Genomic DNA, 72089 nt, shown 5'->3' on the forward strand with positions numbered 1-72089 from the left:
CTTCCTCATTTAGTTCATACTTGCCACCCATGATACATTTGTAGAGAGAGTTTTTCGTAGAAAAACTTCTCCCATTTTTCTTCTTTGAACCTTCACTCTCAAACTAGCAAATTGGTTGTCTGGATCTTGTTGTCTTCGTGTGGATTTCCGTGTGTTCACTTCTCTTCTTTAAGCAGGAGTGTTTTTCCATTCAATCAAAAGTGGTGGAGCCTCTAATCGAAGGTTTGATTATAATATTACTTTAATCTTTATGTATATTTGTTTTAAAATGGTTATTAACATCAATCTATGATCCAGGATAAAACGGGTTTCGAATGAAAATTTGTTTGTTGTTATTCCGCACTTTATTTGATTAAATCCCTATAGTTAACTTCTCCAATCATTACTTTATGAATTAGATATTCTACTTTCTCATGTATGTTTTACATTTCCTTCAATCTCTTGTTACTTGATAAACTATTGCAATGTGTGCTGGAGTTTTTATTGTCTCTACTATTTGTACAAACTGTATGAGTTTGAGCATGAAAATTCAATGTGATTTTTATCATTAAACCATATTTATGCTTTCCAAGTTTTTGCTTATTGGGTGGTATGTAAGGGAGTTCATGAATGCCATTAGCATTAAACCATGTAAGGCTGTTTGCATTCGCAAACTGTGCAGTTTACAAATGTAGTTGCAAACTGCACTGCAGGCTATTTGCATCTACAAACTGTAGGTTGTTTGCAAACAATTTGCAAATGGAAACTGCAGTTTGCAAATTCTTAACATCTTTATCTAGCAAATTTTGTAGATTGTTTAAATTGTTGTAGGAGTGTTTTTTTCAGATTTTTTTTTTTTTTTTTTTTTTTTTTTTTTTTTTTTTTTTTTTTAACATCTTTATTCTTTTGTGAGTGTTATCTGCAGATTATTAATAGGTTACATTACACTATGTCAACATCAATCAAAAGAAAGGGTTTAGAAGAGGACATCAATGAATATTCTGAGGCATCCAAAAAAGTATCTATTGTGAGTTCCCACATGAATTTTCCACCTAGTAAAGATGACCAAGAATAATCTCCAATTGATGGAACTAGCATACCAATCCCGATAGATAGTCCCCATTCAAGCCCTCCCCCGTTTTCCCAAGAGGATACTTGCATTACTGGAACTGGAAGGTCTAGGCCAGTTATATGGCTACATTTCAAAAAAGTTTTAGTTGATGGCAAGGAAAAGGCGGAGTGTAACTATTGTCACCAACAACTTGTCAGTCATTCTAAAAACGGAACAAGGCATTTGCATGATCATCATATAATTTGTACAAGGCGAAAGATTCAAGATATATCATAAATGATGCTTACGGGGATGCAAAAACAAGACTCCAAAAGACATTAATCAATTACCGTTTTGATCAACATGCGGGGAAATGTGATCTTGCAAATATGATTATTCTTCATGAGTATCCATTGAGCATGGTTGATGATATGGGGTTTAGAAAATTCTGTAACACTATTTCACTCTCCTTTAATGTTGTCTCTAGGAGGACTATTGGAGGGGACATTATGAAGATTTATGAAGTTGAGAATGAGAAGTCCATAAAAATGTTAAGAAAGAACCGGAGTAGAGTTGCTATCACTACTGATTTGTGGATTGCCAGTAACCATAACAAAGGATATATGACCATCATCGCACACTTTACAATGATAATTGGGTCTTGCATAATCGAGGTATTATGTTTTTAATTTTTATGTTTCATTATTCTTATTTCTTTGTAGATTTTTTAGCTAAATTAAAATATTAATTATCTGCAATTTATATTGTAGGTTTGTACATGTGCGTTGCCCACATACTAGAGATGTACTTTCTGTGGCATTGATAAACTATTTTTATGAGTGGAATATTGATACGAAGCTGTCCACATTGACGGTTGACAATTGCTCTACCATTGATGTTGTTGTCCAAGATATCTTAAGAGAGCTTCAACGTTCCGCTCTTATGTTACATGGCGAATTTTTTCATATGCTTTGTGTTGCACTTGTTGTCAATTTAATTGTTCAGGATGGCTTATCGGTGATTGGAGAAACAATATCCAAAATCTGTGAGATTATTTCCTATTAGACGACATCGCCTAAAAGGGAGCAAAAATTTGTTGACATGGCACGTCAAGCAGGCATTTCAAGCACAAAGAAGTTAGGTCTTGATTCTATGACACGTTGGAATTCAACATATTTGATGCTTCAAACAACTTTCATTTATAAAGGGGTATTTAGGCGCTTAAAGCATCATGAATCAAATTTTAGATGCTTACCAAGTGATGAAGAATGGGAGTTTGTAGAAAAGATTAGTGAGAAGCTAGAAATATTTTATGAAACCACACCCATATTCTTTGGAACGAAATTTCCCACTGCCAATACTTATTTTCCCAAGATATGTGAAATTAGACTTCATGTGACTAGTTTGCTCACAGATGGGGATGATTTGATAAGGAAGATGACGACTCAGATGGATGAAAAGTTAAACAAGTATTGGAGTGGTGATTACAATGGTTTTAGACCCTAGGTTTAAATTAAGTTGTTAGACTTCTTCTTTCCTTTGATCTGTGGAAGGGATGGTCCACATGAGATTATGAGGATCCAGAGATTATGTAATGATTTGTATGTTCAATATGAGAGTAACCATCAAAGCTGTCAAACACAACAATCTTTTACTGCATCCTTTGGTACCTCTTCTCAGGCTGAGTTTGAAAGAATGGGAGTACTAGCTACTTTAGATAGATTTTTAGAAGAAGAATCTAGTATTTGCCAAGAAAAGTCTCAGTTGGAATGTTACTTAGAGGAAAAAATTATTCCTAGAACTCTAGACTTTGATCTATTGACTTGGTGGATGTTACATGGGGCTAAATATCCTATCCTACAAAGGATTGCTCGAGATATCCTAGTTGTATATCCTAGTTGTTCCCGTGTCCACAGTTGCTTCTAAGTCTGCATTTAGCATTGCTAGCAACATACCAAGTCTACATCGCAACAGACTTCATTCTGATACATTAGAGACGTTGATGTGTTTAGAATTGGAAATGGGCTTACATAAAAGGTAATCAAAAAGAAATTTTTATTTCTTCAACACTAAAAGTTAAAAAAAAAAAAAATTATTAACATATGCTAGTTTTAATGTCTATTTTTTGCATTTACTATTATGTCAGGCCTAGGACAAGGATCTTGTTCATCAATTTATGATGACAATGATGAAGACGATGAAGTAGTATAGATTTGTAATGTAATCTTTTTCTTTTCTTTTCTTTAGTCATAGGTATGATAGTTAAAATTTGTGTAGATGTTACTTAAATATCCTTTAATTTATATTTTCGTTTGTTTAGGAGAAAATCGAAGTAGCATAATTTTGATGATATTGATGCTTTTGTTGAAAAGTTTTGGATTTCTTATGTGACAAGTTTTATATCTTAATATTTTAATAGTATGTAATTGAATATGTTTTAGACTTTTTGTGGGTATGTAATAATTTAAAATTTGTCTAGGTTGTTTGTGGGCTGCACATGGAATGTTAGATGATGTGGTTTGGGTGTTACTCTTGAATCTTGAAAGTGTGATGTGGGGTCCTTTTGGCTCCTTATGAAATATGAGTGACGTTTTTTTATTTTTTATTTGGCTGCTCTTTGACTTGTGAGTTGAGAAGGCTTGTTTCTTTTTGGTTAATTTGGAATCAAATTTAAGTTTATTATAATAAATGATATATTACATTATAATGAACTTGATAGTGTGATGTGGGTGATGTTCCAATGTTCCCATGTAAATTTGGAGTATAAATTTGTAATATAGTAATATATTACATCATAAATTTAAGTTCATTTCTTTTTGGATGATGCTGTATATTTTAAATTTATTATGATGGTCAATAAATTTATGTTTAATATATACATTATAAATTTAAGTTCATTTCTTTCTGGATGATATACAAAATAATTTGGAAAAAAAAAATAAGGTAGGCTTAAGGCTGCAAAGTCCCCCAATTTGGGGTGGGTCGGGATGTGCTCGGGATTCCCCACATTCCTACAAGGATTCCCCGAATTCCCCGTTAGGGGATTGGACTGGATTCGGGAATCCCCTTGAGCTTTCGGGTTAGACCCAGAGAGAGGGGTCCCCGGCCTAGTCTGTGCCAATCCCTAGTCTTGATGTGGACTCCTATTCTTATATCAATTTCAAAAGGCAGGTTTCTAAAATTAAGAAAAAAAAAATTGCCAAATTTTGAAAAATTAAAATCATACATTTTAAAGTTGGATGTAATAGTTTATTTTTAAAATCATAGCATCGATACACCTTTTGCACCCCCCTAGACTGTTAGTTGAATAAATATGTTGAGATTTTCGTCGGCCCGTTAGAGCAGCCCAAGATTTTGGGCTTCGTGTTGAAGTTAAATATCTGGGCCTTCTCTTTAAATGTAGTTGATTTTGTCGTCATTCAACTCATAACACGTGGGTGTTAATTAAATTTGTGGTTGAAAACAAAAATAAAAGATTAAAAACCTCAAATTGGGTTACTGGGCAATATTTATTGAAATATTTTAATGAGTTTTATTGATATCAATTGAAAATATAGAAATCACGTATCTTCTAGTCAAATTCGATATCTTTTAACTTGTACATTATTCATACCATGTCCTATTATTAGTAGGTACTCAAACTCAAATTCAAATGAATATGAATATCAGAGTAATGTTTAAAAAGTATCAATAAAGTTTGAAATTGGTATGTTCAAGTATTTTAAAATTAGTAATTTATATAACAATCTCACAAAATAGTTTTCTGTAAATTTAAACGCTGCTAATCCTTACAACTAAATTTCTTCATTTTCAATACCTAAACATTTGACTAGTAGAGACACGGTTGTATGACTGTAGAATACAATGCAATTAACAAATCCAAATTGATATTAATATCTATCCTAGTCAACCATTCAGGGTGCCTACCACTTTTAATCAATAATTCTAATGTATAAATAATTGACATAATAAACTCTATATATAACTCTGTTTTTTAAACGTCTTTGTTACGATTAATCGTTTTATCTTTAGAGTAATAAAGTTATATTTTCACATACTATCTCAATTTATTATTAGTAATATACACTATTATTAAGTTTAGTTCATGATAATTGATGTGAGTTTGATAAGATTTTTTCATGACCCATGGAGTAAGTTAAATTTAGCAATGACTAAACTCACTGTGTCCACTCAATCTTAGAAATATCAGGCCCACATTTTTGTCCTCTGTTAATAATAAATCATAATGGAAGATGGATACAAAGAGCATGACTCTTACTACCACACAACATGGTAATGGACCAAAATATATAGGAGAATTCAAACCCTATCTTAAATTGACCATTTTCAGTTTTGGATTAGATTCAATTAAATGTAAAATTTGCTATTATATATGTTGAATCTAACAAATTCATTTTAGTTAAAAATTTGGTAACTTTAATGCTGTTGATTAAAATTATTTAGCTTCGAAAATCTTTAAACACATTACTGCTTATTATTAATGACGCAAACTAAGAAGTTAAAAATACCCTTGTTATTATCAGTATGATCACCACTACAACGACATAGAAGAATTCCACGTCATTGTACACGTCACTTGTTGCAGCATTATATACGCTAAAGGAACCTTACATTGACCTACAGGTGTCCAGTGGAATCTTGACTATTTTAACCTTACCCCGACATCGAATCTCTTCTCCCTTCATTTAACTCACTCATCCTACCATCTCTGCTCATCCCCAACATATTCGGACAACATCTCACACAGACAGACAGTGAGAAACATGGCTCGTATAACGTTGGTGTCCTCCCTCATCTTGTTACTATCCTGTGTGGCCACAGGATCCAGCTTCGATGACTCCAATCCCATTAGATTGGTGTCCGACGGCCTCTTTGACTTGGAGGCTTCTATCCTCCAAGTCATCGGTCACAGCCATCACGCCCTCTCCTTCGCGCGTTTTGCTCACAGGTTAGTGCTGTGGCTGCCTCAGGTGGTTTTAAATTCGTTTAATTATGATATTTGTTCTGAAAGAAATGGTTTTGTTTAGGTTTGAGAAGAAATACGAGACTGTTCAGGAGATGAAACTCCGATTTCAGATTTTCTCCGACAACTTGGATTTAATCAGATCCACTAACAGAAAGGGCCTTTCGTACAAGCTCGGCGTAAATCGTAAGTTTTTTCTTTTCTGTTAAGGATTAAGTTATGGTACTGGCCCGGCATCGCTACTTGACCATTACCTGTCGTTAGATGTTTGGTCAAACAGTGATATGCTCATGTAGATTGTGGTGATGGTGGTAAGTATACTGGGCCGATACTATTCCCAGGCTTTTGGAATAATATGAGCCGTCAGATTTGAGGAATATAGGCACCTGATTGGTCATTTATAACATGTGTGATCTAATTTTCACGTGTGTGTTTGTCTTCTTAGCTAACATTCTGTCGTCTTACTCACACTGACCGTTGATCTATCACTGGTCCACACGTTGTCATGTTGTTAATCATGTGTTTGTTAGGGTAGATGAATTATATTGGATGTTCACTAGCTGAAATAATTGAAGGAGGGCATATTTATTGGAGTTACTAATTGGTATTAATATGCTGAGTTTTAATTAAATGTGAACATACAGACTTTGCTGATTGGACATGGGAAGAATTCCAAAGACACAGGTTGGGAGCTGCACAAAACTGCTCGGCTACCCTAAAGGGCAATCACAAGCTTACAGATGATGCCCTTCCCGAAACGGTACTTTAATGGAGCTACTATAAATTCTTCACCCTTTCAATAAACCGGGTTTCTTCATTGAGATTAGTTTGGAATTCATTGGATTACGATTTTTATTTTTCTTTTCCGGTTCTCTATTTCTGTATGTGTAGAAAGACTGGAGAGAAGTGGGCATAGTAAGCCCAGTGAAAGATCAAGGCCACTGTGGATCTTGCTGGACCTTCAGGTAATTTCAAATTGAACTGATTTAAGCACGTTGTCAATTATGGCATCATTCTGTAAATGACCTCCAATTCAATATTTTATGTGTTTCAGCACAACTGGAGCTCTTGAGGCAGCTTACCACCAGGCATTTGGAAAGCAAATTTCTTTGTCAGAACAACAGCTTGTGGACTGTGCCCAAGCTTTCAATAACTTTGGTTGCAGTGGTGGGTTGCCGTCGCAAGCCTTCGAATACATCAAATACAACGGTGGCCTTGATACCGAGGCGGCATATCCATACACTGGTAAAGATGGTGAATGCAAATTCTCATCCGAAAATGTTGGTGTCCAAGTCGAGGACTCTGTCAACATTACCCTGGTAGAGTATTCAATACCATATCCAAATCTGCCTGATTTTCTGATAGGCTTGCAGTTTAAGACAAACCGACCAGGGTCCATTTCAGGTCCAGAAGCTTGTGGACCCCTGGTTCTTCACGTCTTTATATAGCTTATAATTGTTTCATAGTTGATTTATATATTACCTGCCTCAGTATTGGGAAAAGAATGAATTGAGCTAGAGTTGGGGTTCTGGATGGTTTTTTTTTTGTTTTTTTTGTTTTTCTTTTTAGAGATACTTATATAAGGTTACTGATTCATTTCATATATATACATATATACAGGGTGCCGAAGACGAATTAAAGCATGCAGTTGCTTCAGTTCGACCAGTGAGTGTGGCATTTCAGGTGGTAAATGGTTTCCGATTTTACAAGAGTGGAGTTTACACCAGCGACACATGCGGCTCTACTCCCATGGTGAGTTTTACTGGTTTGGAGAACGATGGTTTATTTAGGTAGAGAATATGTTTAAGAGATTTTATATTTTTGGCTTATTGCTAAAAATTTCAAATTTCTGGAAGGGATTTTAGTTTGTTTTTAATGTCTTAAATGTAAGAATCAAATGAAAGTTAATATCGATAACTTCTTTTACGTGAATGTCACTCACCTCTGCACCGAAAATAGAAGTTATAATGTGATGCATTATTGCTTTTCTAACTTACTTTGAGTTTCTATGGCAGGATGTGAACCATGCAGTTCTTGCAGTGGGGTATGGGGTTGAAGATGGTGTTCCATTTTGGCTGATTAAGAACTCTTGGGGGCAAAGCTGGGGTGACAATGGCTACTTTAAGATGGAGTTGGGGAAAAACATGTGTGGTAAGTTTCTACTACCCAAATTGTCTTTGTCAAAACAATGATCTCATCCTAGTTGAGCCATGCGCGATATTTCAACTGATCATCAGATCATTGATAATTAACTTGTGGCCAAGATGACCTAAAATATGATGTCAACTACAGAAAACTAAATTCATTTACTTTCTAAAAGTCTTAGTGATATGGTTCTATGAATATGTAGATAATTAAACCGAGCGTCTGAGTCACATTTTTGAGTTATGTTGATAAGCTAACAAATGTGATGAGGAATTGTTGAAAACCAGCCTTTAGTTCTTTTATGCTGACGTTGATGTTGATTATTTGATTGTAGGTGTTGCAACTTGTGCATCATACCCAGTCGTGGCTTAGTTTGTTTGAGAAGGAATTGTTGGCTCAATGAGTGTAGCATGTATTTGTCCTATCTTTAAAGTAAAGGGGTGCTGGTGTAATAATGGTGATAGCTTAATGTACAAAATAAGATTTAAGACTATTGTGTTTATGAATTCCCCACGAGATGAAGACGAAGAAAGCAAAAACATCACGTATATTTGCTCGGTGGTTGGTGTATGTGGAATCTTTAAGTTAAGATTGTCTCTATATTAGCTCAGTGAATCTTATTTAAAAAATAAGAAGTAAATTGGTGATTGGAAATTGATTGAACGCCTTGTCTAACAAATCCCACATTAGAAGCGTATTGGGGAGGTCTTGAGCTTATAAATAAGAGGAGTCTCTCCACTTAATAGGTTAGCCTTTTGAGTGTGAAACTCCTAGCCTGTGACAAGTGGTATCAGAGCAGACCCAATCTGTCTTTTGATGTCCCGTCAAACGTCCACGCAGGGGTGTTCACGCGTGATTGTGGGTTCACACGAGAGTGAGGTGGATGGGTAGGCAGGGGGCCCTACCTGTGACGAGGGTGTCACAGGATTGGGTGGGGGAGAATGTAACAAATCCCACATTGGAAGCGTATTGGGGAGGTTTTGAGCTTATAAATGGGGGGAGTTTTTCCACCTAATAGGTTAGCCTTTTGGGTATGAAACTCCTAGCCCGTGACATTTTGGGTATGAAACTCCTACCCCGTGACACTTGGAATCTGTTATAACTACTGCTGTGCTTAGCATATATATAAATAGATTTGATGATTAAGCGAAAAATTGAAGACATTTAAGACGTTTCAGATTGTTTTAGCACAAATTCTTTCAGCAAGGGACAACTATCTATTGCACATTGACAGTTTTTGTGCAATAAATTTCCAACAGTTGAACCATAAAACTCTATTATCAAGTAAATATGTTGGTGTTGATTAGGAGGATGTTAGCGGGTTTTCCATGGTCAAGTTCTATGAAACTACAACTTTGTTGGAAAGAATTATATATGCTTTTATTTGTTAATCATAACAGTAGCTGAAACTACAATATATAAAATCAAACGATCCATCATACCTCTCTCAGAAGTTTTGATGTTCTAATTTTGGAATACAATGAATTCCAGCTTCTTCCTCTGTTTCCCCAAAACAATCCGCAAATTTTCATTTCTGCTGTGTGGGTAATCAGCATATCTTCATGCTATTCCAATAAATTAAGGGAAAAAATAAAAACTATATGCAGAATGTGGGCAGATGGACGTGGCGGAGCTCTATGGATTGAACACTGAACTAGCCAATCAAAAGATAATATTTTTCCCCAAACTTGATTTTTATGTTTTTAATATGGGAAAATATCCTATTAGTATAAAAATCCTCTTCTAATTGGTTTGTTTAATTTAGTTTACTTTTTATAAAATTAGTAGCTTTATAACTTTCATTATGTTGATATGATTTCTTTTATTTAATGTGTTTAACAATATTGACAATCATCACTTTAAAACATCAAATTTTGTTGAGGGTAATTGTTATTTTATTGAATAAAATAATTAAAATTTCAATATTTATTAATATGTTTAAAATTTCAAATTATATCACCAGTGAATTTCCTTCCCCGCTTGCTTGAAATTTTGGCTTCACCACTAGCAAAAAAGAACAAAAAAATTAAATTAATTAATTTTAGCCGTTAGATGGTGAAACTGTCATGTGTCTTTAGATCCTGTACAGATTAGGTAAAATATGATGGGCAATGTGCCAAATCTTCCCTATATGTGACGAGATTTTATATCTTTGATAACTAAAAATCAACTATAACGAAGAACAAAAGTTCTTCAACTTTAAAACTAGACACCGACCAATCAAGTATAAAGATCTCCAACTTTACCGCTAGACACCCTAACAAGAGTAATCAACTGAAAAGCTCTCCAGCCCTACAAGAGACACCTTGGATTGGAAAGACAAACCAAGTTAAGGCTGTCCGATTATACCGCTAGATACCCTATAAAAGTTTATGACAATGATTCTCAGTACTTTATTATAACCACGTACACTTTTTAACGTAGAATCATACTTTAATATGTTCAACTTTTCAAGCTCTAGGAAAAAGAAAATTAAAGCATTACTAAATTATTTTTGATATTTTATTTATGATAAAGAAAATGATTTACAATTTTAAAATCATAATTCTTTTGAACATATTTCTGCATACTTTTATTGTGAATAACCATATGGAAAAAGGAAAAAGGAAAAAAAAAGGGGAAAAGAAAGCAAAGTAAAGCAATAAAGGATCCCCTAAGCAATGTTAACACTGTGAAGGACCAACGTCCAATAGTAAGCCCGGACCAAACCCGAAAAGCACTCCCCATTCCAATCCCTCTCCTGTGGTCTTCAACCCATCTTCAGTTGACTTCTTCCTTACTTCATCCAAAATAAACATACAGTTACACTTGACATATTACCATACTCAGCAAGCACTGCCTAGTCCATGTAACTTTCTGGCTTAAGACCCAACTTGGCCTCCACTTGGTCCAAAATCGCGGCCCACCAGATGTGCAGCCCAAAAGATTGAGTTCCAATCCGTGATACCTAAAGGGTGGAATACCTCAATTAGTCGCTTCTCAATATGGTTTGAAATAAGGTCAGGAACTTCTTTCCCAATATAAAAACGTAAGCCCATGCTCACGATACTCCCACAAATAGCCCCAGGGCTATTAGGCACTAATGTTGGGGCTGTAGATATTAGTTCAAATATGGGATTTTCACACCAGGAATTAGGTCTGCACCAACTAAGAGCTCAGAGCCATCCAAATAAAGATGGCTCACAGAAGATCGACATCGGTTTTCAGTAGGCAATGAAGCCGACGAGAGTTATTTCGTTGCATACAATAGGACACGAGCACCTTTATTGTTCTCAGCTAGGTCTTTAGCAATACGAAGTACGGTGCCACCTCCATTACAACCTTGTTGGTACAACATACTCGGTTAATATTAGATCAAGGCCCAAAGCTGGACAATTTGGTAGTCATACCCAGGTATGAATGCTCCCATGGTGCTACAACAAATTAAGTGAGTGATTTTTGACTTGGGTTGGCCCCATTCCTCGATGGCTTTGGTTGCAGCTTCCTTGCCTAGCTCTGGTATCATGTTGCGCCATATCTTCCTAGTATCTATGAAGGTGCCTTGTTGAATTAATGTTCGATTCTCTTTCAAAACTTCTTCAGTTGTGTAAGTGTATCGTTTTTTTATCGTGCTTTTATCACCTGAAATCATTAAATATGAATAGGTTATTTTCAATCCTAAAATTGTTCAATTCTTGAATATATAACACTTAGAAAATATTAAAAGCAAGCAAACTAAAAAACAAAAATATCTAGAAAAGAGTATTTCTTACAAATGCGCTGCATTTTGTTTTGACCTGGGTCATGTGCTCGGTATTTGTCATACGAAAGTAAGTGTCTGGATATGAGCTTTGATCATATACATTGGGAGGATTGGCTGTTCCATTGCCATGATTGTGGCAGTGCCTTCAGCACGTTGAGCCTACGAACTTCATCCACGTAACCTTTTTGCTCCAGAATATAACGCAACTTTAATTTCTTGAGTCTGGCTATTGTGTCTTTATGATCGGGATCATATATTTATACATACTGATAACTATTAAAAACTATTATTCATTTATCATCATGTTTTTTAATAATGATTTTCCAAATTCATGAACCATGTACCCCATTAAAATATAAGGGAATGCTACTAAATATATAGGTATACACAAAATTTGAAGAGATTATTAGCTACCATTTATTTTAGTTCAACTTATTTAAAGATCTGGCATATGTACAGAATATTATTTGATTAATCCATCTTAAGGTTTTTAAAATAATATTTGACTTGTTCAAGTTATTTATTATATAATAGTTACCCATTTTGCAAACATGCGTCCTCGTTTAACTAGACCAAATTAATGATAATTGCTGAAGCTTCAATGATTATATATTGTTTACAAGGTCATGTTTTCTCACAGCACATCCTTTATGGATTTTTTCTATCTTATTTTTGCTCTATGGAGTTCTAAGAACGTCCATATATTTTAGTAGGACATGTTATTGATTCTTAATTAATAATTAACACACTCAAATTAGCCATTAAATTGGCAAATTGCATAAAAAAAAAAAAAAAAAACAGATTCCTTCCCTACGTTTGAAGAAGTTTCTATTAACTTTTCAATTAATATGTATGTAATCTCATAGTAAAGATTTTTCCTTTTACAAAGACACTTTGAGTCAAGCACCCGTTAAGTTACACCATATGCACATAATTAGTGACAAGTGAACTGTGGATTGGTTAACATATGCTTTTTTTTTTTTTTTTTTTTCTTTTTTAATGATATCGTTCAAAAGATACACACATTTCTTCATTTTCAACAACTAGAGATAAAATTATCAAAGTTTATTTGTTTATAATTTGACCCTCCTATATTAATATTGTTTGGAATCCATAATATTTAAGTGATACTTTGGCCCCCCACATTTTATCTTTAAGACCCCACTTTTTAGTTTACCCCATTAAACTGTTTTATAAACCCCATCTACTATCAAAAATACCCTTTTATTTATTTTTTTATGCTTCTTGTTTTAAATGAATGTTCAGGGAGAATTTATTCATATTTGTTTATATTTCCAAGATTAGAATAATAATTAATAATTGAATCATCAACTAACTTAAAATTTTGGAAAAGTGCGAAAGAAGTAAAAAAGGAAAGAGAATTAAATAACAAAAGAAAATAATTTTATTTACATGATTTTGATCAAACTCTTTTAATTGCATAAATTTTGTCTTCATTGTTTGAAAACAGAATTAGGGTTTATTGAATTAGCGTTAATGATTGAAAGAAGAAATAAATTATTAGATACTATAACCAGTGGCGGAGCTAGGATTTTTGCCTAGGGGGGCATCCACGGCTTCGCCATTGTTCACCAAACACTAGTAAAACTTTAAAAAAATCACCAAACCTTAAGCAAAACCTTGAGCAATGTGTTGAAAATAACATTCATTCACAAGGAAACACAGAAAATGTTTACGTGGAAAAACCTCTTCAATGTGAAGAGGACACAAAACTACAAGAATTTAAACCCAATCTAATCAAAAGAGTTTACAGCAACCACAATCCACCAAATTTTTTTTACACAATTTAGAGATCAATCACAACTCTAACAAAAGTAAAATACTAAAAGTTTACAAAGAGATGGTTAAAATCACAAGAGAAACAGTCAAACTTCAAGCTGTAAAACTCCAAATCCAAAGTTAATATCAAACTCAACCGTCTAGATTAAAGATCCACACATCCTCTGCGTATTGACCAAAAAATGAAGTTAGAATTGTATACTTGAAAATTTTGAATATATGAATATTGATTATTTGAAGATGAAACGCAGTTAGAATGGTATACTTGAAGATCTTCAATTTAACACGATATTCCGCTTCGATATATTCTGAAGTTTCAATGAATCTTCATTTTCAATTGTAGCAAAACTCTTTTTCAATGTAAACCACCAAGCAATTGTTCATCCACTCATCTCCCATTCGATTACGCAAACTATCTTCACAAGATTCATTGTAGAGAACACCCTTTCAACTGTTGCTTAGCCACAGGCAAAAGCAATGCTATTAATAAGCAAAAAACTTGTTGTAAGCAACACCTTCTTAACTCAACCATCCCTTTGACATGAGCGAAATTGGCATTAGTGCTACATCCTCATAATAGTTTTCAAGTTGATCATCGAGCAACCAATATCGTGTTGAGGAAATCGGCAGGATAAACTTTGCAAATTCAGTAATCTATCTTTTGAAATGCAACAAAGAGTTACTTGGATCAAGAGATGCCATACATTGAAGCAACCTCATATTTACTTCATCAAAACGTTATTGAGTTTTTCTTGAATATTATCCAAAATTGTATACATCATTCCACCTTAAAATGATGTTTATTCTTAATTGGTGCAATCCCCCATTTCGTCCTTCCAAAGTTATTTCCATATTCTCCAGGATTGGTATGTCACTTTGCACAAATCAGAATCTCTTTTAACAATATGTCGAAGCAAGTGTCTTCATTTCTCATTTTATGCAATCGACGCTTCGAAATTTGTACAAATTTTATGGCATTAAAAGAATCTTGAATTTTTCTTTGTAATGCTTGTGACAGTTCATTGTGATTCCCAATACTCTTTTCATTAAGAATAACAAAAAGACGAATTCAAAATTTTTCTAATTCGTAATAAACTCCTTGCTTGACTTTTGTTTTGCCTTCGTCTCCTTCAATCTCAATCACCCTAAGCACATCAACAACAAAAGAAAATAAATTTTCATGACACTATGAATTGTCCCTATGTGTGAACCCCAACGTGTATCTCCTGGTCGTTTAATAGTCCATTCTTGATTCAAACCTCGTTTTATATGAAGATCACCATTAGAAATTAAAGATATCAAATTTTCATACTGTTTATCACGTAGAAGATCTATGCACTTGCAAGATGCAGCTACAGTGTTTGATAACATAGAAAGAGATTGAAAAAAATCACCCAATATCGAATGGTTACTTACAACTTTGAATAGCGCCGGTTGGAGTTGATGAGAGAAACAATGAATGTAGAAAGCTGATTTATTTTCTCTCAATATCAAAGTCTTCAAACCATTGAACTCACCCCTCATATTGCTTGCTCCATCATAACCTTGCCCCTGTAAACTTGTCAAACTCAATCCATGCTTTATAAAAAAAGGCATCTATTGCAATTTTCAAAGACTTTGCAGAAGTATTCTTAGCATGCACAACCCCGATAAAACGTTCAATAACACAACCTATTTTATCCACGTAGCGAAAAACAATAGCCATTTGTTCTTTCACTGCCACATCACGAGATTCATCAACTAGTAAAGAGTACGGTTGTTTATCTCTCACAATTTCTGCAATAATTTTCTTGGTCGTCAAATGAGCATAAACACTAGTTAATTCCCTCTGGATGTTGGGGGCCGCCATTTGATGGTTTTTCGGAGCATTTTCCAACACAACTTTTTTTATGTCGTCATTATGATTGGATAGAAACTTCAATAGTTCCATAAAGTTACCTTGATTTTTAGATTCAACCGACTTGTCATGACCACGAAATGACAATCCTTGATGTAAAAGAAATCTAATGCAATCAGTTGATGCATTCAAATGCATGCGATAGTCCAATTTGGCCTTTTTCGACACACAAGCAAGATTTACATCGATGTGTTGCCTTTGGTTTATCAAATCAACACACTTGGCATGACATTGGTTATGAGTACTAGAATGATCTCCAACATGTTTTTTCACTTTCGCTTTATTTTTCCAATTATTAAATCCCTTACTCAGAAAAACTTCACCACCTGCTTGATCACCATAACCGGTTTTGAAAAGATAACAATTCAAACAAAAGATGCAATCTTTTGCCACACTATATTCCATTCAACTTGGATCTTTTTTGTACCATTTTGGTGTAAACCTACGTTTTTTGTCTCTGAAAAGAGTGAAAAGAAAGTTATGATCTTTAGGTTGGCAAGGACCCTTTAACAAGTATGCTCTCCGAACTTCCTCATTTTGCTTGTCAGTACAACAAATCTTGTTAATTGGTATCCTTAATCTTGGATCAGTTTTAAGCTCATCTAAATTGAACATTCCGACTGAAGGTTGAGCTTCTTTTACATGGTGTTGTTGTCGTTGATGTGGGCTTTCTTCTTTTAATGGGATTTGATTAACCTTAATATCAGTAGAGTCTTCATCAACAATTTCTGTTGGAATTTTCTTTAATCTCTTGAAATAATTGGATATCATAGCTATCAAATAAAAAAAGATAATATGATACATCTAAAGAAAGACTGATGAAACTTTAATTAATTAAATTACAAAGACCGACTTATCATGTTTTTAGATGTAACAATTAGATTTAATTAAAATATTATTTTAGTAATTAATTAATCATTTTATAGTGTTAATTTTCTTGAAATTTAAAAACTTATATAATTTGCTAATCAATTTTCTGACTTATTTAAATTATTGGCATAGATCAACTAAATTTAATTTAATTACTATTAGAGCATACTTAGCCAACTAATCACATTATAAAATAATAAAAATACCATTATCAATATATTAATAATTGGTGCAAATCAAGTTGCCTTTAATTATATAAAAAATTAATTTTATCAATGCAATTGTGATATCTAAAGTCATAAATTAATAATAATGTTTTCAATCAATTACAAAACTAAACAAATACAAAACAAACTCACAAGATTCATACATTTTTTCATTATAATAAAAAACCTCTAATAAACCCAACATGATTCAACCTTAGAATAAACTAAATTAATATAAGTAATATACATACCTAAAACTGATAAACTAGAAAATAGTCTTCAAAAGTTGTAACTTCAACTAACCGAGGAAGAAAGAGAAAGAGAGGCGCACTCACTGAATAAAATTAGGGATACAAAAGCTGTGGAGATTGGCCGCATATATATAATATATTTATAATAATGAAACTGGTGAGCCAGCATAGCTGCAATATTTATGATTGGTGGGCCTAGCATTGCCGCATTAACATATTATAGCAATTACTTTGATTGCGAGTAATATATATTTTTACCTTTTTGATATAAAAACAATTAATTATAAATATTTGCAATTTTTTTTTTTCAAAATCTGAGGCCTACCCTCAATGATGCTGGATTTGCCCTTGCATATAACGTCTTTTATATTTTACTGAGTAACTTTAATTTGTATTAAAAACTTAATAATAATTGGGGTTAAAAAAAAAGACTAAACATTGGGGGCCAATATCATCGCTCTATATATATTATTAGTAAATTTTTTAACAATAATCTGCTTAATTAATTGGCTTGCTAAGCAAAATCAAAATATGCTGGAGCTATTACACAGGCAAAGGAATCAAGGGCGCACAAAAAACCTAAACATATTTAGCGGAAGTATCACATTTTCAGAGAATTAGTTGGAGTTGGAGAGATTATAATTTTGAAGACATCATTAGCAGAAAATGTCGTTGATCCACTGATTAAGGCGATGAGACAAAAGCAGTTGGAACACTTTAAAAACGTCTAGTCTATCTATCATCTATCTACTAGGAGGCTCATCACCACCTTGAGCTCCGTCGCATGCGACACGGTCCCTAACGCTGATTCCCAGGATTCAAACACCCATCTTACTCTATGCTCCCAGGAGTCAACCGAGTACTTCTGGTTGGTGTGTGTTGACATCTCGGCTTACGAAAATTCGCATCAAAAGTTTTTACTAAGGATTTGGATCCCATGTTCATCTTAATTTACCTAATCTTTAAAGAATCTAAAGACACGTGAATATTCCACCATCTTACGCTTTCAACTCATTCATATAAAACATAGTCTTAGACTTTCATCCACACACACACACACACACACAAATATTAAAGAAAGAACTCATTAACAGAAAAGATTTTTTTTTTAAAAAAAAAAAATCTCTTTGGTTCTAACAAAGCTGCCACTTAGTTATGTATTGATACACTTCGGTTTCAATTCAATTTTTTTTTGGTTCAATAAAATCAATGCAACTTCTTGTTCTATGTTTTTTTCAACTATATTTCTTGGATTTTGATATTTACTGGAGTACAAATTTGTCAAAATATTTTCTTTAATTCAAATTAGTGTATGAGACAAACTAGGGTGCGTAATAGAAGAGAAAGAATCGCCATCCATGTAAAGTTCATATACGAAGAAACAAAATTTTACAGTAATGAAATAACTAAAATTAAATTAATTAGTGGCAAAAAGCAGAGGCAGAGCTAGCACTGGCCTAGGGTGGGCCAACGCCCAACTTGAAATTGTTTTTAAAATATTCACAAGGTGTTATAAATTTATAATTATACCGTAATCAATTTATAAAATTCCTAGATAATTAATCCAATAATCTAACTCAAAAACAAGATAAATGGAATACTAGATTATAAATAAAAAAGGCCCATGTTATACAAGTTTAATTGAACTTATTATAGGTAAAAAAACTTAAAGTTCATATTTTTCTCCAAACTTGATTTTTATGTTTTTAATATGGGAAAATATCTTATTAGTATAAAAATCCTCTTCTAATTGGTTTGTTTAATTTAGTTTACTTTTTATAAAATTAGTAGCTTTATAACTGTCATTATGTTGATATGATTTCTTTTATTTAATGTGTTTAACAATATTGACAATCATCACTTTAAAACATCAAATTTTGTTGAGGATAATTGTTATTTTATTGAATAAAATAATTAAAATTTCAATATTTATTAATATGTTTAAAATTTCAAATTATATCACCAGTGAATTTCCTTCCCCGCTTGCTTGAAATTTTGGCTTCACCACTAGCAAAAAAGAACAAAAAAATTAAATTAATTAATTTTAGCCGTTAGATGGTGAAACTGTCATGTGTCTTTAGATCCTGTACAGATTAGGTAAAATATGATGGGCAATGTGCCAAATCTTCCCTATATGTGACGAGATTTTATATCTTTGATAACTAAAAATCAACTATAACGAAGAACAAAAGTTCTTCAACTTTAAAACTAGACACCGACCAATCAAGTATAAAGATCTCCAACTTTACCGCTAGACACCCTAACAAGAGTAATCAACTGAAAAGCTCTCCAGCCCTACAAGAGACACCTTGGATTGGAAAGACAAACCAAGTTAAGGCTGTCCGATTATACCGCTAGATACCCTATAAAAGTTTATGACAATGATTCTCAGTACTTTATTATAACCACGTACACTTTTTAACGTAGAATCATACTTTAATATGTTCAACTTTTCAAGCTCTAGGAAAAAGAAAATTAAAGCATTACTAAATTATTTTTGATATTTTATTTATGATAAAGAAAATGATTTACAATTTTAAAATCATAATTCTTTTGAACATATTTCTGCATACTTTTATTGTGAATAACCATATGGAAAAAGGAAAAAGGAAAAAAAAAAAAAAAAAAAAAAGGGAAATTTGGTTGGTGGTGGATAGGAAGTCATTACGTTTTGGGATGATGGAATATGCCCTGATGACAAGCTTAAGATGTGAGGCATTTCTAGATACGGAAGAGCAAGAGAGAATTACGAAGAGTAGAGCAACTGATAACTTGGCTACAAAGGTTTTGGGANTTTTAATAATGATTTTCCAAAATATCATGAACCATGTACCCCATTAGAAAATATAAGGGAATGCTAGCTAAATATATATGTATACAACAAAATTTGAAGAGATTATTAGCTACCATTTATTTTAGTTCAACTTATTTAAAGATCTGGCATATGTACATAGAATATTTATTTGATTAATCCATCTTAAGGTTTTTAAAATAATATTTGACTTGTTCAAGTTATTTATTATATAATAGTTACCCATTTTGCAAACATGCGTGCCTCGTTTAACTAGACCAAATTAATGATAATGATGCTGAAGCTTCAATGATTAGTATATTGTTTACAAGGTCATGTTTTTCTCAAGCACATCCTTTATGGATTTTTTCTATCTTATTTTTGCATCTATGGAGTTCTAAGAACGTCCATATTATTTTAGTAGGAGCATGTTATTGATTCTTAATTTAATAATTAAACACCTCAAATTAGCTAATTAAATTGGCAAATTGCATAAAAAAAAAAAAAAAAAAAACGAATTCCTTCCTCTACGTTTGAAGAAGTAATTCTATTAACTTTTCAATTAATATGTATGTAATCTCATAGTAAAGATTTTTCCTTTTACAAAAGAAACAATTTGAGTCAAGCACCCGTTAACGTTACACCATATGCACATAATTAGTGACCAGTGAACTGTGGATTAGGTTAACATATGCTTTTTTTTTTCTTTTTTAATGATATCGTTCAAAAGATACACAACATTTCTTCATTTTCAACAACTAGAGATAAAATTATCAAAGTTTATTTGTTTATAATTTTGACCTCCTTATATTAATATTGTTTGAGAATCCATATATATTTAGAGTGATACTATTGGCCCCCCACATTTTATCTTTAAAGACCCCACTTTTTAGTTTACCCCATTAAAATGTTTTTATAAACCCCATCTACTATCAAAAATACCCTTTTATTTATTTTTTTATGCTTCTTGTTTTAAATGTAATGTTCAGGGAAGAAATTTATTCATATTTGTTTATATTTCCAAGATTGTAAGAATAATAATTAAGATAACTGAATGCATCAAACTAACTTAATTTTTTTGAAAAAGTGCGAAAGAAGAAAAAAGGAAAGAGAAATTAAAATAACAAAATAACAAAGAAAATAATTTTATTTACATGATTTTGATCAAACTCTTTCAATTGCATAAATTTTGTCTTCATTGTTTGAAAATAGCATTAGGGTTTATTGAATTAGCGTTAATGATTGAAAGAGGAAATAAATTTTTTTCATACATATAACCAGTGGCGGAGCCGGGATTTTTGCCTATAGGGGGCCTCCACGGCTTCGCCATTGTTCTCCAAACAACTAGTAAAAACTTTTAAAAAACCACCAAACCTTAAGCAAAACTTTGAGCAAATGTGTTGAAAATAACATTCAATTCACAAGGAAACACAAGAAAATGTTTACGTGGAAAAATCTCTTCAATATGAAGAGAGCAAAAAACCACAAGAACTTAAATCTAATATAATCAAAAGAGTTTACAACAACCACAATCCACCAAAAATATTCTACACAAATTTAGAGGTCAATCACAACTCTAACACAAGTAAAATACATAAAAGTTTACAAAGAGATGGATTAAAATCACCAGAGAAGCAGTCAAACTTCAGGCTGTATAACTCCAAAATCCAGACGTTAATATCAAAACTCAACCGTCTAGATTAAAGATTCACACATTCTCTGCGTATTGACCAAAAAATCAAGTTAGAATGGTATACTTGAAAAATTTGAATATATTAATATTGATTATTTGAAGATGAAAGCAAGTTAGAATGGTATACTGATGTGTGTTTCTTACAACATGCAAAAATGTAGCAAGTATACTAGTCGCACTAAGTAATAAAGTGATGAGTGAGTATCGTTCCCACGAGGATAGTGTTACTAAGTACCGATTTTTCTAGTTAAAGTCCTAATTGAAGCAACAAAATATTGGATTGATGGACGATTAACAAACTAAAAACAAATGCAAAACCCAACAACTTAATTAATTAAACAATGCAAAAAAANAAAAACTTCTTTTTCAATGTAAATCACCAAGCAATTGTTCATCCACTCATCTCCCATTCGCTTATGCAAACTATTCTTCACAATATTCATTGCAAAGAAAAAACTTCTTTTTCAATGTAAATCACCAAGCAATTGTTCATCCACTCATCTCCCATTCGCTTATGCAAACTATTCTTCACAATATTCATTGCAAAGAAAAAACTTCTTTTTCAATGTAAATCACCAAGCAATTGTTCATCCACTCATCTCCCATTCGCTTATGCAAACTATTCTTCACAATATTCATTGCAAAGAAAAAACTTCTTTTTCAATGTAAATCACCAAGCAATTGTTCATCCACTCATCTCCCATTCGCTTATGCAAACTATTCTTCACAATATTCATTGCAAAGAAAAAACTTCTTTTTCAATGTAAATCACCAAGCAATTGTTCATCCACTCATCTCCCATTCGCTTATGCAAACTATTCTTCACAATATTCATTGCAAAGAAAAAACTTCTTTTTCAATGTAAATCACCAAGCAATTGTTCATCCACTCATCTCCCATTCGCTTATGCAAACTATTCTTCACAATATTCATTGCAAAGAACACCCTTTCAACTGTTGCAGTAGCCATAGGCAAAACCAATGCTAATTTAATAAGCAAGAAAACTTTGTTGTAAGCAACATCCTTCTTAAACTCAATCATTTTTTTAGCAAGGTCAGCAATCCCTTTGACATGAGAGAAATTGGCATTAGTGCTAGCATCCTCATAATAGTTTTCAAGTTGATCATCGAGCAACCAAATATCGTATTGAGGAAAATCGGCAGGATAGAACTTTGCAAATTCAAGTAAACTATCTTTGTTAAATGCAACAAAAGAGTTATTGGATCAAGAGATGTCATACATTGAAGCAACCTCATATTTACTTCATCAAAATGATTATTGAGTTCTTCTTGAATGTTATCCAAAACTGTATACATCAATTTCACCTTAAAATGGTGTTTATTCGTAATTGGCGCAATCCCCCATTTTGTCCTTCCAAAGTTATCTTCCATATTCTCCAGGATTGGTATGTCGTTATCTTTGCACAGATCAGAAGCTTCTTTTAACAATATGTCGAAGCAAGTGTCTTCATTTCTCATTTTATGCAATCGATGCTTCGAAATTTGTACAAATTATATGGCATTAAGAAGATCCTGATCTTTTCTTTGTAATACTTGTGACAGTTCATTTGTGATTCCCAATACTCTTTTCATTAAGAATAACAAAAAGACGAATTCAAAATTCTCCATGATTCGTAAAAAACTTCTTGGTTGACTTTTGTTTTGCCAATCCTCTCCAACAATCTTAATCACCCTAAGCACATCAACAACAAAAGAAAATAAATTTATGACACTATGAATTGTCCCTATGTGTGAACCCCAACATGTATCTCCTGGTCGTTTAATAGTGCATTCTTGATTCAAACCTCGTCCCATATGAAGATCACCATTAGAAATTAAAGATATCAAATTTTCATACTGTTTATCACATAGAAGATCTCTACGCTAGCAAGATGCTGCTATAGTGTTTGATAACATAGAAAGAGATTGAAAAAATTCACCCAATGCCGAATGGTTACTTACAACTTTGACTAGCGCCGGTTGGAGTTGATGAGAGAAACAATGAATGTAGAAAGCTGATTTTTTTTTTTCTCTCAATATCAAAGTCTTCAAACCATTGAACTCACCTCTCATATTGCTTGCTCCACCGTAACCTTGCCCCCGTAAACTTGTCAAACTCAATCCATGCTTTACAAATAAAGGCATCTGTTGTAATTTTCAAAGACTTTGCAGAAGTATTCTTAGCATGCACAACCCTATAAAACGTTCAATAACACAACCTATTTTGTTCACGTAGCGAAAAACAATAGCCATTTGTTCTTTCACTGCCACATCACGAGATTCATCAACTAGTAAAGAGAACGGTTGTTTATCTCTCACAATTTCTGCAATAATTTTCTTGGTCGTCAAATGAGCAAAAACACTGGTTAATTCCTTCTGGATGTCGAGGGCCGTCATTTGATGGTTTTTCGGAGCATTTTCCAGAACAACTTTTTTTATGTCGTCATTATGATTGGATAGAAACTTCAATAGTACCATTAAGTTACCTTGATTTTCAGATTCAGCCGACTCGTCATGACCACAAAATGACAATCCTTGATGTAAAAGAAATCTAATGCAATCAGTTGATGCATTCAAACGAATGTGATAGTCCAATTTGACCTTTTTTGACACGCAAGCAAGATTTACATTGATGTGTTGCCTTTGGTTTATCAAATCAACACACTTGGCATGACATTGGTTATGAGTACTAGAATGATCTCCAACATGCTTTTTCACTTTCGCTTTATCTTTCCAATTATTAAATCCCTTATTCAGAAAAACTTCACCACCTGCTTGGTCACCATAACCGGTTTTGAAAAGATAACAATTCAAACAAAAGATGCAATCTTTTGCCACACTATATTCCATCCAACTTGGACCTTATTTGTACCGCTTTGGTGTAAACCTACGCTTTTTGTCTTCAAAAAGAGTGAAAGGAAAGTTATGATCTTTAGGCTGGTAAAGACCTTTTAACAAGTATGCTCTTCAAACTTCCTCCTTTTGCTTGTTAGTACAACAAATCTTGTTAATTGGTATCCTCAATCTTGGATCAGTTTCAAACTCATCTAGATTGAACATTTCGACCGAAGGTTGAGCTTCTTTTACATGGTGTTGTTGTCGTTGATGTGGGGCTTCTTCTTCTAATGGGATTTGATTAACCTCAATATCAGTAGAGTCTTTATCAACAATTTCTGTTGGAATTTTCTTTAATCTCTTGAAATAATTGGATATCATAGCTATCAAATAAAAAAAAGATAGTATGATACATGAAAAGAAAGGCTAATAAAACTTTAATTAATAAAATTACAAAGACCGACATATCACGTTTTTAGATGTAACAATTAGATCTAATTAAAAGATCATTTTAGTAATTAATAATCATTTTATAGTGTTAATGTTCTTGAAATTTAAAAACTTATATAATTTGCTAATCAATTTTCTGACTTATTTAAATTATTGGCATAGATTAACTAGATTTAATTTAATTACTATTAGAGCATACTTAGCCAACTAATCACATTATAAAATAATAAAAATACCATTATTAATATCTTAATAATTGGTGCAAATCAAGTTGCCTTTAATTATATAAAAAATTAAATTTATCAATGCAATTGTGATATCTAAAGCCATAAATTAATAATAATGTTTTCAATCAATTACAAAATTAAACAAAGACAAAACAAATTCATAAGATTCATACCTTTTTTCATCATAATAAAAAACCTCTAATAAACAAAACATGATTCAACCCTAAATTAAAATAAGTAATATACATACCTAAAACTGATAAACCAGAAAATAGTCTTCAAAAGTTGTAACTTCAACTAACCGAGGAAGAAAGAGAAACAGAGGCGCACTCACTAAATAAAATTAGGGATACAAAAGCTGTGGAGATTGGCCGCATATATATACTATATTTATAATAATGAAACTGGTGGTCTAGGATAACCGCAATATTTATGATTGGTGGGCCTGACATTGCCGCATTAACATATTATAGCAATTACTTTGATCGTGGGTCATAAATATTTGTACCTTTTTTATATAAAAACAATTAATTATAAATATTTACAAATTTTTTTCAAAATCTGAGGCTTGCCCTCAATGATGCTGGATCCGCCCCTGCTTATAACGTCTTTTATATTTTACTTAGTAATTTTAATTTGTATTAAAAACTTAATAATAATTGGGTTAAAAAAAGGCTAAACATTGGGGGCCAATATCATCGCTCTATATATATTATTAGTAAAAATTTTAACAATAATCTACTTCACTAATTGGCTTGCTAAGCAAAATCGCAAAATACTAGAGCTATTACATAGGCAAAGGAACTAAGGGTGCACCAAAAACCTAAACATATTTAGCGAAAGTATCACATTTTGAGAGAATTCATTGGATTTGGAGAGATTATAATTCTGAAGAAATCATCAGTAGAAAATGTAGTTCTTGTATTCCCAACACCACACAGAGCAATAAAATAACAATGGACGTAGGTCTTATTTGTTCTCACGACCGAACTACTTTAAAAACGTCTAGTCTATCTATCATCTATCTACAAGGAGGCTCATCACCACCTTGAGCTCCGCTGGATGCAACACAGTCCCTAACACTGATTCCCAAGATTCACACACTCATCTTACTCTATGCTCCCAGGAGTCAACCGAGTACCTCTGGTTGGTATGTGTTGACGTCTCGGCTTACGAAAATTCGCATCAATAGTTTTTACTAAGGATTTGGATCCCATGTTCATCTTAATTTACCTAATCTTTAAAGAATCTAAAGACACGTGAATATTCTACCATCTTACGCTTTCAACTCATTCATATAAAACATAGTCTTAGACTTTCATCCACACACACACACACACACACACAAACACACACACAAAAAAATATATATATTAAAGAAAGAACTCGTTAACCAAAGAGGTTTTTTTTTCTTTTTTTTTTTTTTTTTAAAAAACCTCTTTGGTTCTAACAAAGCTGCCACTTAGTTCTGTATTAATACACTCTGGTTTCAATTCAAAAAAATTTGGTTCAATAAAATCAATGCAACTTCTTGTTCTATGTTTTTTTCAACTATATTCCTTGGATTTTGATATTTGGTGGAGTACAAATTTGTCAAAATATTTTCTTTAATTCAAATTAGTGTATGAGACTAGGGTGAGTAATAGAAGAGAAAGAATCGTCATCCATGTAAAGTTCGTACACGAAGAAACAACTTTTTACAGTAATGAAATAACTAAAATTAAGTTAATTAGAGGCAAAAAGCAGAGGCAGAGCTAGCACTGGCCTAGGGTGGGCCAACGCCTACCATGAAATTGTTTTTAAAAATTCACTAGGTTTTATAAATTTATAATTATACCCTAATCAATTTATAAAATTTCTAGATAATTAATCCAATCATCAAACTCAAAAACAAGATAAATGGAATACTAGATTATAAATAAATAAGGCCCATGTTATACAAGTTTAATTGAACTCATTATAGGTAAAAAAACTTAGGCTCCGTTTGTTACACTCTTGAGAATACTATAACTAGTATTCCCAATAAAGTTAAACAGTAAAATTGATTTATTCTCACAATATTATTCTATATTATTTAATTTCTTTTAAACCCCCCTAAATTTGTTAATTTAACTAAATACCCCCAATTTTTTTTTTAGAAATTGCAAAAACACCCCAACAACCCACATTTACTAGATTCCGACCACCACTGTCGGAAGCTGACTGGAATCTGGTATAATGGCGCACTACTGGCTGAATCTGGCCGGTAGTGTGCCGATCTAGCCTTTTCTAGCCAGATCCACTATGGATCTGGCCGGAAAAGGCCAGATCTATGACCAATGATCTGGCTGTTGAAGGCCAAATCTTTGGCCGTAGCCAGTCGTCAATAAAAGCCATATCTTTGGTTGTCGTTGACGAACAAATGCGGCCAGATATGGCCATTAATGGTCAGATCTAGCCGTAGATGGATCTGACCGAAAAAGGCCATATCGGCGTACGACCGACAAGATCCAGCCGGTCATACACCGATACTGCGACTCCGGCTACCCTTCGGCGGTGGTGACCTACTGTCCGTATTTAATGGGTGGGTTGGGGGTGTTTTTGTTAACTTTTAATATTTTATTATAGGGGTGTTTAGTAAATAAACAAACATAGGGGGTATTTTTATAAATTTTTAAATCCTACGTCGTAATACCCGCCTAATTTAACTTTATTTTTCAATATATTATTCTAAAGAGTATCAGAATAATGAACCAAACGGACCCTTAAAGTTCATATTTTTCCCGAAACTTGATTTTTATGTTTTTAATATAGGAAAAATATCTTAGTAGTATAAAAATCCTCTTCTAATTGGTTTGTTTAATTTAGTTTACTTTTTATAAAATTAGTAGTTTTATGCCTTTCGTTATGTTGATCTAGTTTCTTTTTTTTAAATGTGTTTAACAATATGGACAATCATCACTTTAAAACATCAAATTTTGTTGAGGATAATTGTTATTTTATTGAATAAAATAATTAAAATTTTAATATTTATTAATATGTTTAAAATTTCAAATTATATCACTAGTGAATTTCCTTCCTTGCTTGCTTGAAATTTTGGCTTCGCCACTAGCAAAAAAGAAAAAAAAATTAAACTAATTAATCCTAGCCGTTAGATGGTGGAACTGTCATGTGCCTTTAGATCCTGCAAAGATAGGTAAAATATGATGGGGCAATGTGTCAAATCTTCGCTATATGTGATGAGATTTTATATCTTGGATAACTAAAAATCAAGTATAGTAAAGTACAAAGTTCTTCAGCTTTAAAACTAGACACCCTAGCAGGACTAATCAAGTATAAAGATCTCTAACTTTACCGCTAGACACCCTAACAAGAGTAATCAACTTAAAGGCTCTCTAGCCCTACACGAGACACCTTGGATTGGAAAGACAAACCAAGTTAAAGCTGTCCAATTATACTGCTAGATACCCTATAGGGGGCGTTTGGTTATGGGGTATTTGAGATTATTGAGGTTAAGTCATCTTATATTACTTAATTACCATATTTGGTTGTCAAGTAATATAAGATACCGATAATCTTCAAATACCAATAATAGTTACTATTGATAATATTTGAGGTAATCTGATTACCTCCATTTTCTTAGGTATTCTAAGATTACTAGGTTATTTTTTTTTACAATTCTATCCCTTATTAATAAAATTTTAGGACAATAATGCCCTTATTTTTAAATTTATTTACATGAATATGGCTTTTACTATTTCACCCCCAATTAATTAAATTTTTGGACAAAATTACCCTTGAATTCAAAACAAATTACAGCCCACCCAAGCTACCATCCCCAACCACCTGCCGCTAGTAACCACCGCCGCGGCCAGCCGTCACCGCCACCGAAACGGCCCACAGAAGGCTGAAAATGGCGGTCATGCGCTGATATCATCAACTACCAGATCTGGCCACATCGACGCACGGCGGCCATTTTCGGCCTTCCGTCGGCTGTTAGGTTACTGGCGACTTGCAATGGCTGCCGGCAGCTAGCAGTGGCTGGGTTGGTGAGGGGTGTTTTGTTGATTTTCCAAATTTTTATTACGGGGTTGTTTTTGCTATATTTTTAAATGTAAGGGGGGTTATAGTAATCCAAATAACAATGATATTAGAAAATAATATAATAATAATAATATTTAATTCGAGGACAATTCAGTAATTCAAAAAACATACCCACCAATCTATTCCTCCCAACAAAACATATTAATATAACATACTCACCAATTAACCAAACACATTTTCCTAAAAATTCCCAATAATCTTCAAGGTAATCTATATTTCTAGTAATCCAAAATTCTCTGAACCAAACGCCCCCATAAAAGTTTATGATAATGATTCTTAGTACTTTATTATAACCACGTACACTTTTTAACGTAGAATCATACTTTAATATGTTCAACTTTTCAAGCTCTAGGAAAAAGAAAATTAAAGCATTACTAAATTATTTTTTAAACTTTATTTATGATAAAGAATATGATTTACAATTTTAAAATCAAAATTCTTTTGACATATTTTTGCATACTTTTATTGTGAATAACCATATGGAAAAAAAAAAAAAAAAAGGGAAAAGAAAGCAAAGTAAATCAATAAGAGGATCCCCTAAGCAATGTTAACACTATAAAGGACCAACGTCTCAATAGTAAGCCCAGGACCAAACCCGAAAAGCACTCCCCATTCCAATCCCTCTCCCGTGGTCTTCAACCTGTCTTCAGTTGACTTCTTCCTTACTTCATCAAAAATAAACAATACAGTTACACTTGACATATTACCATACCCAGCAAGCACGTGCCTAGTCGCACGTAACTTTTTTGGCTTAAGACCCAACTTGGCCTCCACTTGGTCCAAAATCGCAGGCCCACCAGGATGTGCAGCCCAAAAGATTGAGTTCCAATCTGTGATACCTAAAGGGTGGAATACCTCAATTAGTCGCTTCTCAATATGGTTTGAAATAAGGTCAGGAACTTCTTTCCCAATATGAAACGTAAGCCCATGCTCACGAATACTCCCACAAATAGCCCCAGGGCTATTAGGCACTAATGTTGAGGTTGTAGATGTGAGTTCAAATATGGGATTTTCAGCACCAAGAATCAGGTCTGCACCAACTATGAGAGCTGCAGAGCCATCCGAAAATAAAGAATGGCTCACAAGAAGATCGACATCAGTTTCAGTAGGGCAATGGAAGCCGACGAGAGTTATTTCGGTGCATACAATGAGAACATGAGCACCTTTATTGTTCTTAGCTAGGTCTTTAGCAATACGAAGTATGGTGCCACCTCCATTACAACCTTGTTGGTACAACATGACTCGGTTAATAGATAGATCAAGGCCCAAAAGCTGGACAATTTGGTAGTCATACCCAGGTATGAATGCTCCCATAGTGCTACAACAAATTAAGTGAGTGATTTTTGACTTGGGTTTGCCCCATTCCTCGATGGCTTTGGTTGCAGCTTCCTTGCCTAGCTCTAGTATCAATGTTGCTGCCATATCTTGCCTAGTATCTAATGAAGGCGCCTTGTATGAATTAATGTTCGGATTCTCTTTCATAACTTCTTCAGTTGTGTAAGTGTATCTCTTTTTTATCGTGCTTTTATCACCTGAAATCATTAAATATGAATAGGTTATTTTCAATCCTAAAATTGTTCAATATCTTGAAGATAATTAACAATTAGAAAATATTAAAAGCAAGTAAACTAAAAAACAAAAATTAGCTAGAAAAGAGTATTTCTTACAAATGCGCTGCATTTTGTTTTTGACCTGGGTCATGTGCTCGGTACTTGTCATACGAAAGTAAGTGTCTGGATATGAGCTTTGATCATATACATTGGGAGGATTGGCTGTTCCAATTGCCATGATTGTGGCAGCGCCTTTAGCACGTTGAGCCTTGCGAACTTCATCCATAGTAACATTTTTGCTCCAATGAATATAACGCAACTTTAATTTCTTTGAGTCTTGGCTATTGTGTCTTTATGATCGAGGATTCATATATTTATACATACTGATTAACTATTAAAAAACTATTATTCATTTATCATCATGTTTTTTAATAATGATTTTCCAAAATATCATGAACCATGTTCCCCATTAGAAAATATAAGGGAATGCTAGCTAAATATATATGTATACAACAAAATTTGAAGAGATTATTAGCTACCATTTATTTTAGTTCAACTTATTTAAAGATCTGGCATATGTGCATAGAATATTTATTTGATTAATCCATCTTAAGGTTTTTAAAATAATATTTGACTTGTTCAAGTTATTTATTATATAATAGTTTACCCATTTTGCAAACATGCATGCCTCGTTTAACTAGACCAAATTAATGATAATGATGCTTAAGCTTCAATGATTAGTATATTGTTTACAAGGTCATGTTTTTCTCAAGCATATCCTTTATGGATTTTTTCTATATTATTTTTGCATCTATGGAGTTCTAAGAACGTCCATATTATTTTAGTAGGAGCATGTTATTGATTCTTAATTTAATAATTAAACACCTCAAATTAGCTAATTAAATTGGCAAATTGCATAAAAAAAAACGAATTCCTTCCTCTATATTTGAAGAAGTAATTCTATTACCTTTTCAATTAATATGTATGTAATCTCAGAGTGAAGATTTTTCCTTTTACAAAATAAACAATTTGAGTCAACCACCCGTTAACATTACACCATATGCACATAATTAGTGACCAGTTAATTGTGGATTAGGCGAACATATACTTTTTTTTATTTTTATTTTTTAATGATATCGTTCAAAAAATACACAATATTTCTTCATTTTCAACAACTAGAGATAAAATTATCAAAGTTTATTTGTTTATAATTTTGACCTCTTTATATTAATATTGTGTGAGAATCCGTATATATTTAGAGTGATACTATTGGGCCCCCGCATTTTATCTTTAAAGACCCCACTTTTTAGTTTACCCCATTAAAATGTTTTCATAAACCCCATCTACTATCAAAAGTACCCTTTTATTTATTTTTTTGTGCTTCTTGTTTTAAATGTAATGTTCAGGGAAGAAATTTATTCATATTTGTTTATATTTCCAAGATTGCAAGAATAATAATTAAGATAATTGAATACATCAAACTAACTTAAAAATTTTGGAAAAGTGAGAAAGAAGAAAAAAGGAAAGAGATATTAAAATAACAAAATAACAAAGAAAATAATTTTATTTACATGATTTTGATCAAACTCTTTGAATTGTGTAAATTTTGTCTTCATTGTTTGAAAATAGAATTAGGGTTTATTGAATTAGCGTTAATGATTGAAAGAGGAAATAATTTTTTTTGATACATATAACGTCTTTTATATTTTGCACAGTAATTTTAATTTGTATTTAAAACTTAATAATAATTGGGGTAAAAAAAGACTAAACATTGGGGGCCAATATCATCGCTCTATATATATTATTAGTAAATTTTTTAACAATAATCTACTTAATTAATTGGCTTGCTAAGCAAAATCATAAAATACTGGAGCTATTACACAGGCAAAGGAACCAAGGGTGCACAAAAAACCTAAACATATTTAGCGAAAGTATCACATTTTGAGAGAATTCATTGGAGCTGAAGAGATTATAATTCTATAGACATCATCAGTAGAAAATGTAGTTGATCCACTGACTAAGACGATAACACAGAAGCAGCTGGACCATCATCTTGATTTTTTCGATCATCGGAAAAGTTCGTCCTTTGTATTCCCAACACCACACAAAGCAGTAAAATAACAATGGACATAGGTCTTATTTGTTCTCACGACCGAACCACTTTAAAAACGTCTAGTCTATTTATCAGCTATCTACTAGGCGGCAACACGTTCCTTAACGCTGATTCCCAGGAATCACATGCCCATCTTACTCTATGCTCCCAAGAGTCAACCGAGTACCTTTGGTTGGGGTGTGTTGATGTCTCGGCTTACAAAAATTCGCATCAACAGTTTTTACTAAGGATTTTGATCCCATGTTCATCTTAGTCTACCTAATCCTTAAAGAATCTAAAGACACATGACAATTCCACCATCTTATGCTTTCAACTCATTCATATAAAACATAGTTTTAGACTTTGAAGGTTCAGTGGAGACTTTGACGATCTTAGAGTTCTAGAATGAGAAAGAAGTCTTCTTGAGGTTTGAAGTAGACATCCTTAGCTTTTTAAATTGGGCTTACGCATTTTAATCCTAGTAAATTTGGGTATTCAAAGTTTACATCGATGTTAGAAGATCCAATCCTGTTACAGCTACCAGAAACTGCCAATAATTTAATTTCCAATATGGCAGCAAACACTCAGCAATTTGGAAATAGACAAGATGCTCCCACCAAAAAAGTAAATGAGGTAAGCACATCTTCTCTTGAACAACAGATATTTGACCTTACTTCTTTGGTTCGTCGGATGGCTGTGGGAAATGTGAAACAATCTAAGGCATGTGGCATATGTGCAACATTGGGGCATTCAACCGACATGTGTCCCGTTTTACAAGAAGAGCATGTAAATGCTATAGGATGATTTCTTGGGCAACCAAGGAAATATGATCCCTACTCTAACACTTATAATCCAGGGTGGAAAGATCACCCCAATCTGAGTTATAGGGGAATTAGGCCGCCAACACAAAATGCATAACAGAATAAGCCACCTGGATTTCAGCATCCTTAGACCATCTCCAACCCATGCACCAAATTGGTGTGATTTTTGGTGTAAAACACTATTGCATCTCCAACTCACTACACCAAATATTACACCAAAAATAATATTCCTTAGAATATTCTTTTTCTTTTTCTTTTGTTGTAATAATCAACAATTAATCTATTTCACTCATTATTTTTGTATATATTAATTAAATATTGGGAATGATATTTTTATTAAATAATAATTACTTTGAAAATTATAGTAATTTAATAAAATTAAGCATTTATTTAATCAAATAAACATTACATTTAATATAGAAAAACATTACATCTAATATAAAATGATACCAAAAAAAAAAAAAAAAACACAAAAGTAAAATTCCATATTGATAGTAATTTAATTTTCCGAATTAGTATGTTCTTCTCACAAATGATCAATTAATGCATTTCGAAGAGCATGGTGAGCCTCTGTATCCTTGATTTGTCTATGTCAAGTAAGAAAAAATTGAAATCGGACATTTTCATTTACGACAATTTCAACTTCGGGAGTTGGCGCTTCCATTTGATTCTCAATCGATGCATCAACATTACAATCATCCTCGATTATTATGTTGTGCATAATAATACATGCAGTCATTATATCATGAAATACATTTTTATCCCAAAAACGCGTCAGTCCTGCCATAATTGCAAACCGCGATTGGAGAACTCCAAACGCACGTTTCATATCTTTTCTACATCCTTCTTGTTTCATTGCAAATAATTTTTTTTTGGGAACGTGGATCGTGAATAGTTTGTACGAGAGTAGACCACTTTGGGTATATACAATCAGCTAAATAATAACCCATATTATAATCTTTTCCTTGAATGCTATAATGAGCGGAAGGAGCAATACCTTGAGTTAGGTTGGAAAATAAATGAGATGCCTCCAACACATTAATGTCATTGTTGGAACCTGGCAAACCAAAAAATGCATGTCATATCCAAAGATCATAATCAGCTACAACCTCGAGAATAATAGTTGGGGATCCATTACGACCAGCATATTATCCTGCCCAAGCTGTTGGACAATTTTTCCACTTCCAGTGCATACAATCTAAACTACCCAACATCCTAGAAAACCATGTTGTTGACCAATATGAAGTAGCTTTGCAACATCATTAGCATTAGGTGATCTTAAATATCATTCTGCAAATACCTCAACAACAGCATGACAAAATCTCTTCAAACTTTCAATGGTTGTAGACTCGCCTATTTTAATATACTCATCAGTGGCATCTGCCGGTAGACCATATGCCAACATCCGGAATATCGCTGTTATTTTTTGAAAAGCAGACAATCCGAGCCTACCAAGCCCATCCCTTCTTTGTAAAAAGTAGTTATCATGACCTTTCACGTGATCAACAATACGAATGAATAAATTGCAAGACATTCGAAATCGTCAGCGAAACATGGAATCATTAAACCGTGGATTCTCGGCAAAATAATCTTTGAACAAATTGCGATCAGCAGTTTCCTGGTTACGATTAATGACTCTATGACCAGGAATTGATCCTCTACGGATCACCTGGTTGTTCTGTTGATTGAGATAGTGAAGGAGGAGTAGGTTGTTGTTAGCTCTCATGCAAAGGATTACCTCTTGCTCTACATCAATTGCTTCAAGATCATTCATCAATTCCTCATCATCAATTTCATTGTCGAAAAATGATGACGAATTAAAAGATGATAAATGAGATGGACCTCCAAAATTGAAATTCATCTTTGTAGATATATTAGTTGAATGATTTGGAAGTTGATTTGGTGCGAGCTTTTATAGTTGAAGAAAATACTATTCTAGATAAAAAATAATAATTCAAAAAGATGTATTGTCTATTCAAGCTTTTGAGATTTGTGGCTTATTCAAAAAGATGTATTGTCCATTCAAGCTTTTGAGATTTGTGGCTTATTCAAAAAGATGTATTATCCATTCAAGCTTTTGAGATTTGTGTATTATTCAAAAAGATGTATTGTTCATTCAAGCTTTTGAGATTTGTGGCTTATTCAAAAAGATGTATTGTCCATTCAAACTTTTGATATTTGTGGCTTATTCAAAAAGATAGCTTTTGAGATTTGTGGCTTATTCAAAAAAATAGCTTCTGAGATTTGTGGCTTATTCAAAAAGATATATTGTCCATTCAAACTTTTGAGATTTGTGGCTTATTCAAAAAGATGTATTGTCAATTAAGCTTTTGAGATTTGTGGCTAATTCAAAAAGATGTATTGTCCATTCAAGCTTTTTAGATTTAGTGTTTTTAAATTAGTGTTAATTTTTATTTTGAGTCATTGTAGTTTAATATTTGCATTGAATAAAGTTTTGTTTTTAATTTTTCATCATTTTTTGAATTATATCATTATTATGAATTTATTATTATAAAAAAAAATTTTGGCTGAATGAACAGTACCACGCCAATAATTTGGCATGGCACTATTCATCCACAACAAATGGCGCTGCATTGGAGCAGCATTTCACGCTATTTTGGCGTTTTTCACACCAAAATAGCGTGGGTTGGAGATGCCCTTAGCAGCCATATCAGCATACACAAGCAGCACCACCTAGTTCAAATTCAGATACGTCCCTTGAAGATATGTTTAAAACTTTTTTGACTCATACTCATCAATTTCAACAGGAAACAAGGGCGAGTATACAAAAATTTTGACAACGTGTCATCAACACTAAAAAATTAATAAATCTTACTCTTACTTATTAACTAGTAGATAGCATGAGTAAGGGTCGATCCCCCAGGGAAGTATTTGAATCTAAATTCCAACTGTTTAAAATTAAATCCTAGATAACCAAATTGACCTAAATAACCAAAATATAAACTGGGGGGTTTGTAAAATCAAGGAAACTAACTAATTACCAAAACAAAATTATGAATGAAAATCAATATAAAAATAACTTCAGTTCTCGGTTCAATCTCATCCTCACACAATCAATGTAAAATCCCAATTGCAATGCAATCCTACCCTTTCATGGAAGTATCAACCCTAGGCAGTAACAAACTTTACTTCCCAAAATTCCCCTTAATTATGACTAATGAAACATGCTCTTCAACAGTCTCTAACCATTAGACAACCTAGAACAAGCTCTCTATATTTAATGTAATGGTTGCTTTAAGTTCCAATGAAATAGGTTAATCCAAGCAACAATCTCACAAGCTCGGATTATTAAACTTAGGTTTTGTTATTCAAGTAATAAAATAGAAAGTTTATCCACAATCTTATATTACTAATTGATAATGCATGATTAGGAAAAGATCGATTACGTAATACAATCTCTAATTCTAGCAATAGATATCAATTCAATCAATCTACAAGGCATGAAGTAAATTAAACAAATTAAATATAATATTCCATTAAAACATAATAACATAAATCAAATCCATAGAAAGGTAAGAAATTAAATTACTTTATTAATTATACCATAGATATGTGATAGAAATTGAAATCCCCACGAACTAAATTGAAAGAGTTTAGCCAAACATCGTAAATTCAGAATAACAAGTGTTTTTGAATATATCCCCTTGTGTGTGTGTGTTTCTTTTCTCCTTAAAAACCTAATGTTATATTTATAGCCCCTTCAAATAACCCTAAAAACGTGTGTACAACCTCCCAAAAGGTTTATAACTCAAATTTCTAAATTGTAGGCATTGAGTCCTACTCTTTCCAAAACAGGCTGGCTAATTTTCTGCTGGAACTTGCGAGCTGATTTTGGGTCCAAAACAAACTGAATTCGGGAATGGGCTTTTCATGAAAGTTGTATCCTTAGTTATAAGCTTTCCAACGCATCTTCAATCATCTCAATTTGACTTCTAGAACTCAAGTAATAGCCCAATTACTGACCTGTGCCCTAGTTGTGACAGGATTGGATCTTTTGACTTCGATGTAAACTTTGAATACCCAAATCTACTAGGATTAAAACACGTAAGCCCAATTTAAAAAGCTCAAGACGTCTACTTCAAACCTCAAGAAGACCTATTTCTCATTTTGGAAATCTAATATCATCAAAGTCTCCACTAAACCTTCATAGGTAGAATTTGTCAATGTCTGAAAAATGCACATTATGCTCCACTTTCATTCACATGCCTCAATTCCTTTCCTAATTCACAAAATATATTAATCAGCTCAATTAATCACAAAATATATCACAAAAATTGATATAAAGGGATTAAAAATAGCAATTATTGAACGCTTATCAAACTTTCATCCACACAAAAAGGAACGTGACCTAAAACGAAATAAACCTAAAAGGATTTTCAGAGAACAATAATAGGAATAGCTAGTTAAATCCGATCCATTATGCTTTCTTAAAATGACATTTTCATCATATCCTCACATAATAAAGTCTAGCTTGGTCAAGATGAAAATATACATCCAAGAACAAGATTAACTTAATTCCATGTGAGCATACATCATGGAACACCTTCCAAAAACAATTTTCAAACAAGATATGAATGAAACGAAAATTCATGGCAAGGATTTGTGTATGGCCGAATGTTATACAAAGAAAACAATGAACATGTCATCATTCTAAATCAAAATAAGCACTTGCATGTGGTCCTTATCACATTTCATGCAACAACCATCAACATGGATACATTATCACATCCAATCACATTAGATCAAGATGAAAAACAATTTTTCATGAACAAACAAGAATGGCCGAATCACATGCATGTCTAAAACTTGATCTTTGCTTATAAAATGGACATGCAAGGAGCTTTTGGCTCTGATAGCATTTGAAGAATCTATGAATATGGTGGTGGAAATGTGATGGAAGCATGTCAAAGAACATGCAATGACAAGTTATGGATGCAAGGAACATAAAACATAAATAAAATCTTAGTTTATGATTATACCTTCTCCTAGTGCCCTTATTTGATGAACCCAAGACCCAAAAACTTAAGCCCCCTACACTTTAACACCACCTTGAGTGAAAGAGAGAATGGCTGAGCCTTAGAGAGGAGATTGTGTTTTTCGTACAAAAAAAATGAAAAACTTGTCCAAAAATGCAACTTTATTTCACTTATATAATCATGGACCAATTTTTAATTACCTCTTTTGCTTGGATGACCTTATAATAATTCTCAATTAAATTGTGCCTCCCATTAGTAATTTGGCCTTTGAATAATCAATATTAGTCAAGGGCCCATGTAAACTACACTAGTTTACATTACAACCCATAAGTTTACCTTTTAACCCTTTAACTCTTAAAGGTGATTTCTAGCCCATATTACTTATCTTAACACTTTAAGATAGTATGATTAAATCCAATTTATTAATGTTTGACCATTGTAGCCTTTAAAATGTCATGAACAATTTCTATGTAACAATGCACATAGAAATTCCGTTATTAACCTTGGAAGGTGCTAGCCCTCTTTAGATAATCATTTCTCTCTCTCATCCTTCTCTAACTACACAAGGCTACTGGTGTAACCATGTAGAACCACCTTGGTTTAGCCGTGAGCCGGTTCCAGATCAATCTGGAACCTTGTCCACAGGTTTAACGACTATGGTAAATATCTAGCAATATGTCATAACCCCTAAACCATGATGAAGGAATAGCTCCATCAAACCTATATTAGGTCATATTTGCCATGTAGGTAACGTCCTTCCATTGTCATATCCTGATCGAGTACGGATTCACAGATCGTCAAAATCCTAAACTCGATACCATTATGAATCGTTGATCAATATGTCCAAAACTCGTCATCACGAACTTACCTTCATATGAGTAATGTTTTGCCCTGATCATAGATTTTGGTTTCTGATATTTATCAACATTCATCTAGGAACTCGGATCCGGTTGGAGTCAATGGGTACTCCCGATCCTGTATTTCTGAGTCAACGGATCCTATTTTGACCATCGTTTGTTTCCGCGTATGAACAATGCATGACTAAGTAAGCTTTAACATGCAAGGCATCGCTAGACTCGTACTTATACACCATACAAACCATGTGCATCCGTACCTGGTCCGTCAACCACGATGTCTCAGGTCAAAGGACTACATCATACACTAATATGACCAAACGATAAATCATTGACTTCATACAATTCCATGTGATTCATCGTTCGTCAGTCACGTTCGAAAAACAATTCATCAACCGTTAATCCATACTAATGCCCCAGTGACATGACTATCATTGTCATCCGTATTTATATGAACTCATAATACCCCCCCCCCCCCCCCCCCCCCCCCTAAAAAAAAAAAAAAACTTTTTAGCCAAGTTATCGACGGCCCTACTCTTCGTTACTCTCTCTTACTCTTCCGCATCTGGAAATGCCCTTCTTTTTGGGAAGCATTTAGTATGCCTACTATGCGATATTGTTGCCCAAAAAATATTGCTTCCGCAAGGAACCTTTTGATAATTTCATTTACTTATTAAATGGATTATCAGGACAATTCATATATATACTTTATTTAAATGTATGACAAAATAAAAAAAGCAACTTATATATATAAATCAAAGAACTCTTTCTTTTATTTATTAATATATCGATACAAGACAAAATGCTAAGAAATTGACAACACAAATCATTTCTAGGCATACACTAACAAACAAGTCTATGATATCTTTCTTCAAGACTGAGGTTTTTTGGAACGTATACAAAATAAATGGAGCAATTGAGATGAGCTTCACATGAAAGCCATAGGTTACCACATATAATGAGAATGGAAAATGTTGCCGGACAGGAAATTGGTACATGGAAAGAGGTTTTGGGAGACATTTGGGTTTCTTGTTTCATGGATATGAAAGGAGCCTGCTAGAGCTAGTATATTTATATGGTTGCAGAATGTATTTTGCAATATGTCAATATCTACCTCCAGTGGATTTCTTGATGTTGCAGATATGGTAAGATGTAGCTTGAAATCTGATTTCAGGGTGCAAGATCATGTCATTAATATGTCACAGAGTCATTCCAGGAAAAGTAACAAGTGTATCAAACTTTACTCTTGATTGAATACCTTTCAAATCTACGCTTGTGTTCAATTTTTTTTTTTTTTTTTTTTTCTAGAAAAGTATCTCTCAGACTTCAGCCAAATGTATTGGATTATGGCTATGAATTCATAATGCATAGTCATGAACAGTACAACATGTGTTTACGTAATGTATAGGAAATTAGGAATTGTCTTTAGAGATTGTCTGAACCAAAGGCAGCGCTTCGAATTCAGAAAATAATTCAATTTGGTTATTTTATAGGGTTTTGTGTCATGTAACTTCCTGAAAGGGTTGTGTTTGTTTTATTATTTTAGATAAGATTTTTGAAAAAGTTGAGTTGGGTGGTTATTATGTAGTAGGATTTAAAAATTAACAAAAATACTCTCCTAAGTTTGTTAATTTACTAAACACCCCTATAATAAAACATTAAGAATTGACAAAAATACCCCCACCCACCCATTAAATTCCAGTAGCCGGCCATCACCATCAGAGGGTGGTTGGAAGTCATCGTAATAACGCACGATAAGCTGGATCTAATCGTTCGTGCATCGATATGACATTTTTCGACCAAATCCACTATGGAGCTGGCTGTTGACGACTGACCACATTTGGTCATCAACGATGACCATATCTTAGCCGTCATTGACAACTAGCTATAGTCAAAGATCTGGCTATCAACAACCAGATCTTCGACTATAGATCTAGCCTTTTCTAGCCAGATCCACAATGAATCTTGTCAAAAAATGCTAGATCGACGCACTACCGACCAAATCCAACTAGTAATGCATCATTATACCAAATTCCGACCACCTTCCGACTGTGATGGTCGGAATTTGGCAAATGAGAGTGGGTGAGGGTATTTTTGTCAATTTCTAATTTATTTTTTTTTTTTTAAGTGTTTAATTAAATGAACAAACTTAGAGGGTTTAAAAATAGTTGAATTGAATTTTCAGACTAAAGAAACAAATAAATATTTTGGATAGGATTTCAAAAATTCTACCCAAAATAGAGAAACAAACACACCCAAATGCCTAAATTTGGGAGGGACCCCAAAAAAAAAAGTACATTAAAGTCTCTACTTTCACGTTAGCAAATATCATCATTCGTAGGAGATAGAATACATTAGTAATCTAGATGGCGAATTGTAGAAATTTCAAGATCTTCTCTACGCTCAAACAAGATACTAGTTTCTCCCCAAGGCATTTGCTGCATCCATTTGTACAGCCAAGCCATCCACTTGTAATGGCCCTGTACCAAGTTCAGATTTTTTATCTATAAGCCTTCAATCTCTCAATTTTGATGGTATTCTAAGTTCTAGCCGACTGATAATATGCAAGGACTTAATACCGTCCATGATTCCACCGATAGTTGTAAACAACCATTTGCAGCCAGTCTGCAAGTCCATTGATACAAGAAAAGCATTAAGATCATATTAAAGAAAAGTAACTTAACATATCCTCAGCAGATCACATTATTTGGAGCTACAATGGAGAGGACAGGCACCCCACTTCCAGGTTTCTATCCTTAATTATCAGGCCTGTTGTAAATTACCACATGTGATCAATAATGATGTCAGTGATAGCTTGCATAGTTATTTAAATAGACAGTTGGGAAGTGAATCCTAAGGACTCTTCACAAAATCTTTTTTACAAGAAAGAGAGTAATGACTTATTGATATCTACAATTATATAAATTTACATTGGATTTTAAGGTCAAAAAAATAAAAATAAAAAAATAATCCACAATCAACTCATCCTAATTATCATAAAATACTAAGACCGGTATTCGAAATTCACTAAGAACTAAAGCCGAATTTGCTTAAATAAAACCTATTCTGCAAGGAGTCCACATCATCAATGCACATATCATCAAAGACCCTCCCATTCACTCCATCCAGATAAGCAGCAAAAATACAATTCCACCAAACACAGTCATTTTTCTCTCCTCCAAAAGCACAATATTTCTCCGATCAGCAATGAAACAGAATAAGGCAGAAGAAACTACTTCAGTGTTACTTCCTTAAAAATAGTCTATAAGACATTAATCACACTATTGGAACCAGGAAGTAAGCCCTTGCCATCACTCTATGAAGGCATTAAAAATATACTAACTATGCTGTAACCAAAAGTTTCAGGCACCGATGTTGTTCTGACAGCTTCTATCAAAAATAAACTTTACATATATGATAGAAACATAATTACTCATATTTTGGTAACTATTCAAAGGCAGTACTTAGCTGTCCATGGAAGAATAGTCTAAGTAAATTTTAGTCTACTTCTCTTTGTTTTCCAACAGCTTGAAAATGGGGCTTGCTGTTCTGAAAGGGACATTAAGTCAGGATATATGAATAATAAACAATTATTTCACCTTTGACCTCTTAATATATACCCATATTTGAACACTTTTGTCACTTCTTATATGACTTGATAACTCAACATAATCCTTCATTCTCCTCCAAACATTCTACAGGTAGAGACTCCTATTGATACTCACCCAAACCTTTCTCCTAGTACAAGCCCATTTCCGGCATTTGAAGATTGCAGTGGGAATCACGCCAACATTACTTAACTAGAATTATAGTAAATCACTAAAAGAGATCAAAACATCTTATTTTGAAACAAGAAGTCTCCCTCAATACTATTATAGCACAACAATAAGATGAACAAGCATAAGTTGATTATTCAAGATAACTAATTATTCTCTAACCATAAAAAGACAGAATTCATATACTTATTGACAGCAAAGTTCCTGTAAATAAATCAAATTTATTACTAAAGGTAACATACAGAAGGAAGAAAAGATATGTACAAGTTCAATAGAATTGATAAAGTTTGGAAGTGTGTCAATTTGCAGAAACTGAAGTTTTAAGCCAAACTAAAGAATGCTGATAAAATACTTACTGCTAAATCATTAGCACTCCAAGCTGATATGCTGCATTTGGTTCTTGGTGCATGACAGTGAAAGACCTCGCTCATTGAATGGGTTGATAATGACAAGTTCAATAGTTTGACATCCTTTACCTTAAGGAGCCACTGGAATATCGGTACTTGCCAAAGGCATTGGTTTCTTCAAGGATGGAAAAGCCAAGTTCAGGTCCTCTGATGCCAATTGCATAATGCGAAAGGCTTCATTAGGCATCCCAGCCTTCAAAAGACAAGATATCAATGAATTTACAGTTATGTTATCCGGGCCACAACCAATTGTCACCGTCTTATTGAAAATGCTAATAGCCTCCAACATTCTTCCCTTCATACAATGCCCAATAATTAGAATAGTAAATGTTACTTTATCAGGCTTGCATCTCTTTTCCTCCATTTCTGCCACAACTGCATTTGCCTCATCTATATTACCGGCCTTGCAAAGTCCATCAATCACAGGGTTGTACATGAAGGGTTTGGGAACTATATCTCTGCACTTCAATTGACTCAAAAACCTGCGAGCCTCATCTAGTCTATTGTCCTTGCACAAAGCATTAATAAGAATGGCAAAAGTATACACATTTGGGGATATGTTTTTTGCATTCATTTCATCCCACAGCTTTAAACCCATCTTCACCTGTCCATTTCGAAAATAACCATCAATTAAGGAAGTGAAAGTAACAACATCAGGAACATAACCAAGTGAAAGCATCCTCTCACGCATGGATTCAGCAGAAATCATGTCACCAACCTTACCAAAGCCATCGATAAGAATATTAAAAGTTACTGCTGTAGGTTGAATACCAGAATTAATCATCTCATCACGTATACAAGAAGCCTCCTCCATCTTACCTAGCTTGCAATAACCCAAGATGACTGACGTGTAAGTCACAGCGTTCGGTGAAATTTCATCTCTTAACTTGACTTCCTTCAACAACCAGTGCCCTCTATCTACCTCATTAACCCTACAAAATCCGTTTATAAGTGTGTTATATGTAACAACATCAGGAGAACAGCCAAAACTCTCCATATTGCAGAAAATCTCAAAAGCCTTATTAACTTTTCCTATTCTGCACAAACCACGGATCATAATATTAAAAGTCCAAGTGTCTGGTCGAGAGTACAATCTAAAATGCTCTTTAAACAGGAAAATGGCCTCATTAACCTTATTCTGTTTAACCAGCCAATTCAACAAACTATTAGACGTGAAAGTATCCATAGCAATTTTTTCAGACGGCAGCTGAGAAAGCAATTCCTTGACAAAATCAAATTTTCCTACTTTTGTAAATGACAAAACCAAAAATTCTATCATTGAACTATTGGGCAAATGCCCATCACTCCTCATATAATCAAACACCACTTTGGCCACATCATGCAGACCCGATTCACATAAAGATCTTAGAAGTAAATTGTAAGTCTTGAAAGAATGAATAAGACTCAAGTTCACTCTACTAAACTCCAAAAATCTGACGGCCAATCTCGGGTTATCTAACCGTGTAATTACCTCAAACGATGTCAAAGGAGTCAAGTTCTGACTCAAATAGCCCAAACAACTATCCAAACAAAAATGAGAACGAACTAACAGCGTACACACAACTTTAACAAACCACAACTCGGGGCTACATCTATGTATTGCCTCTTTGGTTCCAAAGGGACGATACCGTTCGTCAAAACGAGCAATGGCAGATATCGTGGAGGCTCGAACCCTTGAATGACGGGTATTGAATAATAGGAGGTTCATCTGTAACCCCACCCCATTAGCAGCCTCAGTTTTAAACCCACAAAATCCTCTTGTTTGAAGATAACCTGATGCTGTCTTGGATTGATTAGATTTTGAATGGGCTGTTGGATAAGTAAGAAACTAAGTAAGAAACCATAGCAAAACAAAATTTATAGAACCCAGATTTACTTTAGACCATTCAATTAAAAAAATAAAACTTTTGGCTTGAGGAATCAAGAACAAGCTGATTTCTGAGTATGAGATTGTGCATTTGCTACGAAGGGAACTGTGCCATGGTTGCAGACGGTTGCTAGGGTCCTGGGGTTTGGTTTGGTCACTGTATTGTCAATTTAGTATTTCTGCAGGTTTAAGGGGCTGGTTTTGACGTCTGTTTATTTGGGCTTTATGATTCAATTCTAAAGTTTCAATCAGTTAAAGCCCATTCGGTTCATTTTTTATGGAAATAGATTTCACCCAAAAAAAAATGGTGTTATTTGTGCAGCAAAAAATCTTTAGAGCGGTGTTACTTTTATAAATAATGTATACAAAATTAAGAATACAAAGTGATGTCGCATTATCCATTAATCGTCATATCATTTATCTTCAATTAATCGAATTGACCTTATATATTCATTCATCTAATCATAATGTGACACAACATTTTGCATACTATACTTTGCGAGAGAAGAATTATTAAAAACTTCATTGTAAACCCCAATTTGTTTAAAAACTAAATTTGTAATGACATATTAATTCTTAACCCACTTTCATTTCTATTCCGACATTTTATGATATGTCAAATAAAGCATGATATATATATAGCAGAGGGATGAAAAAAATTATTTAAATTAAATGGATTATCACATGAATTAATTTTACACATAACAACTGCATGGGCCAAAAATCGTATTGGACCTGACGAGGCCCAATAACAAAATAAACATGTTGCGGCCTAAGGCCTTAGTCCAATTTTGGTTGGACCCATGCTTAAACCTACTTTGCGAACTGCCCTCTCTACGAGTTGGGTTACCTTGCAAATTAAGTTTGACTGGGTTCCGGCCCATTAGCCCACAGCAGTCCGATAAACATAGAATCAGAATCCAATTCTGCTTCCTCTTCTGGTGAGATCTAGACTCTTACTCAAATTGGTGAGTCTGATCCGATAAAGACAAGGGATCATATCTCTTCATGAGGGAGAATTCCCCCTCGAGACAGGACTCAAGATCTTCTTGGGATTCTAACCCTCTGGGTTCACTATATAAACAAAGGCAAACCCTCTCATGAGGGAGGTCGCCCTTTAGCTCTGGCATTTCGCTCTCAAACCACAACATTTCGACATTATTCCGTCCCAAGTCTCCACGATCTTCGCTGTTTTTCTCGCATGTCCATCAGCCTACCAGTGGCTCACATCACTAGATTCGACCCAGCATTTGTGACCGTAGATTTTACCGTCTACAACAACACTGATTATTTAATCAAGTTTTAACTTTGAGTTTAATTTTTGGAAATTCTCTTAAATAAATATACAAGTAGATATGGATTGTCAGAATTTACTTAATTTAATAAAAAATCAAAATTTTATTATAAGTTTCTTATAAATGTTTATTACAAAGAATACTTTTTAATAAACTATGGAGTCATGTAAATGGTACACTTTGCTCATGACAAAAAAGATGATAGAAAAAATTGTTCTTATTTTCATATAAATGATACATGTTGGTTTTGATACCACAATGATTGTAATCATATATCCCATCTATATATAGGAAAATTCTTAGGTATGAAAATCTTGAAGTTTTGACATGTGAACCAAAGATGAGCGTCTAGTTGCTGGCTTTTAATTTTAGAGTTTGTGAAGTGAACGATTGGACATTTATCTTTGATCCTCACATTAAAAATTTCAAAACATCCGCATAAGAGGATGACTATCCACATATAACCCTACACAATAAAATAAACAATTGAAAAATATATCTAACACCACCATAATAAGAATATATCTAAAATTTTTGTAAAATTATATTATTTTACCCTAATTTGGGGTGTAAATTGAAAACTAGCCTAAAAGTGTAAAGTGTCTCTCTATCTAGCCAAACCCAATTTTTAATAGAAACTTGTAAACATTTAATTTTTTGTAACTTGTCAAATGTATGTTTAGTAAACATGTAAATAAAGCTATCTTTGGCTAGATAGTTGTTCTCATACATTAAATGAATTTACATTTCTCTGGGCATGATGAAAATGGATAGTTTTGAACATTTTTTTATGTGAATCGATATGGGGTTTTAGACATGTCGAACATATTCGTCAAAAATGATCTAGAGGTTAAAGACGATATCTATCTGATCCCCCTTATTAAACAGGTGTCGAACATTACAGTGACTGATATGAGACTAATAGGGGATATCGGAGAGTGTCAGTCAACCTTAGTTATGTCCAAATGACCGGTACCCCCTATTAGACACATATCAATCGTGATGAATCAATGGTTTTTTTTTTTTTTTTTTTTTTTTTCAGAAAAATGAGGTTCTTGGCTTTTATTGTTGTTAAGTATGGATGATGTTAGGAGATTTAGAATAATGGTTCACAAAAATATGAAAGCACTTAGAATACCTAAACATATGGACTACAAAGACCTTTCGAAGTTGTTACATGAAGAACTACACTTAATAGGAGCCGATATAATTTAAAGTTGAACGTGAAGTACATGACTACTGATGATTATTATCCCATACAAATAATCGAGAATGATAATGATCTTGCACTCTTCATTGACACGCAAATGAAAAAGCCTATGAGATACCTTCCATTGCATGTTTCAACGGTGGATGCACCGTCATTCTCAGCTTTTGGTAGCAACCGTAAAAATAGGGCACCTTCAGATATGCAACGGTATCCAATTCTAAATCAATTAGGCGTTAATCTAGACATTGATGTAAGTGGGGTTGCAAAACATATTGTATCCGACTATATCTAGCATCCCTAACTGAAAGTAAACATGGGTGCAAAAGAATATGAAAATGACCCAAGATTGGATGATTTGAATACTGGGACGAAGGATATGGAGAATGATCAAGGTGTTGGAATAATGATGCTAACACAAAACGTCACTATTGAAGAGGAAGAGGCAACAAACATTCGTGTGTTACTTGAGTCTCGATCAACATGCCAACCACAAAGTACACTTAGACCAATCGACATAACAGGAGTTCGATTATTCGCTACAGAGCTTTATAGTGGTAATATACAAAGAGTGTCTATTCTAGGATAATTTTTAATGGCTTTAGATGTTGTGTCTACCACTCAAGATTATGATATCTGGGTAGAAGTGTTTTTCAATACAAAGCAAGAGACAAAAGATAGATTGGGTTGGCTTGGTTTGCTACATAATTTTGAGCATAGGGTGTCTCAATCGACCAATGATCACTTTGAGGTTGTATGCAAGGATTTTGTCAATTGCAAATGGCATGTTCGAGCAATGAGGATGTAACCAACACTATATTTTGAAATAAAAAAGATTGTCTCTACTCATACTTAGGGGTGCAGTCGAGCCAGACCAAGTCGAGTAGTGGCTGGCTCGAGCTCAGCTCGATTTTGGGTGAGAGGTGCTCAAGCTCGAGCTCGTGAGAATAAAGCTTGGCTCGAGCTTAGCTCGGCTTAGCTCATATCCTTTGCATATTAGATTGGATTATGAAACTGGACTCCATTATTTTTGTGTTTAAAGCAAACCAAGAAAAGCATGAAAAATCAATTGATATAGATTGAACATCCTGAAAAGCACGAAAAATCAATTGAACTAGATTTTTGGGAATCCTGAAAATGCCCAGATGAATATTCCGAGCTCCAAATACAGTTGAACAAATCAATTGAACATCCTTAAACAATGGCTGATTAGTGTTGTCGATTTCAGAGCATTTTGTCTTGTATCTATATATCATAAATAATAGAAGAAATAGTTCTTCAATTCATATATATAAATTGCTTCCTTTATTCAGTCATGCATTTAAAATAAAGTATGTATATAAATAGTCAAGATGATTCATTTAATCGGTAAATGAATTATCGAAAAGGGTTCCCTACGAAAGCAATATAATTTGGGCAACTATATTGCACAGTAGGCATATCAGATGCTTCCGAAAGATATCATGAGTTGATATAAGTACGGATGACGATGATAGTCATGTCACTGGGGCATTGGTATGGATTAACGGTTGGTGAACTGTTTTTCAAACATGACCGAATAACAACAAATCACTTGGAAAAGCATGTAGTCAATGATTTATCGTTTGGTTATATCAGTGCACGATGTATTCCTTTGACTTGAGACATTGTAGTTGGATCCGATACGGATGCGTATGGTTCATACGGTGTATAAGTACGAGACTAATCATGTTTCATATAATAAAGCCTATTTGATCTTGCGTTGTTCATATGCGGAAACGAACGATGGACAAGAGGGAATCCATTGACTCAGAAATATAGGATCGGGAGTACCGTTGACTCCATCCGGATTCGAGTTCCTAGTCGAACGTCGATAAATGTCAGAAATCAGAATCTCTGGCTAGAGTCTATTATTAGTCATACAAAAGCAAGTTTGTGATGACGAGTTCCGAACACATTGATCGAAGATTCGGTAAAAGATCGAGTTTAGGATTTTGACGTTCCATGAATCCTTGCTCGACCAGGATATATCAATGGAGGGACTTTACCTGCATGGTACGTATGATCTGAAATGGGTTCGATGAAGTATTTCTTCATCGTGGTTTAGGGACTATGGCATATTGCTAGATGTTTACCATAGTCGTTGGGCCTCCGTACAGGTTTTCGGATTCATCCAGAATCGGCTCACGGCTAATCCACGGTGGACCTACATGGTCACACCAATAGCCTTGAGAAGTTAGAGAAGGATGAGAGAGAGAAATGATTATCCGAAGAGGGATAGCACTTTCCGAGGGTAATGATGGGATTTCTATGGTAATAGTTACATAGAAAATTGTTTGCGACATTTTAAGGGTTAAAATGGTCAAGTAATAATTAATTATATTTAATTATTATATCTTAAAGCGTTAAGATTAATGAGATGAACAAAAATAACCTTTTAATAGTTAAAGGGTAAAAGGGTAAATTTATGGGTTGTTAATGTAAATTAATTTAGTTTACATGGGCCCTTGAATAATATTGATTATTCAAAGGGTAGCATAATAAATTCGTGGAGTCCCTTTTTAAAATAAGATTTTATTGGGCTTGGAAGTGAAAAACAAATAATTGCAAAATTACCCAAGTATATATAAATGCAAAAGATTGCATTTTAGTTCATTCTTCACTTGTTCACTCAAAAACCAAACTAAAAGCTCTCTCCCTACCCACGACCACTCTCTAACTCTCTCAAGGTGGTGTTAAAGTGTGGAGGTCTCATTACTAGGCTAATCTTCATCAATCCAAAGCAAATGAGTAGGTATAATCTCTTTTCCAAGCTTTGTTTGAAAACCGTTTTTTGAATCCATCCTTTTATGTTTTCACTCTTCATCTCCACCACTCTTCATGCATGCTGATCTTTCAACTTGGTGAAATAATCCACGGCAACTACCATGAATTTAACGCCCCCTTTTTCCTTAGGCAATGGGTCGATAATGTCAATGCCCCATATCACGAATGGCCATGGGCTTGTCAGAATGGTCAATTCTTGCGGTGGAGCCCGCAGAATATTTACAAATCTCTGGCATCTGTCACATCTCTGCTGCGTCATCATAAGCTAGAGATCTGCCCCCTACGTGATTCCTGTAAATTCCTTCGTGTATTTCTCTCAAAGCATAATTTGCATCCTCGTGGTCAATACATCGCAGCAACGATACGTTGAATCCACGCTTATATAGTTTATTGTTGATGAGCGTGTATCGAGCTACCTTCGTGCAAAGTGCTCTAGCTTTGGTTATGTCCTCTAGCAGTGTGTCGTCCTTCAAGTAGGTGGTGATTGTATCCATCCAGTTGTACCTTTGACTTGTGGTTAACACTGGATCTTGTGAAGCGAAGATGCTTGATTTTGGAAGGAATTTAATTGGAATTGAATCGACATTCTTATTGTTCATTACTGAGGCCAAGCGAGCCAATGCATCTGTCTGCGAGTTTTTCTCCCTTGAGATCTGGAGAATGGTAAAGGATCTAAACAGTTTGAGCTCGGTCTCCACTTGCTGGAGGTAGGATGTCATCCTATCTTCCTTTGTCTAGTATTCCCCAGTAACTTGATGGACCACAAGTTATGAGTCACTATAGATCTTGATGGACTCTGCCCTCATTTCCCTAGCGATTCGAATGCTTACGAGCAATGCCTCATTCTCAGCTTCGTTATTGGAGGTGTTGAACCCGAACCTTACTATAGCTCTGATTGGGTCTCCCTCTGATTGGGTCTCCCTCTGGACTTTCGAGCAAGAGGCCTGCTCTTGTTCCCTTTTCATTCGAGAAGCCATCTACGTACAGAGTCCATAACCATAAGTTGTCACTCTTTTATTTATGTTGCTTGATCCCTCCCGAGGTATCTACCTCTGGCGAGCTTGGCTCGGCCTCTTGTTGATAGGAAAACCCAGATATGAAATCTGCCATAGCCTGGCCTTTGATCAATGTCCTTGGGATATAATGGATGTCGTGCTGACTCATCTCCATCGTCCACTGGATTAGTCTACCCGATGCCTCGAGCTTCTACATTATCTTCTTCAAGGGAAGTTTGTTAGCACATGGATGGAGTGTGCCAAAAAATAGGGTCGCAGCTTTCTAGTGGCAACAACAAGGGCGTAGGCGAGTTCTCCATCTCTGGGTACCTTGTCTCCACGTCAAGCAGTCTCTTACTCACACAATACACTGGCCATTATATTCCTTCTTCTTTGCGTATCAACGCCATGTTGACAACAAAATTTTGATACCCACAAGTACAGGGGAGGCTATCCGAGGTGTTTCTTAAGCTCCCGAAAGGCTCTTTCTCACTTTTCTGTCCATTTGAAACCCTTCTTCCCCTTCAAAGTCTAAAAAAATGGTAAACACCTATCCATGGCTCGGGAAACAAACCTGCTGAGCACGGCCACATGTCCAGTCAAGCTTTGAACCTACTTTATGCCAGTTGGGCTTTTCATTTCAAGCAAGGCATAAATCTTCTTCCGGTTAGCTTATATACCCCGTTGGTACCCCAAAAACACATTTCAGTGGATTGAGCTTCATTTGATACTTTTTGAGGATGTCGAACATTTCCCTCGGGTGCTCAATATGACTTTCGGCGACCTTTGACTTGATGAGCATGTTGTCGATGTATACTTCCATGGATCGACTGATTTGGTTAGCGAACATTTTGTTCACCAAGTGCTGGTAGATCGCCCCAGCGTTAAAGCCAAATGACATAACCCTGTAACAATAGATTCCACAGTCAATAATAAAAGAAGTATGTTCTTCATCGGGATCTGGTTATATCTCGAGTATCTATCCATAAAACTAAGTAATGCGTTTTCCTCAGTCACGTCTATTAGCTAGTCGATCTGTGGTAACGAAAAATTGTCTTTTGGATAGGCCTTATTCAGATCCGTGAAGTCGACGCAAGTCCGCTACTTGCCATTCGACTTCTTGACTAGGACTGGATTGGCGAGCCAATCAGGGTACTTAACTTCCTTGATGAAGTTGATTTCCAGGAGTTTGTTGACCTCATCCTTGAACGCTTGAGAGCACTCTGCATCCATGACCCTTCTCTTTCTGCCTTATTGGCCGAGCCTGTGGGTCGAGGTTCAACTTGTGGCACATCACCTCGGGGCTGATCCCAACCATATCTGCGTGCACCCACGCGAATACGTCGAAGTTCCTCTTCAGGAACCCGACCAGATTATCAGCCATTTCTCTGGTCAAGCTACTGCCAATTTTCAGCATGCGAGTTGGATCTTCCTCAGTAATCTTATTTCTAACAACTCTTCGGTCATCCCACTGTAGGCTCTTCTTTGTGGATGCGATGATCTATACTGTCTTCTAGTGGCGCGAGGTTCGACTTGGATTCTACGAGGATCATTGTCTTTGGGTGCGGCCATTTCCGTGCAACATTTATAGCCCAATTATAGCATTCTCAAGATTCCTTGGTGCAGCTCCTGATTGACGCGACTCCCCCAGAAGTCAAAAATCTCATTGGTTGGCAGCACACTAATGATTGGCCTTCTAAGGATGACGTTGTACGTGATCGAGCAGTCCACCACTAAGAATTCAACCATCACTGTTCTGACCTTTGGTTATGCCCATAAAGTTACAGGAAGATCGATAATACCTTTGGGAACCAAGCTATCACCGGTGAACCCATAGAGCAGCGGGGGGCACGCTCACAGGTTCTTTTATATGAATCTCATTCCTCGGAAGGCTTTTAAGAATATGATGCTTTTCGCGCTCCCGTTGTTAACCATAGCCCTTAACATTCCTACATCGTCAATCTTGGCTGCGATTACAATCGCGTCATGATTATGACGTGGGGATGTCTCACACTTGTCAACTGTGAACCCCACTATCTCGCTTTTCTATTTGGGCCGCTTGATTGGCTTTCTCTCACAGCTCATTATTTGGGGGATCGAGTCCATCCAGGCTTCCCGAGCATATTGCTTGCGAGCCCGTCTCGAGCTCCCCGCTATGTGAGGCCCTTTGTAGATCATATTCACGAAGACTTCGTTGGGATTTGGTTGAACCTATTGAGCTGGAACCTGAACCTGTCCTAGGGCCTTACTACTTTGCTCGCCAGGGTTTTCGCGAGCCGGTTCTGCCTTAACAAATTCTTTCAGGTGGCCTCTTCTTATCAGGTCTTCGATGGCGTCTTTTAGAGCTCAGCAATTATTCGTGTTGTGCCCAACATCTCTGTGGTACCAGTAATATTTATGTCAGTCTCTTCTGCTTGGAGCCCCCCTCATCCTTTCTGGAGCGAGCAGTCTTTTCGTCTCTCGAGACACTTCGTAGATGTGGGCGATGTCTTAAGTGAGGGGGGTGTATTCTGCATACCATGGGAAAGGTTGCCTATCATCGCGGTTATCTATCCTCTGTTTCTTGTGGGACCTACTGCAATCCCTGTCGTTGCGGTCTAGACCCCCACACTTATCTAAGGGGCGATCTTGTCTTCTGTCTGGGACCCCCTACGTTGAGCTTCTTGCTAGCGAGCTCTCTACTCATGGTATTTCACGACCATTTAGTAGAATTTGGCCAGGTTCACATGATCTTCACTCTAGAGCTCTTTCCACAGCTCCGTGTTAGGTCTAATCCCTACGATCAGCAAAGTTTGAATGGATTCTTCGGGGGCATCAACGACTTTTGCCTACTCGTTCTGGAACCTCGATAAATACAAGGTTAGTGATTCGTCTCACTCTTGGCGAATGTTGCTCAAGTAGCTAACTGGCATTGCGAATGTCTCCTAACCTAAAATTGCTATAAGTACAGTAAGGAGAATTGTTGGCAGGAGTTGATGGAATTCGCCTTGAGCCTTTTGTACCACATTTTGGCATCTCCGACTAATGTGACTACGAAAGCACCAGTATTTCACTAAGTCACTGACCTAGTGTAGCTCCATTAGGTCATTAAAGTTGTCGAGGTGGTCTCTAAGGTCCCCTCTCCCGTCGAACTTGCTTTTGGGCGCCTTAAACCCTTGTGGGAGCGGGGCCTAACGAACTTCCTCCGTAAAGGGCGAACTTATTACTTCCTCCACCAGATTGTTTTGGCAAGCTTTTAGATCGTCAAGCATCCTCTGCATGCGATCTAAGTCTTCATTTTGGTTGCTCTAGCTGGCTCTATTAAGCCTCACCTCGAGCAAATGACTCCGCAAGTCTGTTGCTTACGAAGCTCCTCCGACGTGCGCATTGATGTGCGAGGTCGAGTCATGATGGTTGGGTTGATATGTGCTATCATGCTCGTTAGCGCGTTGCTCGCGACGTTAGTCATAACCAAAACGTCGGTCATTGCCAGATTGACACACATGACTCGCTTCGCGAGCCTATGAAGATCAATCTTGCCTTGAGCGTGGGTTAAAATCGACACGCTAACGCTGGGGATACCGCCGAGCTTCTCGGTGGTATCTGTCGCCTTTGCTTTCCCTCAGCGGCTGCTTCCCCAGCCACCTCTCGGGGTTTGTTTGCTCGCGAGACTCACGCTTGTGCATGTGCTGCCTACGAGGTTAGAGGTGTTGACCGCCCCTTGGCAGTGACGAAACAGACTGTCTGCCAACATAATTCATACATGTTGGGATTGCGTTGGTGAAACGCGACTGGTCGTGGTTCTGGGCAGCCAGTTGTTGGTTCCTCAACTCAGCCAAGTTCTGTTGCACCGCCCGTACAACCATTCTCTTGATCATTTCCATTAGCTAGCCGTTCTTAGGGACTGACATCCCTGCCCCCTAGTTGTTCGCGGTGTGCTGAGTTGGATGCACAAGTGGTCGACGTCTAGCGTTCTCTTGTTGCACCTCCTAGTGGGTGGTTTCTATGTTCTCGTGATTTTCGATGGTAGTTTTTGATCTAGTGTACACCATTTTGGCCCTGGAATAGGTAAATTGTGGTGAACGTTTGTCGGAATATTTAAAATATTGGTGGAGCCCCTCCTTCTAGCGCCAAAATGTTGATACAGAATTCTACACAACCAGCATGATAGGATCGACCTTGCCGGGATCGAAACCAATGTGTGTGTGATTAGTGAAAATCAGCGATGAATATGAATGAAATGAACTAAAAACAAAGAGATTTTTAAAGTGGTCCGACCAGGTTAACAGCCAATGTCCACTGTGTTTTTGTATTTGCTATGAGAGATTACAATGTAATTTTTATCTGAAATTCATAACCCCCTCCTCATTGTTTGAGGGGGGTTTACATACAAGATTGGTACAAAGAAAAAACGAAACTTGGGGGATTACAACTGATTCGAATCATAATTCTGATATCCTCGCGATTGGGCATTGTGATTACGCATGATCACTGTTGATCCAGTCTTTCTTGCAATATCTGGGATCTGAAGTAATCTGGGGATTGATTGAATGATTCCTTGAATTGTTTGCAACTAGCTTATGCGAGGTCGATCATCATAGTTGCTGAGCTCATTCTGGGTCGAGCTATATCCTCGAGTCGGCTCGAGTTTGGCGAAAAAATCACACACAACAACACTAATTACAAACTTCAACACTTAACTCTAGCAACAAAACAATACAAAGTACTTCAACACCATCATTCAACTTCGGTTATTTCATTATGTGAAGGTTTTATATTTAACTCTGCCACTGTCAAATCATGGTTTCATTTCTCACAATCTCTCGTCCCTAATTTAAGGTAATTTCCTACCAACTCAACTACTAGTAAGCATAGTTGTCAAATCGCATATTGTATCATGTATCAAAAACCTAATTTTTCGAATCATTATCGCATATCATATTATAGGATACGCCTTTTTCAAAAAAATAATAATTTTTTTCTAAAAATTAATATCATCCCCAAGATCAATTAATGAATTTTGTGATATTATTGGCTTTAAATTATGGTATTACATAATTAAAATTAATCTCAAAATTAAGAATTTATATCATTTCCTCTCAACCATTCATATAATTTCCAAGATTAATGTTAATATTTACATCTCCACTAATGTTATTATTATCATGCAAAATGGGCAACACATCTTCCTCTTCACTTTCTCTATGCAAAATGGGTAAATTTGGGTGGGTTTTAGTGAATTGGGTCAGGTGACCCGAGTTCAACTCAAAGTCGTATCTGCTTATATTGATATTTTTAAGGATACGAACTGATATGTATCATATCGTAGGATACATATCATCGTATCAAAAAATTTAGCATACACTCTTTGATACTTATCGTTGGTGACCCGTATCGAATCGTATTGTAGAATACAAATGACCATGCTGGCAAGGCCTAATACATGCTAGTGAACAATCAATTCCTAATCAATGAGAGGCTTGAACAACATCATCAACAAGATTAAACAGCAACAGAATTTCATCTCAAATAAATTTTCGGAAAATGAAACTATATTAAAATCAAATGCCAAGGAATGCAAGCTCACCTTCGATTGCAACAACTTCATCATCAGATTCAAACTTTTAGAGCTCTTAAACTGGATGACAGTGGAACTCAAGTTGAATGAAGGCTAAACGACAGTGTAAGAAGGCAGCATGACGATGGCGTTTCAGACTTTGCGATGTGATGAGGGGTAACGACAGCAGTGGTGTAATGAAATTTAAAAGGTAGATGAAATTAGTGATTTTTCGAGTGCTGTAATAGCTGTTTTTTGTTTTAGGGTAATTGATTGGTTACACGAGCTTCAATCGAGTGACCGAGTTTTGAGCTTCACCGTGCTCGAATGATGAATCGAGTTTTTTTGCAATTCGTGAGTTAATCGAGTCGAGCGGGAAACTACTTGATTTCTTTTCCGAGCTTTGATCATGACTCGAACTTGCGATCTGCTTGAGATTTTGCGAATCGAGCATCTACTCGTGTCGAGTCGAGCCCAAGTAGCTCGCGAGCTACTCGGTTCGACTGCACCCCTACTCATACTTATGCTAGAGAGTAAATACTTCATAACCATAATAGTGCTTCTGTTAGAGTTGTCATACTACATTCACTACCTAAGTTCTAGCGTGTTGGTCGTCACTATGGTGCAAGGCCTCTACAAGATGATGTGCGTGAAGAATTAAAGATCAGCATTTTGTACAACAAAACATGAAGAGCAAAAAAGTACACACTAAATCTTCTCAAGGGAACACATAAAGACTTTTTCACTAAGTTATTATCATACTGTCACATGCTCGAGTGAAATAATCTTGGCACAGTCACAAATATGATTGTCGATGATGACAATCAGTTTAAACTCTTCTTTATGTCTATGGGTGCTGCAATCCAAGGATTCTGACATACACGACCTATATATAATTGTCGTTGATGCTTGTCATCTGAAATAAAAGTATTTAGGTTCGCTGTTTGTAACAATATGCAAAGGTATGAGTGAGCAAGTTTTCCCTCTGATGTTGGTGATAGTGAATTTGATGAAGCTTAGGAGTGGTTTTTGACAAAGCCTAAATGTGTTATTAGGGAAGTTAAAGAAATTTTTAATTGTGTCGAATAGACATACAAGCATTGATAAGGATGTGTTTATTGTGTTCCCTAACGTTGTTCATGTTGTGTGTGTATCCACCACAAAAGCATGAGCATGCATGCTAAATGGAAGAGGAGCTTAGACTTTTACAAGTTGTTTTTTAAGGCAACCAAGAAATATAAAGTTGCATCATTTCTCAACCTATTTCAAAAGATTAGGGTACTGCATTTGGAGAGTATTAAATATAAGAAACAACTAAGGGACTAGGTCACAATGTCCATTTTTTAAGTACCATGTTATGACAACCAACATTGCAGAGTCAATGAAATCCGTCTTGAGGGAAGTTAGAAGCCTTCTAATCCATTTGGTTGCAAAATTGTTGAGGGCTATTTTAGACAAATGGTTTTATCAATGACACACTAAAGGAACCGAGGTTACTCATTTCTTGACGCCTTGGGCACGCAAGGAGATGCTTGAGAGAATTAAATAGTCTATAAACTTGTTGATTGTGTTGATCAACTTAAACCAATTTGAGGTATATGTGGTAGAAAGTCTTCAGTTGCGAACATGGAAACAAGGTCATATAATTTCCATAAATTTGAGCTAGATAGGCTTCCTTGCAAACACACTTTGGCGGTTCTGAAAGACTATGTGAGTAACTTTCACGGATACTAGTCAATTAAGTAATAATGAAAACATTGGGGTGGTATATGTGAAGTTTGACTATCTAGTTGGCGAAGAGGATGATTGGGTTGTTCTTGAAGAAGTGCAAAAAAAAATTGTATTTCCATTGATTATTCTTCGGTAGTCTAGTAGATGTCAAATAATTCGCATACGATAAAGGGGTGAGAATGTCACAATAAATAAATGCATCCAATGCAATGCAGATAGACACAATCGTAAGACTTGTAAAAACCCGATTCCATTGGCAGGATCTTCTACATTTTAGAACAATTAAAAATATTGCTTGTAATTTCCATTTGAGTTTTTCATTTTGAAGCTATGTAATATTGTAATCAAACATTTTGACCATTATGTAATGCTGTTGTCATACAATATGAACTTATGTAATTTTGTATGACACTTACTTGATAAGGCAACTGTTATGTTATATGGCACTTGCCAATGTGACAACTGTTACGGCATACATCATATCTCCTATCAATCTATTAATATACACGCTTTATCATTATCAAATTACTAAGATCATATGGCAAAAAACATGATTATATATACTATTAAAAACATATTTTATATAAATAACCACTATATATACAAACAATCATAGCAACAATCCTTTGATGAACAAACAATAGGCTATCCTCTTTCTAAGATTTTGATCATCGTGCTACTGAATGATTGAAAGAGGCAATCCTAAAAAAAGACACTCAACTATCCTCATACAATATGCCCCACAATCTACACTATTTTCTCACCGCTATGGTACACTAGTCTTGGGGCAATTAAATGTAAATGGCTCCATTAATTCTTTATCGATATGACGCTCAAAGTATCCAACGTTTTTTAGCATGTAGGGCGCCAATCTAAGGACCGATTCCACATGTTTTTTATTGAAGTTGTCTTGGGTCGTACCATAGTTGGAATTTATCAGAAAGCTGGATACGTCTAATGTTTAAGAACTTTCCAAAACACGTGTCTTTGAACAATGTTAATTGCATAGGGTTAACCTATCCTTCACTTTGTCCAAAACATCCAATCTACAATGATTGATGCCAAATGCCCAGTGGTACGAATCTTTTGGTGTCCGCATGTTATGTGTAACTATAACCATTTTATCTGCATAAGAAAAAAGTATGAACAATGTTAACAGTATGAAAATGAACCAAAACTGACTTTATATATATACACCTACCTTATCGAACACTATCAAGCATTTTATATCGTTTGCAAAAATCGAGAAATATTCGATACCCACATATCAGACAGTAGGCATTTTGTCCAATTGTCCAATAGGAGTCTGATACCCGACTAATATATAGGTATTGGACATTAACCAATGCATCGATAAGTTAGGCATCGATGACAAATCGATACATTGGCTAAATGTCTGACACCCATATATTGGATGGGTATCAAATTGCTATCAGACAACTGGACATAATGCTTAGTGTTTGACATTGCCCGATACTCATCCGATATATGGGTATCGAACATTTCTCAATTTTTTGATTGATAGTCTATTATCACCCGAATGGTGTATGGGTCGATTTTCTAGCCATCTCCCGCGCCTTATTTCATCGGAAAAGGCCATTAACAACAACACATTTCACACAAAAATCAACCCTCAACAATTGTAAGTCATTAAAATCCCTAAACCCAACCAAAAATACAACATCTAAACCCTAACCAAACCAAATTCATTTACACATGTCCTAATCACAAAAATGAACAAGCACTAATCAATTCCCCAATTAACAAACATCAAAATAACTTCAAATTATCACAATAACAACACCTCCATCAGTATAGTTCAAAAAATTATCAAAAACAAACAAAACACCTTACTTACCTTCCACCAAATCAAGATTTCAAGTTAGAGAGGAGTTCATTTGTATTTTTTCCCCAATTGAAAGAAGTGACAAATCATGTAATGCAATGAGTTTAGGGTGTTGATTTTGAATGATTTTAGTGGGGGGAATTGGTTTTCTTGGGCTATGGGTGGCTAAGAGTTAGAAAATAACGAAGATTGGGTTTTATGAGGGCAATTTTGTCCACTAAATTTCAAAGAATTTGGTTTGGGTAGATGGTGAGATACTTTACATTTTGAGGCTAGTTTTTAATTTAAAACCTCAATTAGGATTAAACAATATAATTTCTCAAAAGTTTTTTTAATAAATTATTTATGAATAAAAATGTTTTTTAATGAAACAACACCAAAAGCTCTTTTAAAGAGTAGTACTTATCAATGAAATAATTTTCATGATGATAGTCTTAGTATAATTGTCTGGCCCAGTCTCAAAACTTGCCTACTCATAGATGGGACCCAGTATTAACAAGCTCAAGTTGACATGTTCACCTTTAGAAGTTTTAGGTCAAATGTTAGCTGAGCTGAGAGGATGCCGATAAAGCTCTAAGCTTGATTATGAGTAGACATTAGCTTAACTCTTTCTCTTTTAAATGGAGTATTATCCCATACCTCCTTTCAGGTTTCAGTTTAAGTCACTCACACCCCAAAGGTATGAAAAATTAACCTTGACCTCCCCTCACTTTTGAAGAATTATCCAATACCTCTCTTTTTGACCATTGGTTGACAGATTTTGTCATCTAATGTATTTCATTTACCCCCTTAAGAACAATTAATGTTCAACTCATCCACTTTGTTCCAAAAGTATTAAAATCACCTATTCCATTAGTGATATGTTAGACTTCATCCAATGTTCAGATTAGAAGTTTACTTTACCCCTTCCACAACCTAAGTTCTTGGAAGAACAAAAGTCTCTCCTATGCTGGAAGGTTGCAACTCATTATTTATGTTCTTGCGTCCCTTCATGTTTATTGGGCAGGAGTTTTCATTCTTCTGAGCTCTGTCACTCTTTCTATTGAAAAAATGATGCGCTCCTTCCTCTGGATTGGCAATAAGATGAGTAAGGGGAAGTGTTGTGTTGCTTGGAAAGATATTTGTTGTCTAAAGAAAGAAGGTGGTCTTGGAATCAAGCCTCTTAAGAGCAAAAATATTGCGCTTATGTCTTACCACTTGTGGAATATTGTTACTAGCAGAGACTCCTTTTAGGTCAAGTGGGTTCATTCTTATAGGTTGGAAGGGAAAGGCTTTTGGATTGTCCATGTGCCTTGGGATGCTAGTTGGTGTTGGAGAAAGTTACTTGCTTTAAGGGACAAAGTCCAACAGCATTTTGTCTACTTTAGGTGATTATTGGCACCCGTCAGGGCCTCTGAACCTCTTTATCCCCCCAAGATTGTTTCATGAGACTAGGCCAGGTCACACTACTTGTGTTAGGGATGTTGTTGAAAATAACCAATGGTGTTGGTCGCAATGTATCTCTGAGGTTGTCCCTACATTACTATCTTCTTCAATTCCTCCTTCTTGTGAACTATGAAGGCATGCAAATCTATTTTTTTTTTTTTTTTGGTAGAATTGAGATAGTAAAAGAGTGAAGTTTTCCACCAAGCAGGTTTGGATGGATTTGTCCGTTGCTAATCAAGTGGTCCCGTGGTGTAGTGTGATTTGGAATAGTTTTTGTATCCCAAGGCATTCATTTATTTCTTGGTTGGCATTCATTTATTTCTTGGTTGGCCTTCAAGTCCAAACTTCTCACCTAGGATAAAATGAGACATTGGAGAAATGGTGATGACCTCCTTTGCAAACTTTGTAGCACGGTTATGAAGACTCATGATCACTTGTTTTTCCAATGCTAGTATGCTTAAAAAGTCTGGAAGGCAGTCTAAGCTAAGGGGAAGTTTTTTTCCTATGCGTGGTAGTTGGCAAGAAATTATTGCTTGGTGTGTTATTAATTTGAAAGGTAAAAGCACCTCTGTTGTTGTTGGTAAGTTAGTCCTATGTGCCTTGATTTATTTCCTTTGGCAAGAGAGGAACTTTTGCATCTTCACAGTAGTAGAAGTGAAGAAAAGCTAGAGTCTATTATTTTGGGAGAAGTTAGGCTTCAGCTCTACTCCCTCCGTTTTAAGGATGGCCTTTCTGTCTGCCGGTTTACGTTTGAATGAGACCTCCCAATGGAATGTATTAAAGGTTATGTGCATGATTCTCATAACTAGGCTGAGGAGCAGGGATGAGATGTGGAAGGTTGGGTTGATGTTTATGGGTGTTTATGGTAGGGATCCTGTTAGTATGCTGATTAGGATTACTTATGGTTTTTGTGTTTAGGTTTATCTGTTCATATCTGACTACCAGGGCTATGCCCTTCTATTTTTTGGGCGTCTGCCTTGATTTTTTTGGTGTATATATCATCTTTTTTTGTACAGGCCTGGGTCTATTTAGGCTATGCATTTAGCTGTTGTTTAGTCGATTTGTGTGTTGCCTTTGCCCTTTGGGTCTGTCCAAGGGTTTGCAAGTTTAAGGGTTTTTCCCTTTCCTAGTAGTTTTCTTTTTCTCAATATATTTACCAGATTTATCCACACACAAAAAAAAAAAAAAAAAAATTACCAAATTAAAATTTTAATATTTTTTATTCCCCATTATTTTCATAAATCATTTAAAAATAACTTTATTTTAATTATTTTTAACCAAAAAAAAAACTTAGTTTCACCTAAATACCATTATTTTGATGTTGTCTCAATTAAAATTATTTTTAAGGTTGATTATAAATGATCTACCCTTTGTTTGTCTCATAATATAAATTTCAAAAGATTTTATTACAATAAAATTCATTAAATAATTATTGCAGAGTACCTAGTTAGGGTTATTGTCAATACACCTCCTGAAATAAAATAATTGTACCCCCCACGAACTTTAGAAACTACATAGAGACCCCCTGTTGTCTCTTTTTCCCGTTAAATTGATAGTTTGGTTGTTATTAGCCATCGAATTTATATATTTGTACATAGATTTATGATCAGTTCACCATTTTACCCCTCTAAAAAATCTATTTAAGTAAATTATATTCTTATTTTGTAAAATTATATAAGGAAATTAGAAAACACCTCTAATTACGAAATAAAAATCCAAGAACACCCTCAATTACAAATCAAATTAGAAAACAAAAAATTTAATGTCAACCCGCAAAAGTAGATCGGTGACTTCACCCTTATTCCCCGACAAGCAACATGTGTTTTTAGTAAGCCAAATTGCTAGCACTTTGTTGACAACTACCAGACAAAGCATGGCCATCCGCGAATGGCTTTAAAGTTATATGTCGACCTATTATGACATACTACCAGACCACCATGTCAGTCAATACTGCGACACATTACTAGTATGGGTATTCAAAACTGGTTAATCGGTCCGAATACCTTTTTTTTTTTAACTGAACCGGTTCCAAACCAAGTTCTAGGGGAAAACCGGTTTTGAATCGAACCGTTTTTCTGGTTAACTGGTTTTGAACCGATTTCTCCCCAGAACAGTGTAAAAATGTACACCAAAACTTAAAAAAAAAAAAAAAAAAACTAAACCGATTAATAGGTTCCTATAAACTGGTTAACTGATTTTGAACCAGTTTTGGACCTTTTGTCCCTTTTGAACATTTTAATTTTTATTGCAAAACCGGTTTTAAAAACCAGTTTCGGTTAACCAGTTCTCAGAATCTACTAAACCAATAACCAAATCAGAAATTCGGTTAAAAGAAATTCTTGAACCGAAACCGAACCAGTTTCATCAGAAAACTGGTTTTTCAGTTTGCGGATTTTTGTGAACAGCCTTAATTACCAAAGGCCACTTTTCTCTAACCGTAAACCACTTAAACATCATTTGATTTTTGATTTTGCATTTGATTTAGGATTGAGTTTTGGTTTTGTTAATTTGATAATCGGAGAGGAGTTGATAGGTTACGACTTTTGCAATTTGGGGGTTTTTTTTATCAGTTTTGCTTTCAAATATGTTTTGTATCCTTTTTCAAACCATGAAAAGTTGTGTAGTTGAGTGGATTCCCATATGTGGGGATTTTGAGAACTAAGGCTCGAACCAGATTTACTCAATAATAGGTTTAATATAAAATGCCCATTTTGGCTTTCCCTTCATCCAATTTAATGGCCAAAAGAGAGGGTAAGAGGTCTCCATTGTAGTTTCTGAAATTCATGGGGACTAGCAAGGATTTATGTTTCAGGGGGTGTGGTTGACAATAACACATCTAGTGTTTTTTTTCTTTTAACATGGCTAGTTTTAATAATGTATAAATTTTTTTATGTTTTAACTAAAATATAATTATTACTATAGTTGATAAATCAATATTTCAACATCTCTTATTTATTTAATTAGGTATAAATTATTTCATTCATATTAATCTCGTTTTTCACTACTTTATCACTTTAAAAGCACAATTATTATACATTTTCTTTTATCTAAAATTCAACTAAATGTGTAACCTTGCTTAGGATTGTATAATTGTAAGTTCAGGGTTGATTTTGTGGATTTAGATATTTATTGAATAAAGATTTAAAAAATTTGTTAAGTTGATAAGTGATGGGTTGGTGTAAAATAGACTTTTAATTTAAAAATTGGATGAAACCTAACATATCACTAACAGTAGGAATGTTTTTTATACTTTTAAAATGAAATGCATGAATTAGATATTAACCGATCTCATGAGGGGCCAAAATATACATTAGATAACGGAAAATTCTTCAAATGTGAAGGGAGGTCGTGTAATTTTTCTTTCCTTTCAGGGTTTAAGATTGAAACTGAAACCTAGGAGAGGTAGAGCATAATAGTCCCTTTTAAATATATACAATAGAGCCTCTCTAGTCATAATGTTGAAACTAACTAAATTTATTATTATGAGGAGGTTATAACTTAATAGAGGTGTTGTTACAAGAATTATTGTTTTGATTAAAAAAATTATTGTTTTGATTTTTTATTTTATAATTCATGTTTCAGTAGTACAAATAAATTAAGTGAACAGATTCGACAACTTCACTACACTAATGAAATAGATATTAATTTATTTATCAATCATCAAAATGAGCAACAAGCTGTGTATGTTTTAATTGAAGAAAAAATAATTATTGGAATTAGACAAGAAGAGGAATGATATAATCTTGAGGATGATAATACGAAAATACCAAAAATTTCGTGTCAAGAAACTATAAACATACTTGAGAAGCTAGAAATATTTTGGCTTCAATGAGAAGGTGTCCATACTGGCGACTTATTACATACTCATAAGATAAAAGATGTGGTAAAAACTTTAAAGCATAAATCACTGTCCCAAACAACTTTAGATAAATATTTTATTTCATCTTAAACATTTAATATAACATTGTTTATGTTTTTTTGCGATATATGTATAATTATTATTATATAAAGGCAAATTCTTTAAGATAGAACTTAGGAAAATTATAACCTATTACAATGTAAAATTTATTCTTATTTATAATTGGTCCAAATTAGGTTAGAATTTTTTATGATATATTTCCGTGGGGGAGGTTCTACTGTATATTTTCACGTTAATTAACAGGTTAACAACGGGCTCTGCAATTAAACTGTCTCTCCTGTCTCCATCGCATTCCAAATTTTCAATCCAAAGCAATTCACAGAAAGAAATTGACGAGAAACGAAATAGGCTTAGAAGATGTCAACGGAGAGACACGCTTCCTCGACTCCGACTTCTCCTGAAGATAATGCTATGTAAGTTTCCGATCGTGCACTTTGCTTCACACATTCTCTTAAAATTCATAATCTTCGCCTGCTTTTCCTCATTAATGTGTTGAATTATGTTTTGGTTGAGTTTCGCTGTTGATCACTGGCTGTTTCTATTTTAATTGTTTAATTATTCTGCTTAAGTAGTTGAATTGTTTCATTTCATGCTTTACTTCTGCACAATCTATACCAAAATGATTTTGGTGTTTGAATTTACTATTATTGTACTCTAGGTTTTTGGATATACTACATGAAGCTCCTTTGTTTGGTCACCGGAAATCTAGGAGTCTTTTTGGGAGTATTGTTTACGTTTTCGTATTGGTAAGTTGAAGTACATACTCATGTTATTTTTATTGTTGAAAAAAAGGGATTAAGCTCTGATTGTTCTTTGACTTTAGGCAGGTTACGGTGTTTTGGCTGCAGGAGCTCCATGGATATTTCATCCTATAAAGAGTTTGATCCCGCCATTGCTTTGCAGTTGTGATGTTATTCTTTTGGTAGTCACAGGTTTTTCACTATAGCTTTTCTTAATTGAATGTAAACTTTTGTAAAATATGGATCCGCATTTCCAATGAATGCATTGTTCAAATTAGATTTGTTCGGATATAACATCTGCCTCTTATGAATTTATTGCATGATTTTTTAAACACTGTACTATGTTATGCTATGATTCAGAAGATGAAGTGCCTGCACTTGGTGTAGTCAAGTTATCATGAGGCATTAGAATTTCCATGTTTGGAGTCTGGCTATCTTGAATTAAAAGAATAATAATAATAAAAAATTGATTTAGAAGAAAAGGAATTAGAGGTGGAGTTGCAGTAGCTTGATTATGTTTTCTTCATTTGTGAACATTATTGTGAATTGTTTCTTTCTCTAATTCAAAAAAGGGAATACAAAATCTTTGCGAAGTAATTTTCACATTTTAAATAGAGTGGTTCATCTATTAGATGAACCAAAGAGGATGACATTATGAAATTGAGCCAATATCTAAAATATTGTTGAGTTTGGCGAATTCGTAACGCTTATTATTATTTAATTGTTAGCAAAATTGTTTTGATCTTTCAAATTATATTATGTGATTATCTCTATGAAATCAATATTACAATGTACCATTTTATACACTTATATATGCTGGAGTCTACTTTTCAGGATTTTACATACCACTTTCACCTTGTCTGTGAATTTAAATTACAAAACCTTCATATATTCGTCACCTTAAGTCATTCTTTTGGTCTAAATTAGTTTGTTAGCCTGGGATGGACAATAAAATTTTTGAAGTCCGGACTTCTTGAATTATTCTTGTGGAATGATGGAGAATAGAGAGTTAAAGCGCATGCTGTGCATCTGTAACTCATCATTGTCATCATCTTTGGCCATCAAAAGTAATTTCCTGATTGTGTGTTCTTTTTGGAGGGAGAGAAGGAGAGTATTTGATCACATAATGCTTGGATTGATCCTTCATATCCCAAAAATGTAACCAAAAAGTAAAAGTGTGGAGTTAATTATTCACATGTAGAAAATAAATCATGAACTTTAAAATGTATTAAAATCCTATTATGGGATTTAGACTAATTGTCTGATCAATGTGATAACCTCGGTACATGTGAAGTGTGCTAGAGGCAGCATATCTTCCAATAATCTAGTTTGTACAATTGAACTTTTGAGAACTTAGAATATATATACTTCTATCATGATCATTATTCGTTTGTTGATTAACTGCCAGCTGGTCTGGGCTTAGTTTCACATCATGTGCTCACATCTATGTGCTATTGTATCTTAGATGGATATCATGCCATGCTGCTATTTTAGGAGATTTATTCTGGTTAACTTTTATTGTTTCTCTGTCTCAGGCATATTTCAACAGTATTTCGTTTATCAAGTGCAGAAAATACGCTTACAGGTAAAATTGATCGATTTACTTCTTTAAATTTTTATTTATCTGAGTGTTTCTCTCTCTCTCTCTCTCTCTCTCCCTCCGTTGCTGCACAAACACATTAGAAGAGACTGAATTTTTGTTTCTTCTAGTGCAGGAGATCTTTTAGAATTTCCCTGAGATTGGTTTCTCCTGGATACCTAGGCCTTATCTTATTAGAATAACTACCGTCTGCTGTTATTTAACATGAAATGCTCTTTGTGCTGAGGCTTAAATTCTATTGGTAAAAATAGTGTTCTTTAGACCACAAGAACATTATCTTATGTAAATCTGTGCCCAATCAAAAAATTCCCCTTTCGAGATGGAGTCATGAACTTGTCATAGAAATCTGGCTGGAAAGGTCCAGCGGTATTTCTGTGTTGATAGGTGACATTATGTAATTTGCAGCTCTTTAAATGAAAATCTGTTTTTGCAGGGTTATTATAGTTTCAGTCAGAAGTTGAAACATATTGTTCGCCTACCGTTTGCCATTACTGCATATGGTATGTATTTGTTAGTTTGTTTCTTTTTTTCTTGTTGACCTAAATGTATATTCTGCTTAAAAAGCTTTTGCTACTGTAAATGATATCTGAAAAAGAAAATAACAATATCACCTGTGTTTAGTATATATATAATTTTTTTTACAGCTCAATTGCAGGTCGATGTATTTCGAATGCAGTTCTTTATCTTTGAAATTATAAATGTTATTGCTGTTGTATTAAATATTTTTTATCCATGCTAGGAACTGCTGCAATGCTACTTGTCATGGTTTGGAAACCCCACATCAGTATTCTTTCTATCTCTACAGTACTGAGGTACTCATCTCACCTGACTAGAATCTTAAGCATCTTGAACTTTTTTTTATTTTTGTGTGTGTGTGTGTGTGTGTTTAACATTTCTTTCTGTCTTCTGTTTCTTCTTTATGTTTAGCAAACACTTGTGAATGAAATCTGAGCCATATAGTTGAAATATAGGTTACCATATGCTATTTCATATCATTATATAATTTTGTTTTTGCTCTAAATCGAAATCTTCTGAAAGTTCATCAGAAAGGGAAAGAGTAGGTGCAATTCAGGAAACATCCCTATGATTTTCTTTTTCTTTCTAGGATAGATGTATAATCTTCCATATCCTGGATTCTGTTTTCCATTGCTCAGTAGCGTTATTAAAAACTGGTTGTAACATTGAATACTGCTGATTGTAGTAACATCAGTTTCAGTATGCTGTATATATTCCTTGTGGGCTAAATCAAAATTAAAAGATACTGGGTTCTGCCTTTTCTGGGTGCTCATTGGAATACAGTTGTTTCTTTGTGAAACTAATGTATTGTTGACTATATCTCAGTGTACTCATTTTATCTGCAGGATTATTATGTTGATCGAAGCAATATGTGCTGCTTCTTTTATGAGTGTCTATATTGGTGAGTTTTTGTACGTGTAAATTTGAGTTTAATTGGTGAAATTCATGGTGATGAATGAACCAGAAACATAATTTTAATTAATTGTATGTGGTTATCTTCTTCATAATATTCTTTTAAGGCAAATAAGACAAGCATGGTTTTCCTCCGGCTTTTGCGCAATCACACTTTATCTCCTTTGGTAATCTTTTAATTTGGTCTAACTACTGAAGAAGTTTTAAGTTACTTATCTTAAGACTTCAATGTTTTTCTGCATTCTGATTATTTTTCAGATAGTTTTGGTGTAGGCTTGAAGATTTATTTATTTTTTTTTTTTTTTTGAGTGTTGGAATGGCTGTGGTTGAGTAGGATGTATGTCATCGGTTCTCCTCTTTCTAACCTCCATCTTGGTTGGTGGATTTCCACTTGTGAGACCCATGTTAATATCCAAGGTTGGAGGCCACTGCACATAATAATTTCTCTAGTCTCCATAAAATGGTTTATCCAAAAAAAAAAAAAAAAAAGCAAATTAAAATTTTAATATTTTTTATTCCCCATTATTTTCATAAATCATTTAAAAATAACTTTATTTTAATTATTTTAACCAAAAAAAAAATTAGTTTTCACCTAAATCACCATTATTTTGATGTTGTCTTTTTAAAATTATTTTTAAGGTTGATTATAAATGATCTACCCTTTGTTTTCTCATAATATAAATTTCAAAAGATTTATTACAATAAAATTCATTAAATAATTATTGCAGAGTACCTATTTAGGGTTATGTCAATACACCTCCTGAAAAAAATAATGCGCCCCCACGAACTTAGAAACTACATAGAGACCCCCTGCTGTTTCTTTTTTCCCGTTAATTTGATAGTTTGGTTGTTATTGGCCATCGAATTTATATATTTGTACATAGATTTACGATCAGTTCACCATTTTACCCCTCTAAAAATCTATTTAAGTAATTATATTCTTATTTTGTAAAATTATATAAGGAAATTAAAAACACCTCTAATTACAAATAAAAATCCAAAACCCCCTCAATTACAAATCAATTAGAAACAAAAAATTTAATGTCAAACCGCAAAAGTAGATCGGACTTCACCCTTTTCCCCGACAAGCAACATGTGTTTTTAGTAAGCCAAATTGCTAGCACTTTGTTGACAACTACCAAACAAAGCATGGCCATCCGCGAATGGCTTAAAGTTTATGTCGACCTATTATCCATACTACCAGACCACCATGTCAGTCAATACTGCGACACATTACTAGTATGGGTATTCAAACTGGTTAATCGGTCCGAATGCCCTTTTTTTTTAACTGAACCGGTTCCAACCAAGTTCTAGGGAAGGTTTTGAATCGAACCTTTTTCTGGTTAACCGGTTTCCTCCCTCCAGAAAGTGTAAAAATGTACACCAAAACTTTAAAAAAAAAAAAAAAACACTAAACCGATTAATAGGTTCCTATAAACTGGTTAACTGATTTTGAACCGGTTTTGACCTTTTGTCCCTTTTGACATTTTAATTTTTATTGCAAAACCGGTTTTAAAACAATTTCGGTTAACCATTCTCAGAATCTAAAACCAATAACCAAACCAGAAATTCGGTTAAAAGAAATTCTTGAACCGAAACCAACTGGTTTCATCAGAAAACATGTTTTCATTTTGTTCGGTTACGGATTTTGTGAACACCGTAATTACCAAAGGCCACTTTCTCTAACCGTAAACCACTTAAACATCATTTGATTTTTGATTTTGCATTTGATTTAGGATTGAGTTTTGGTTTTGTTATTTGATAATCGGAGAGGAGTTGATTTTAGGACTTTTGCAATTTGGGGTTTTTTTTATCAGTTTTGCTTTAAATATGTTTTGTATCCTTTTTAAAACCATGAAAAGTTGTGTGAGTTGAGTGGATTCCATTTGTGGGATTTTGAGAACTAAGGCTCGAACCAGATTTACTCAATATAGGTAGTTTAAAACCCCATTTTGGCTTTCCCTTCATCCAATTTAAGGCCAAAGAGAGGGTAAGAGGTCTCCATTGTAGTTTCTGAAATTCATGGGGCTGGCAGGGTTTTTGTTTCAGGGGTGTGGGTGGACAATAACACATCTAGTTTTTTTTTTTCTTTTACATGGCTAGTTTTAATAAGTTAAATTTTTTTATGTTTTAATTAAAATATAATTATTACTATAGTTGATAAATCAATATTTCAACATCTCTATTTATTTAAT

The 72089-nt window shown here is 34.4% G+C and overlaps 4 protein-coding genes and 1 pseudogene across 4 annotated transcripts; 2 read left to right on the plus strand and 3 right to left on the minus strand.

Annotated features, from left to right (window-relative positions):
* Positions 1–5713: 5713 nt before the first annotated feature.
* Positions 5714–8822, plus strand: LOC116126364 (thiol protease aleurain-like). Its single transcript, XM_031412062.1, has 8 exons — positions 5714–5999; positions 6079–6200; positions 6659–6774; positions 6906–6979; positions 7069–7333; positions 7635–7766; positions 8030–8165; positions 8494–8822. Exons 1-8 carry the CDS (start codon positions 5815–5817, stop codon positions 8529–8531), a joined length of 1068 nt encoding a protein of 355 aa, XP_031267922.1. The 5' UTR covers positions 5714–5814; the 3' UTR covers positions 8532–8822.
* Positions 8823–29540: 20718 nt separating this feature from the next.
* LOC116126333 (chalcone synthase 1-like) lies at positions 29541–32684 on the minus strand. Its single transcript, XM_031412022.1, has 3 exons — positions 32572–32684; positions 30671–30852; positions 29541–30535 (listed from the first exon to the last, which is right to left on the minus strand). The coding sequence occupies exons 1-3, from the start codon at positions 32682–32684 to the stop codon at positions 29541–29543; spliced, it is 1290 nt and encodes a 429-aa protein (XP_031267882.1).
* Positions 32685–34058: 1374 nt separating this feature from the next.
* Positions 34059–35327, minus strand: LOC116126334 (annotated as a pseudogene).
* A 6507-nt stretch (positions 35328–41834) lies between these two features.
* LOC116126335 (pentatricopeptide repeat-containing protein At2g06000) lies at positions 41835–46518 on the minus strand. Its single transcript, XM_031412023.1, has 4 exons — positions 46462–46518; positions 44219–45328; positions 43450–44104; positions 41835–41942 (listed from the first exon to the last, which is right to left on the minus strand). Exons 1-3 carry the CDS (start codon positions 46516–46518, stop codon positions 43571–43573), a joined length of 1701 nt encoding a protein of 566 aa, XP_031267883.1. The 3' UTR covers positions 41835–41942; positions 43450–43570.
* A 19854-nt stretch (positions 46519–66372) lies between these two features.
* On the plus strand, positions 66373–69903 carry LOC116126336 (protein FIP1-like). The gene is made up of 7 exons (XM_031412024.1): positions 66373–66539; positions 66785–66872; positions 66950–67058; positions 68402–68451; positions 68900–68966; positions 69206–69278; positions 69828–69903. Exons 1-7 carry the CDS (start codon positions 66484–66486, stop codon positions 69901–69903), a joined length of 519 nt encoding a protein of 172 aa, XP_031267884.1. The 5' UTR covers positions 66373–66483.
* Positions 69904–72089: the final 2186 nt, after the last annotated feature.

The sequence above is a fragment of the Pistacia vera genome, unplaced genomic scaffold (assembly GCF_008641045.1).
Source record: "Pistacia vera cultivar Batoury unplaced genomic scaffold, PisVer_v2 Contig179, whole genome shotgun sequence".
In the NCBI taxonomy this organism is placed as follows: Eukaryota; Viridiplantae; Streptophyta; class Magnoliopsida; order Sapindales; family Anacardiaceae; genus Pistacia; species Pistacia vera.

Coding starts and splice junctions, on each gene's coding strand:
- LOC116126364 (XM_031412062.1), top strand. CDS start 5,815: ATGGCTCGTATAACGTTGGTGTCCTCCCTCATCTTGTTACTATCCTGT. Junction 6,980..7,068: donor GGATCTTGCTGGACCTTCAG/GTAATTTCAAAT, acceptor TATGTGTTTCAG/CACAACTGGAGCTCTTGAGG. Junction 7,334..7,634: donor ACTCTGTCAACATTACCCTG/GTAGAGTATTCA, acceptor ACATATATACAG/GGTGCCGAAGACGAATTAAA.
- LOC116126333 (XM_031412022.1), bottom strand. CDS start 32,684: ATGTCCATTGTTATTTTACTGCTTTGTGTGGTGTTGGGAATACAAAGG. Junction 30,853..32,571: donor GCTTCTGTGTTATCGTCTTA/GTCAGTGGATCA, acceptor TATTCATTGGAG/CAAAAATGTTACTATGGATG. Junction 30,536..30,670: donor AAACAAAATGCAGCGCATTT/GTAAGAAATACT, acceptor TAATGATTTCAG/GTGATAAAAGCACGATAAAA.
- LOC116126335 (XM_031412023.1), bottom strand. CDS start 46,518: ATGTTGTGGTTTGAGAGCGAAATGCCAGAGCTAAAGGGCGACCTCCCT. Junction 45,329..46,461: donor GCGACCTCCCTCATGAGAGG/GTTTGCCTTTGT, acceptor TTTCTTACTTAG/TTTCTTACTTATCCAACAGC. Junction 44,105..44,218: donor TTATCGATGGCTTTGGTAAG/GTTGGTGACATG, acceptor CGAAATGGACAG/GTGAAGATGGGTTTAAAGCT.
- LOC116126336 (XM_031412024.1), top strand. CDS start 66,484: ATGTCAACGGAGAGACACGCTTCCTCGACTCCGACTTCTCCTGAAGAT. Junction 66,540..66,784: donor TCTCCTGAAGATAATGCTAT/GTAAGTTTCCGA, acceptor ATTGTACTCTAG/GTTTTTGGATATACTACATG. Junction 69,279..69,827: donor TCTATCTCTACAGTACTGAG/GTACTCATCTCA, acceptor TTTTATCTGCAG/GATTATTATGTTGATCGAAG.